The 71,918-nt window shown below is 39.7% G+C and overlaps 1 protein-coding gene across 2 annotated transcripts; it reads left to right on the top strand.

Annotated features, from left to right (window-relative positions):
* Positions 1-8,885: 8,885 nt before the first annotated feature.
* Positions 8,886-40,445, top strand: KIF18A (kinesin family member 18A). Of its 2 annotated transcripts, XM_041484963.1 has the most exons (17): positions 8,886-9,043; positions 9,759-10,144; positions 11,101-11,258; positions 12,560-12,664; positions 13,619-13,729; positions 16,644-16,841; positions 18,097-18,270; positions 19,136-19,210; positions 19,460-19,569; positions 22,809-22,971; positions 23,497-23,661; positions 24,089-24,210; positions 24,394-24,632; positions 34,027-34,510; positions 35,034-35,138; positions 37,727-37,836; positions 40,011-40,445. In XM_041484963.1, exons 2-17 carry the CDS (start codon positions 9,817-9,819, stop codon positions 40,157-40,159), a joined length of 2,796 nt encoding a protein of 931 aa, XP_041340897.1. In that variant the 5' UTR covers positions 8,886-9,043; positions 9,759-9,816; the 3' UTR covers positions 40,160-40,445. The 2 variants fall into 2 exon arrangements, with proteins under 2 accessions (XP_041340897.1, XP_041340905.1); XM_041484971.1 differs by lacking the exon at positions 8,886-9,043 and having other exon boundaries at positions 9,507-10,144.
* The last annotated feature ends 31,473 nt before the right edge of the window (positions 40,446-71,918 follow it).

Raw genomic sequence — 71,918 nt, forward strand, 5'->3', positions numbered from 1 at the left:
CTCTTCCAAGAAAACTAAATAAAATGGCTCTTTCTGTTTGCTTTGTGTAGAACCCGTTTGTTGAGAACTGAACCCTTGTAAAATCACCATCAACAATTATTTGCTCATTTATGACAACATTATTACATCTGTTCCTCTCAGCAGGAGTGTCAGGTCAGGCTGTTCTTGCCATGATGTCAGCAGTTCATTCCTGTCCTGTGGAGTTATTTTCCAAGGCTCGTTTTCAGGCCAAATTGATGGAGCTGACATGATTTCATAAGCAGCAGCTTGAGGGTAACGTGGTGGGTAACAAGTGGAGAGGAGAAAGTTGGAAAAGGTGGTGCTGAACTGGTAGGAGAGTCCGTGGAACCAAGATTCCAAAGCTGTCCTTGCTAGCATGGGCTTTCCTCTCCCCAGCCCAGGCTGAACGTGGCCAGTTCCAGAGCTTTGTCTGGGACTCCAGCCCAGGGACTCTGCCTCACACGGGCTCTGGGCTCTCTGTGTGACAGGCACTGCTCCCTTCTGGTTTCTCATCCCACCTGCTCTTCCAAGAGCTCCTAAGATTTCCTTCTCAGATTTAGGTAGTTGCACTGCTCTGTTTTGCTTTACATGAAACATTTTAGACTGTGCTTTAATCCATTTCTGTGTATTGGGGTTTTTTTTCTCTGATATTTCAGGCACACCAAGAAAGTTGTTTAAGTTTCCCAAAAAAGTTATTTTGGTTTCAAGAATACCTCTTAAATATTTTTCTTTTAATTTCAATACTACATTGTGACCAATTATGTATTTTTCCAGGCTTGAAATAGTAATGATATACTTTTATATATGGATACTGTGGTTGTTCAAAAAGAGTTTACCCTCCAAAATCAGATATGAACACATTTTATTCTTCTGTTTTACTTTGAAGGTTAAATTAAAATCATAGAGGCAAAGAACATCCTGAGTTGGAAGGGACCCCCAAGGATCATCGATGTCCAGCTCCTGGTTCTGCACAGGACTACTCCAAGAATCACACCAGGTACATGAAAGCAGTCTGCACAATTATTCCACTAACATTTGGGAATTATTTATGGGTAGCAGATTTACATATTTAATACTAAAAATTAAATTTTAAATGGGAATTATAAAATGAGGCTATGAATCTCTTTTTTCTATCGAGCAGGCAATATAGCAGAATTCTTAATGTGAGATATTTTCACAAGTGGCACTGTAGTAACTGAAGATGGAGTAGAAATTTGACTGATGTTGATGGACATCTCTGCATTGGTACTGAGCAGGAATGCACACCAGCTAATTATAGCATGGGATAAATCTCCCTCACTTCTCAGAGCAGTCAGTGGAGAGAGAGCAACTTTTGCAAGGGGCAGTTTAGAGCAGGAGCTTAGCACAGCTGCTCTTGTTTGTGCCCTGAAGGGTCAGGTGGTAGAGTCCTGTCAGCCTCTAATTATCTGTATAACCTAAGGTTTGTGTAAGAGTCCATGTTACAGCAGCTTACCCTGCCACATGTTAATTAGATAAGTATTATGATAGAAAATTACAATATTCATTTTAACTTTATATGGAGTAGAAAGCTGCAATGTTGGTAGGTTTTATAAAATGTCTGTTACAAAATTATACAGAAGCATGTTACCATTTTCAATAAACATACACAAAGACAAAAAGATGAGCAGCTGAACATTTAAACTTCCTTTTAGGTGGATTCCTTAAAGACAAATAAGGGGTCAGGGAAGGAAGAATGTGTCCCATTATTCAGTAGTTAATAGGTACCATGACTTGCTATCCCTGATTAGTAAAGCTGTGCATCTTGGTTCGGGCACGCACACCACACACACGTCTCATTTTTTTAGAATAGTCTGGAAGATTTATTGCATCTTGCCTTTGAGTTTTAAGGGAAAAGGTTAAAAAAATGTAGTAACTCTGAGTCAAGGTATTTCATGTTGTACAACACATGCAGTCTCATGAAAGTATTACAAGTCCCAGCACCATCCGGGAGAAGAGTTCTTACAGGTTTCTTCTTAAATCCCTGCAAATGTCAGTTTCCTTCGGTCAAATCATAGCACTGTATATTCTTGTTAGGACCTTTTTTTTTTCCCGAGGATTATTTATTTCACTTTCTTGGCTCATCTTACCGCATGCTGAGGCATTCCCAGCTTTGTTCTCGGCGCAGTTATCAGTTCCACATGTCATCAAAGGAATACCCAGGCTTCGGGTGCCTGTTTAAAATGCTCCTTTTAGTTTCGCTTTCTCAATTTACCCAACAGCTGCACAGAAAAAAAAACCTGAAAGCAACCCAGATGTGTTTTAAACATGCAGTCCTATGAATAATGTGCCTGTTAAAACATTCATATCTAAACTGTTAGTTTAAGTAAGGCAAGTATAATCCTATGGCACACACCTTAACATTGTAAAAATGACAAGGTTCATGGCTGTCCACAACCTAAAACTCGTGTCAAAAGATCTATACTGGAGTGAAGCTATCTGCTAAAAAATAAGCAAAGTAAGCTGCAGCACTGTGGTATTGTCTAACATTTAACCAACACTCAGGAGGCCTGAGGCAGCTCTGGGTTGTACATATGTTTCAGGAGCAGTGCTGGTGTAATTAGGCTGCATTAGGCTCCACCTCCAGCTGCTAATTCCTCTCATTCCCTTTCAGTGAGCTGGGGCAGCTAGCTGTGCAGCTGAGGAGTTCAGCCAGCTCAATCCTATTATTTTCTCTGCTGGACACGTGTCAGTGAGATCAGTTCCCCACTTTGGTTCACAGTGTGGATGAGTAAACACTTATGCCAGGTCAAGGTGCTTTAACTGGTCAAAGGCTGTTGGAAGTTTTACAGACAGTAGAGAAACCTTTTACACCTTCCTATGTCAGTGAGGTTCAAGTAATTCATACTTTTCCTTACATGTACATCAAGAACTCTTTAATATGTACGTATATATCAAAGATTGTGAAGGAGTGGACTAAAAAACCAGTCTGTCATGGTTTAGGAGTGGTATTCTCCCTGCCTCTATGGAACTGCCACAGCATTTTTTTTTCAAATACTCTGCCACTTTATCAGGGTCCTGTACTTGTTTAGGGCTGAACTTCCAAACCACTGGAGCACAACAATCCTTCAGAAGATGACCCATTTTCTCCCACATTCCATGCCACTCATGCCTACCCACTCTTGGGGCAGATCTCCCTAGAAATCTCTTTCATGACTCCAAAAGTGGTGTGGGCTCCACTGAGGAGACCTGGAAGACTTAGGAACAAGAATATGCTTTCCTTACCATCCAAAGGGAATTCAAGTCTCAAAAGCTGTTATAACAGGCCTGAAGGAGGAAAAGGAGGTAAAAGGTTGGGGAAATCACCCTCCCCTGGATCCACACGGTGGCTGTGATTGTTAATGGACTCCCAAAAGTAGTGCCCGAGGTAAGGGCAGGAGAGCAGCACTGCACCCACATCCCAAAACACCTTCATTGCCCCTGGTGTCACCATGCCATAAACTGACACTGCACAGCACAGCCATCCTGAGCCCTCTCCCTGCCTGGACAAGGAGCACTGAGGTGGGCACAGAGTGCAAGGAGGGAAAGGTGCACAGGGTCAGGGGCCACGGCCACACCAACAGACCAAGCAACACAGTGAGAGGGGCACCAGAGACAACACAGCAAATGCTGAGATCTAACTTGTTTCCAGCCTGCTCTGGGCAGGTCTGCTGGCATCTCCACCCTGTGTGACCCACACTGGGCACCAAACATGGCTGCTGGGTTTTGGAATGGCACTCCTGAATTTGGTGTTCCCACTGGAACCATCCCAAAACATGCACTGCTCGTTCCACTCCCTGCCTCACTCCTCTCCCTGCGGGGCACTGAGCGGAGAACTGGAAGCACAGAAGGCAAAGACCATGGGTTGAGGTAAGAACAATTTACAGGAAATGGCAATGGGATGGGAAAACAAAAAGTAACCAACTAATTAACAGCCAAAGTGCACAAGGGAGGCGAGGGATTCCCACCGGAATTCTCACCATGGTACCGCAGGATAACAGACAATACCTGAGTGCCCCCACACTGCCCTGCCCTGGAAAGGACCCTGTCCCCATGCCCAGAAAATGACATGAAGTGGTGTAAAATACCCTCTGGGTTCTGGCCATGACCCCTCTGCAAAGATTAACCCTCTCCTGGCCAGAACCAGGCACAGCAAACACAGGCATCGCAAACAGCAAATCATCCTTTCTGAAGAGCTGAGTTAACTTTGTCAGTGTAACTTCAGCCCACAAATTCTTTTACCTACCATGCACATACATCAAGAGGTTTTTTCATTACATAGTGCATCATTTTTTCCATAAATATGTTGCAGATGTCCTTTCTCACAAAAGAAGGGGACAAGGTGAAGAAGTCTATTATCTTTGTTCTCTGAGTGACGTTCAAGGCAAATAAAGGGTAAGGAACCAAGGCCATTCTTTATCTTGTTTATCCAGTTCTGTGCATAAGAATGGGATTTTAAAAGCCATACTAGATATTTACTGCTAACATTATAAAGAAAGATTTTTTTTTCTTTTATTCATGAGTATTTCTGTTACATGCCAGAGATTCTTTTTTTGTATCAGTTGAGTGAGCTATGCTGGCCCACTTACAGATTGTATTAGAGTGTGAGTATCATGGTGCTTTTTCAACATCTCTGTTTAATACAGCCTTCCTACCTGCAAACTCTGGTAGGATTCTTTCTTCTTTTAAACCAGAAAGCCAATTTTAGAGGCTTTTGTTTCTAGGCAGTTGTTCCTGACCCCATGCCACAGTTTTGGTTGTGCCAACACTTGTGCACATGAGTTGGGTTAGGAAAAAAGCTTTCAGGCTTTTTCAGTTTGTTATTTAACCTGAAAAGTTTAACTGAGTGCATCTACAGCATATTTCCATAAATGCTTTGAATTGCCACAACTCAGGTGACAATAAACTTTATCAAAAGGGCAGGAAAGTTGGTAGGAGGGAAGAGTGATGTATGAAAAGCAGGAGAGTATCTTGTGAGATAGTTTGTGGTTGAAGAGGATATTTTTAATAAAGTTAAAGCATTTTTGAAATTATTAAAATTTAAAACCATGTTACAAAAGTCAGGAAAAATTTTTTTAGTTATAGCTCCTCTTTTTCAGCACCAAACCTTTTGGGCATATTCTTAGTAATTTTATTCCTGCTATTTCTGTCATGTACAGAAGTGGAACACCTGTCCAGGTTCACTTCTTCCCTCTATCCATTTTTAAAAATCTTTTAATAGTGTTTGTTATCTGGGAAAGTTTGTTTTTCTGCTCTTTATGGCCTGGGTCATAATTTCTATTGCACTGTTTGACGTTTCTACAGAGTGTGAATTTGGCAGCAGTGATACTAGTAATAACAAACCCCCAGCAGATAAGAAATATAAAACAGAGGATTTAATAGTCCCATCACCAAAACACTTTTTTCATATGAATAACACGTGCCTGAAACAGCTCCCTTAAATGAAATGAAATTAACTAATATTCAAATCCTCCCACGTTTTCCGTACTTGTGGAATTTGGATTTGGTCCTTTGCTCTTGCTCAGTTTGGGGCTGGGCCATTATGAGACACCTTTTTTTTTTTCTTCTTGTGGATCTGCTGCTCATTGAATTGTCTGGGCAGTAGAGCTGCACAGCTTGGGCTGTCAGACAACTGCATTTTCCACTTCCCTCTCTGCTGCTCAGGGGAGGGAGGGGGATGGACCTTCTAGGAGCAGTCACTTTCTCTCCACCAATCCCTCCTCCTCTCCAGAAAAGCACTGAATTTTTTCTGATTCCTTGGGCTTTCTATGGGATTGCTACTTGTACAACTTTGAAGGCAACAGCTCTTTACACTTTGAAACCAGGACAAGCTGGTTTTAATCTTTATTGTTGAAGCCACAAAAGAGCTTGCTTTAATATTTCCAGTAGTGTTTTCCCAAAATTTATTTTCACGCCAGTACACTCTCTTCACACCCTCAATAATTCCACTGCCTATTCTCCAATACTTAAAATAAATAGTTATTTCTTTAGCTTCCAGCTCTACTTTTGAGAAAAGTAGCAGATTTTCCTCTCATTAATTTACCTTCCATTATTTAATCTCAGCCACTTTTATTTTCAGTTACATGTGTTATTAATATCCTCATGTGATAGCTTTCCTAGTCATCACTGACCATTTTTATTTCAGTGTTTGACATTTTCTCTTTAATGTCTCTTACTTTTAATTTAGCATAGACTAATTTAAAAAAAATAAATCAGTTTCCCAGTAACCTATTTTGCTATCTTTCAACTTTTCCTACATAATGAAATTCAACTAATTTTATGGTTTATCTGTTCATTCTTCAACTATGAACTGTAGAGACTATGGACAGGTTTTATGAGATATGTAATATAGAAGCAGGTCTTTGGTTGTGAAAATAAACAGGAATTTAAAACTTCATCAGAATTAAATGAAGTGGAAACCTAAATTCATATGCTGGGCAAAGACCCTAATTCGTTTTGCCACACACAACATAAGTTTTTCCTTAAACAGCCCTTCACCAAGAAAAACAGATATGCTGACCTCTTACCCTTAGTTCTATCAGAGAATGTGCAAAATGTCTCACACTCCATGGCATGTGACCATACATACTTAAAGCTAATATTATCTATAACTAGTATTACATCTATATTAGAATAGTTGTATATACATATACAGTGTAGTATATAGTATATAATACTATATTATTGTATATATACTAGTATTATATATATATATATATAATTGTTGTGTTTGGTGCCCCATGTGTGGAGACGTGAGCTCTGACTCCATGTTTCAGAAGGCTGGTTTATTATCTTATGATATATATATATTAAAATACTACATTAAACTATACTAAAAGAACAGAGAGAAAAGATTGATGAGAAGGCTTGAAAGAACAGGAATAGAATGAATAACAATCTTCTGACTGCTCACAGCCTCGACACAGGTGGCTGTGATTGGTCATCAAGTGAAAACAATCCACATGGACCAATGGAAGATGCACCTGTTGCATCCCACAGCAGCACACAGTTATTGTTTACATGACTCTCCTGAGGTTTTTTAGCTTCTCAGGAGGGAAAAATCCTAGCAAAGGATTTTTCATAAAATATCATAACTAGATATAATCTAATATTTGTAATTATATTATATATATATAATATTATATATAAAGCTATAATTATGTGTAACTGTTTCTTCCCTGCTTGGTTCTATGGCATGGGTTACTACCTTCTCTACCTTGTCTCTGTCTGCACAAATGAGCAGGAAAGATGTTTTGCTTCAGATATGAGAACATTTTTGAGAAACTGATCCTTTATTCCAACACTTATTAATTTAATATAAGGTTTTAATTCTGGTCTCATTTGTGGCAGTTGTATTATTGTAAAATGGACAAACCTCTTGGATATCATATATTTGTGGGAAGCATGACTTCACACATGTTAAGTACTACGCATTTAATTTTACTGATAAAGTCTGAAATTCATGTCATCTCACAACCTTTCATCTTCTTCCAATTAAAAAATATTCTCCTTCTATGTCTGCCCCTTTCCACACTGCTAGAAATGGCAAAATCAGGCTTCTGAGATTGGCTTTTTCTCTTCTTTTTCAAGTGAAATGCAAAGGTTTAAAACTCACTGGAGAAAACATGAAGGCCTGTATTATTTACATGAGTAAGAATTCTACAGATGGAGCCTGACATAAGGGTGATTCAGTGGTGTGGGTTAAGGAGAAATTTCTCCAAACCTTTTTACACAACTAGGAATATCTCATCTAGTGTTTTTCTGAAACTTAGAAAGAAAAATATCCCCTTTTTTCCTTCTACATTGTATTTTGAGTAATTATGCATTCCAGGTATTTTTTTTATGTGCGGACTCAGTGCAACAGACTTTTCATTGAGCAGTGAGGGAGATTGGTAAAATGTAATTTGTAGTCTTTGCTTCAAAGACAGGAGTACCACAGGGAGTTGGCAGTAATTCCCCCACATTAAATGTGAACGTGCCCATCCCTCTAACTCTGGGAGGTTGTTTTGCAGCACACCGCGGTGTGCCTGCAGAGAACGTGTGTATTACCGCGGTGTGCTCCGCACGTGGAGCTCATTTCCTTCCCAGGGCTGCTTTGGGGCTCCCTGGGCACAGCGGGGAGCACACACAGCTGGCCCAGGCGCCCCGAGGGACCCAAGGGAGCCCCAGCCCAGGGGACATCGCGCTCCAGACGGAAAGGGGGGAGAGCACGATTGGGGCACCGGTGTTCCCAGGGGACCATCGATTATCACCGGGGATGGCTCCTGCTCTCCCGGAGACGGCTGCTCCCACGGGAAGGCATTCCTCGTTTGCTCTGCTCGTGTGCACGGCTCCCCCTCACCTGCTGAACTCTCTCCATCCCCGCCGGGTTCGTGCCCGTTCTCCCGCGCCCTCCCGTCCCGTCCCGGCGAGCAGCGGCCGAGCCCGGCAGTGCCCCCATCCCTGCCCTGCCCCGGGCAGCGCGAGGGGCTCCGCTCCCGGCCACCTCCTCCCGCACGCCTGCACATCTCCTTCTTCCCAGGGAGCTTACTTGGTGGTTTATTTCATTTATACCGCGCTCGCCTGAAGGGGCAGCGGGCACCGCTGCAGAACCGAAGGCAGCGAGGACAGAAATCCGCCCCGAGGCGCCTTTGGCCAGAGGCGGCCGGAGCAGCGCCCGCGGCCCGCTCCGCGCCAGGCCAGCCCGGGCGGCTGGGGCCGGACACGCGGGGCCGGGGCCGCAGCCGCCCGCTCGCCCGTCCGCCCCCTCTTCCCTCCGTGCTCCCGGGAGTGCCCCCTGCCCTCCCGGCCTCCTTCCCTCCGTGCTCCACGGAGAGCTTCCTGCCCTCCCAGCTTCCCCGCGCACGGCGTTCAGGTGACGTCACGAGGCACAGCCAATGAGGAGGCGAGGAGCGCGGCCTGCCCGTGTTTGAATTCCGCGGCCGGTGGATGGCGGTTGGTGCGGGAGAGCGAGCGGGAACGGTGAGGGCACGGCCGGCGAGAGAGAGACAGCGGAACAGTGAGGGCACGGCCGGGGGTGACACGGGGAACGGGTCCGGCCCGCAGGGTGAGTGCCCGTGGTGAGCCCGGGCAGGCTGAGGCCCGGCCCGCAGGGTCAGCGAGAGTCGGGCAGGGAGGGATTCTCCGGCCGCAGGGCCAAGCCTGGCGGCGTGCCCCGAGGAAGAGCCGGCTGCGGTGAGTGAGGAGCGGCCGGCAGAGCCGGGCGGGTCAGGGGGAGGCTCGCTGGCCCTGGAGCGGCAGCGGCGGCGCTGCGAGCCTTTCCCGTGTCCGCTGCCGGGGCTGAGCCCACAGCCCGCTGCTCCCAGCGGGAATGGGCTGTTTAAAGGGAATTCCGCGTTGGTGCCGCTGACTGCATCCCCGGCCCGGCCCGTTAACGTAAATCCCGCTCTAACTCTCTCAGCAATCCGGGGAGGGCAACACGGGCAGCTCCTCTTTGTGCTGAAGAACAAAAACCTGCTCGCTCTAGTGCACAGAAACGTGGTGCATCGCCTGACAGCTTGGTCTGCCGTAGAGGAAAGGCTGTAGGCCATTTAGTGGTTTCAATTGCGGGATAAACGCGAGAATTCCCTGGGGCAGTGCTGGCTGGCTCTCTGGAAGCTGGGCTGAGTCACCTTTTGAGGCATCTCGGAGCGTCCCGAAGTCTCCTTGCGGCCCGCAGTCCGTGACACGGTGGCTGGCCCAGCACAGGGGCCTGAGCAAGCGTGCGGCTGCTTGGGAGAGCGAAAGGCTCACGGCAAATAAAACCTCTCTGTCAACTGCAGAAAGGATCCGGCCGCCGCATCTGAAAGAGCGCGGGGAGCGGAGCTGGGAGCAGGAGGGATGACTCCAGCCCAGGAAGAGGATGTCTGCAGCCATGTCAAAGTGGTGGTCCGAGTGCGCCCAGAGAGCCAGAAGGAAAAGCAGGGCAACTTCAGAAGAGTGGTTCGTGTCATCGACCAGCACGTGCTGGTCTTTGACCCAGAGGAGGAGGAAGTCAGCTTCTTCAACAGGAGGAGAGTGACCCACCGGGATATTAACAAAAGACAAAGGAAAGACCTGAAGTTCATGTTTGACACCATTTTTGATGACAGCTCATCCCAGCTGGAAGTTTTTGAGCACACTACTAAAAATGTCATTGAAGGCTTCTTAAATGGATATAACTGTACAGGTAACTTTGTTATTTATCTTCTTTGATTAAAAAAATCTTAAGGGAACTTCTCAAAGTTTCTCCTGTTCTGTCCAGTGGCCATAGAGGCATTAAAAAAGCCTGAGATAGAAATAAAACATTGTGGTTTAATTCATGGATATGAAAGGCTGACTTTTTATCATGTGTAAGTTAGGATAGCTGTACTCTATTTTAAAAATAAGTTTGTGTTAAGGTTATAATAGACTTGTGTTGCCATTTATTGCAGAGGTTTCATACCTTCTTAGTGATTTCTCATGGGCAGCTCCTCACAGCACTGACTCATTCTCAGCACAGCCAACAAACTCCATCTAACTTCTCAACCAGCCAACCTACTCCTTTACAGTACCCATCATAATTGGATCTAGCTGTGGCCTATTAAGGGCAGGCCTTGATAATTAGCACAGCTGTTACCCCTTAGGGGTGAGATTACCTTCATCCCTATCTCCATTTTCCTACATTCCACCCATCCACAGACTTGGGAATTTTATCTGGAATATATGTGCTAATGACAGTCCTCTAGAGTTATTCAAGCAGAAGCAGTTGTGTCACTGAGCATGTGACAGCTTTATGAACTGCATAACCTGCTTTATGAGCTCTTTAAGATCTTGAGGTTTTTTAATTGGCTGCTGGAATGTGGTGAGGAAATAAAATGCCTATCAGCAGTAAGCTGATGGCTTAGGCTTATGAGAGTAACTAAATAATATTTTCATGAGACATATCAGTGAACAAATTTTGAACTGAAAATTCAAAAATGTTATTTGGAAACATTTCTCTCTAATTATAGATCTGAAAGGTAAAGCCTAAGAAACTTTATCCATTTATGAAACAGTTGTGCAGCATGACAGAGGTCTGTGAATGTTCATTTGACTTTGGTGTTCCGGATTGGCTTACAAATGAATTACGTGTTTTTGCTTTGTTGTTTTTTGGGGAAAATTCAGTGCTTGCATATGGTGCAACAGGAGCTGGAAAGACTCATACAATGTTAGGTTCTCCTGAAGACCCTGGAGTCATGTATTTAACTATGGTGACACTGTATAAACGCATGGATCAAATCAAAGATGATAAAACGTGTGACGTTGCTGTCTCTTATTTAGAGGTGAGTTCCTGCAGTTGGTATGTTGCTTTTAATAAGTCATATTTTATAAATAGAGACAAGCTGGTTTTGCTTTCCTCTGGTCCCTTCTGGGGCTTGACAGAATGTGTCCTTACAGGAGTGGAACTGCGTTGTGCTCTGCAGACTTGGTGTTCCTGGGCACCTGTCACTGATTTACAGAAGGCTGCCCAAAATCAACCACCACTGTGGTTATAATATTTTATGGAAAATCCTTTGCTAGGATTTTTCCCTCCTGAGAAGCTAAAAAGCCTCAGGAGAGAAATGCAAACAATAACTCTCTGCTGCTGTGGGATGCACCAGGTGCATCTTCCACTGGTCCATGTGGATTGTTTTCACTTGATGACCAATCACAGCCACCTGTGTCGAGGCTGTGAGCAGTCAGAAGATTTTATTATTCATTCTATTCCTGTTCTTTCAAGTCTTCTCATCAATCTTTTTTCTCTATTCTTTTAGTATAGTTTTAATGCAGTATTTTAATATAATATCATAATAATATCATAAGATAATAAACCAGCCTTCTGAAAACACAGCGTTTAGGCTCACGTCTCCACACATGGGGCATCAATCACAACACACCAGTTCTAAAATAGTTACTGATTGTTCACGATTTGTGTCTTGCTGATTAATTACATGCCTCTGAGCACCTGTTGATGTGTACAAGAAAATGTCATTTCAGGGTAGTATTTTAGGACTTCACAGTAACATCCTGTAACACTGTGAAAAAGCACAACAAAAGGATGTTCTGTTTTTTACAAATGAATGTTTTGGCACCTCTGGTGAATGGTGCTAGTAAAATGGTTATCTTTTTAGCTCCCTCAAAGTCTTCATGGACTCTAGTTGGTATTTGGGAAGGGTAGAAGGAGATGGGGAAAATTTGCCTTGCCATATACTTTCACAGACTAAGAAATAAGAGATTTAAAACTTTTGACAGAAGTAGGTTTGAACTAAGAAGCGTTACTGAGGTATGGATTGTGATGTACAATGGAGAGAAATAAACACTTTGCATTCATGTTTGTTGCAAAACTGGTTGTTGTAAAAGAAATTTTTTTTTTCAGTAAAGAATGAAGATTGTTTACTAAAAAGAATTACTTTGAAAATCTAAAAAGAAATCATCTGAATTGAATATTTTAAGTTTGGTATAGTAAAAATGTTTAAAAAATTATAGCATGAATTTACTACTTTATCTTAAAGGAGTATGAAAAAAGACTGCTGATTTCTGCTTGTTTAATTCTGTCAGCTATGGGAGGATATTTTAACAAAATCTTGTCAATTCCCTTTCAAAGGTTTACAATGAACAGATTCGTGATCTGCTGGTCAACTCTGGACCTCTGGCTGTTCGTGAGGATGGCCAGCAAGGGGTGGTAGTTCAAGGTCTGACATTGCATCAGGTATGTAAATATCTCTAGAAACTTAAAACGAGCTTGAGGTATTTGAGAAACATTCCCATTGTTCTGTGGGAGAGTTGTATTGAATTTGGTCGTTTCCTAGTGGGTTTCTTCCTGGCCATAACCACAAGTAACTTGAAAATCTAATTAGTTAGTTAAAAGCACATTGTGGAAAAATGTGCTAGTCTCATTGAATGCAAATATAGAAGCATTCAGTCCTTGTTATGAAAAGGGTGCAGTTGGCTTGATGCTTATCCAGTAAATTTGGCAAGATTTCTTTTTGGGCTAAAATATCTTGGCATTGCCTTCATTACCACCTTGGAGTGCTCTACACAGCTGTGAAGTGTAAAGGTTGTTTTTGTTTGTCAATAACCATGTTTGAAGATTTCCATGGTAAATTTCTTTTCCAGCACAGCAATTCTTTGGTAAGGTCAGTGATAGAACTTAGTTTTCCAATGTGAATATCAATTCCTATGGGTCTATTTTCTTGCAGCTTTCTTGTATGTGTTACGGGCTGTGACAGGAAACAATATTCTGAGTTTGGCTAGCTCTGTGAACATCCTTCTTCCCCAACCTTGAGTCTTATGAGGAAAAAAATTTGTACATATGCATTGAATAGTGATATACTAATTTAAGTCCAGACGTTCTTAAAAGAGGCTGATTCTAACTATGGACAATCTTTCAGATTTGTTTGAATTTTAAACTAAAAATATTTTCTGATTTAAGATGCCGCACTTAAGTGCTTGCTCCGCATACCTTACTGCTTTTTAAGTGAGAATATTTGTTTGAAGTTCCAGTTCCAAAACAGGAAATTTCTCTTACTTCTAGGTAAAATTTTAAGCTTTTTTTTTTTTTTGAAGGTTAATGTTAAAGTAAATGTGTTTTAGAATCAGTGTATTCCTATAGTTGATGACAAAGAAAGGAAACCTGTATTTGTCATGTGCTCTACTCTTAAAGCCTAAATCAGCAGAGGAAATCCTTCAGATGTTGGATTATGGAAACAAAAATAGGACCCAGCATCCCACAGATATGAATGCCTCCTCTTCCCGGTCCCATGCTGTCTTTCAGGTAAGGTGACACAGCCCATAAACAGTGGTCATTACTGGCAGCTGCAGCTTTTTGGTCAAAGATGGATACAGGGAAGCTTTTACTTTTAAACTGTGTTGAACCTCAGTTTGGGGAAGAGGGGATTGAAGGTTTTCAGTTTACTATCCTTGTTACTCCTCATTCCTTGGAAGGATGTAATGGTTCTTAGTGTTGATGTTGGAAAAAAGGAATTCAGTGAAAATATCTCTAATTCCAATTGTTTGAACTTAAATACATGACATATGTGCTTATACCTTCTTAACTTCTATTTCTTTGAAGAAATAACTTATGTAAAATGGTAATTAAAGCTTTAATAGACTTCCATATTGTAATCTTATAAGCTGAAAGTTACTGGTGGTTGTTTTTTAATGCTTTCTGGTATCATGATGTTGTTTAGCATTTATTTGGGAAAAATCATTTACAGAATGGGGTTATGTCTGACTATAAACTTAAGAATCTCAAGTAGTACTTTCTTGTTTTACTTTCTTGGTTAATGTTAATTTTTACAATGAAGTGATTTCCTAATATCCTTGATCAAGTTTTAGAAAACTGAAATGATGATTCTTAGTTTTCAGAAATCAGTTTTGAATGAGTTGTACAAATATGCTAAAACTTAAGACTTCTCCAAAGTTTTTTGGGGTTGGCTACACTGCCTTATTCTTCTGACTTCTCTTTTTAAATACAACCTGTGATATTTAAAAAGTAGTCCTGTTATCAACAATATTTTGGGGGTTTTTTTCCTGTCTGTTGTTACATACTGCAAAGCAGTATCTTGAATGATTTATTTGTTCCACACTCCAAAATACTGAAATGGATTTGATACTGGTCCTTGCATGAGAGCCCTAAACTGTTGGGAAGTTTTTAACGGTATCTACAGACTTAGACAATGCTAAAAAACTATAACAAAGTTTAAAAAACAGCTTCTAAGTATGGAACAGAGCAAAAGCCATTGCCATTCTAAAAGCTTCTGTTTTCCTATATACCTTAAACTTATGTTTGCAATTGCCGTTCCTGTTTTGAATTCCCCTGAGGCCTGCCCTTGTTGTGCATTGTACAGGGTTGCACAAAGAGTTCTTTTGAAGTGGTTTGGGTTGAGAGCTGCATTGTCGTGGATGTGTGCTGCCTTCAGAAAGGCTCCAGGTACAGCGCTGCAGACAGAGCAGAGGGAACTGCTGCTTTCTGTTTGTTTACTTGCTGCTGGCATCTCTTCTCTCCCTCACCTGCTCTTAGGACAAACCTCTGCATTTTATTATCTGGCAGGTTTTTTCTCAGTACTTTTCTTCAAGTGGCAGGCAATTAAATAAAACACTTCAGTTTCTCAAGTATTTTCACAAATCTGTGACGTTCTGCATAACGGAATTGTCTTTGTTTCCAGAGATGTAAGCGATGAGAAATCCCCAGTGCTGTTGTGATTGCTCTTTATTTTTAATGTTTCTATTATTTTAAGTGCTGCCTTTTTGTAGAGAGGTTATTTTTTGGCTTTTCTTGTTAACTTTATGGGATCAGGATATTCTGTGAAACTGACTCAGAAATTGGCAAGTCTTGGCCCAGGACATTCTGAGCTGATTTTAGAGATGCAAGTTTTGCTTTACTGTACCACATGTCTTAGGTTTGAAATATCTATCTGGGTCAGGCAATTACTGCATCTGAGAGGAAAATCTGAATTGCTGCACTGTTCTATTGAGAGTGTTCTGCTTTGGGGCATTTCCTGTATATTTTGAATTTTTACAAAAGCTTGAGTCATACAACACAGTTTGGCTGTCACTCCACCTTTCCCTCCTTCATTAATGATAGCTGCTGTGTTGTTCTGGTAACATGTTCCCAGCCTGAAGTTCTTTTTTTTTTTATCTATTATACTGGAAACAGTACAACTGAACTTACTTGTACTGTTTGATAGAAACATATCTGTTTGAAATAGATTTACATTTCGTGGCAAGTCATAGGAGTTTTATTTTATTCCTTCACAATACTTGTCAATCTGTTTTCTGTTACAAGGTACTGTGAAGACTTCATTTCTCATGCACAAAGCTTAAAGCTACAGAAGTAGTGAGATACTGTCTTTGCTAGTCAGTTGCCTTGTGTTCATGGCAGCCCTTTGCTAATTCACTATCCAGAAGGGCGTTTAGGAATATGTCACTAACCATTAGCCATGTTAACAAATGGCAGGGCTCTCAACACAAAATAAGTATAAAGCCATCGAAGGATAACTTTGCTTCTTCTTTCTGACTGTATGTTCATGCTTTGCCTGCTTCCTTATAAACCTGAAAAAAGAATCCTTTCACCAGCAGAAGGAAGCAGAAGCGTTTAGTTCTTTGTACATCTTTGTATTGTGAAAATTTCAGGAAAGATGGGATGAATTGGAACAAGTGGCTTCAGGAGGCATCACATTTGAAGTTATCCTGGAGTGTATTTTCACAGCAGTAAATGAGTATTGTTTCCAATTAATGGAAGATACAATTAAATCTAAATCACTGAAAGGTCAGCCTTTTCCTGGTTTATCCCTATAGGTCTCTTTATGGTGTACTCCTAAACGTGTATTTGAAAAAGGAACACCTCTTTCAATTTTAAGTTCAGGAGTGTGATGTGCATTTTTGGTGCAGAAGAATCAAGAGCTATGAAATTCATTTCTCCTGTAAAAAAACTCACTTCTCTTTGCTGCTTTGTGAGCCTGGGCCAGTTGGTTGCTTAATCCTCTGCAGCAGGACAGGAGAGAGAATCAGAAGCAAGAGAAGGAGGTACCTTGTGGTTCACTTAAGTGAAGGCCAAGTGGCAGGACCAATACAAATGTCTTAAAACAGTTGTTACGCTATGAAATTAATTTACTGCTTAGATTGATTAGTGGTTACTTTTTCATTGTTTTCTTTTTTTGTTGTTGTTTTCTGTTTTTTAATTGTAGATTTACCTACGGCAGCAAGATAAAACAGCTAGTATTAATCAAAATGTTCGTATTGCCAAAATGTCTCTGATTGACCTGGCAGGGTCTGAACGTGCCAAAGCAACCAGTGCCAAGGGGGCTCGCTTTGTGGAAGGAACAAATATTAACAGGTCCCTGCTTGCTCTTGGAAATGTCATTAATGCACTGGCAGATCCTAAGGTATGTGCTGCTTTGCCATGCAGTCTTTGCCTCCTGGTGTTCTGAAAACATTTTAAAAAGTGCTCAGCTGACTGAATAATGTGGTTTACATTGTTGATGCTACTCACATCATCATTCTCATATAAGATTGTCTTAAGGGTTTCCACCATCTTATCTGTGATAGCTGAAAGACAGTCCCAGTGAGAGAAAATGCTCTAAAATCTTGTGCAGCTGCCTAAGGATAGTGTCAAAAATGAATGGTGCCTGCTTTTCTTATCTAGCTTCTTCAAAATCAAGCATGTACAGAGAAGCTCGCATGAGTACATGAATAACCTTACAATTAACCTTTAATCTCAGAGGGGAGCAGCTTTTATAGGATAAAGCAGAATCTCTTCCAAGTTGTTCTTTTGGGATCTCACATACATCCATACACACACACATCCCTGCTCAAAGCAGTGAGCCAGTCTCCTGACCTGGCTCACCAGCTCAAGGCAAGGAATAGGTACAATCGTGTAGGAGAATGATAAAACCACCTGAACCTTTGCCTAAGTGAAGTCCATTGTCTGCCATAACACTCTTTTTGTCCTTCTGCTCAACTAGCAAATTCCTCCTTCAGATATGCCAGGAGAAAATCAGATTTAATTTCCTTTTCTGATGCTGTATGTCCCCATCACCATCTTGTTGGAGGGGAAGGTGGAGTTTAACATCTGTGCCGCAGACATACGGAGGAATCACATTGATTTACTTGATATGGGATTGGGTTCCTAGTGACCAAACTTGGTATAATGAGACGAAAATTCTGTAGCTTCACAAAGCAGAGTATGTGTTGCCTGGAAAGGTGTGAAATCTCCATCCTTGGAGGTAATCAAAACCCTGCTGGGTGTAGTCCTCACCCTCTTACTCTAGCTGACCCTGCTTTGAGCAGAGGGATTGAACTAGAGGGATTTTAGAGGTCCTTCCCAATCTGGATGATTTTGTAAACTGAATGTCATTTAATGTAGTTTACTTTTTCTGTTAGTTGCCCCATCACAGAAATAGGAGTTACATATCCAGAAAGTAACATACATCAGAAAGTAACTTAGTTAAAACATGTGTTGGACAGTTCCAAGAGACTTAAACTGTTTCAGGTGTACAGATACTTCAAAGAAAAATGACTTGTGTCAAAGAAAAGTTTCATGGCTGTTTGTCATGGTTGTTGTTACTGCTGAAATTCTAAGCAGACTTTTATTTGAAGTACAGTTACCTAAAGCATACAAATATCTATCACTCTTTTTAGAGCAAGAAGCACATTCCCTATCGAAACAGCAAGCTTACTCGTTTATTGAAGGATTCTCTTGGAGGAAATTGCAGAACAATAATGATAGCTGCAATTAGCCCATCTTCTTTGTTCTATGATGATACCTATAACACTCTGAAGTATGCAAACCGAGCAAAGGATATCAAGTCTTCTGTGAGTATATTGCTCTTACTGATCTCCTGTCCAAGTACAATAATCCAGTATTAAAAGAATTTTTTTTATTTTGGAATATTATATTTTGCTTCACTTCTGACTCAAAAATTTGTTCCGTCTTCTTTCTTTATTGTAAACTCTTCCTTATATGACTGATAGGTGTAGTAGATACAAAGTAGATCCCAGAGCTGGCCTAAAAGCAGCATAGCTTTGTTAATGAGATGATGCTGCCGGTTTGAAACAGTTTGCTTTGTGGGCATGAGATTTAGAAATAATCCTCAGCTGACAGAATTCACATCCTTTTTTACTATTTTGCTATTGCTCTCTCAGAGAACTGTAAACAGTTGTACAAGAGTCAGTCCAGATGCGTGCAGGTAGAATTCAGCTGGAGTCAAGAATCTCAGCGAGATTGTCCTGATAAATGAAAAGTTGGAATGTTGTTTTCTGCTCTCTGTTGTTTAATTTTAATTTTTCATTATTGTTTTTATTGCAGCTCCTAATTCTGTTCATGTAATACAGGGTTCACTGTAGTTTCCATTTGTTGTATACTTAAAGGTAGCTTTTATAATAAAATGCACAAGACAGACATTTAAATACTAAAACTAATCTGAATAAATGCAAAATGTGCTTGCATATGTAAATGTAATTATTCTTGGTTTGTTGAGGGAAATGTTCTGGCCACGGGTGTGCAACAGATGCCAGCAAAAGCTGACAGTCATATTCTCATTGTGCAAGTCAGAATTTTATTAATCTCTTTCCTCACAGTATAGTGTATGTGTAACTGTGTAGTACATACACACAGTGTGCTGATTGTGCATGAAAACATGAAGGAGCTGCCTTTAAATTCTAACTTGTTTCTTTACAGTTGAAGAGCAACGTTGTCAGTTTGAACAGTCACATAAGCCACTATGCTAAAATTTGCAGTGAACAGCAGAAAGAGGTATGTAAAAAATCTGTTGTTAAGAGGTTGAAAGGTTAACTGTTGACTTTGAATATAAAAAAATAGTTAATGGGATTAAATCTGTAAGGTAATATGGGTCTAATGTATTTTGAAGTAAGAAAATTTTGTCTTCTGAGAGGAATATCGCCTGCTGCCATTTGTAAAGCTGTTCAATATCAGCACAGAATGATAATTTCGGGAAATAAATAAAAAACGTATTTCAATTAAAGGGTGCTTCTTTTGGTTTAGATCCTAATGTTGAAGGAGAAACTGAGAAAATATGAAGAAAAGCAAGCAAGCATTCCTCAAAATCATAATACAGCAGAACTTTCAAACAACCAGCGAGTGGAAATAGAAAGGTAAATGAATCACATTTGCTTCCAAGCTGGAGTTTGTCTAACTTGTAAAAGCATTTGTAAAACAAACCTACTCTTTCCAGTATTGGTTTTCTCATTTTAACATTGCTTTACTTAGATCTAGGTATGGCTTTGCCTAACATGTTGTTTCTTTTTAGAACAACTTGGTGGTGGTTTTAAAATGAAAGTGGAGGACGTAGGAAATGACATGTGACAGGAAGGAGCATCTGAGTGCTGGCTTCCAGCAAAGCTCCTGAACAGGTTGTGTTTGTGGGTAGGCAGAATGTCGTTTGCATAAATGACAGCAGCTCTGCCACTCTTGGCAGGCAGTAGCTGAAGTGGGATCTTTCCTGCAAGGTTTGAGAGAGGCAAAACCTGGAAGTTTTTCTACAAAGGGTTCATTTTATGTTTGTTGATTCCTTATTTTCTATTGCTTTAATACTTCTTGGCCTCTTTCTCTTCTTGGTAGTGTTCCTGTCTATCTTTTCTCATGTGACAGTCTCATGACAGAACACTCTAACAAACTAAAATGTGAAGTATCAATTTGTTGCAGAAGCCATTGTATTCCATGAAGAGGGTAGGTTTTGGAGAGAGGGACTTTCTGGATGTGTCTCTGCATATCTCATCTCATCTTTCTGACAATTACTCACCTAAGTTGATTCAGCTAACTTTTGTTGTTTTTTTTTTTGGCCCTTTGAATGTGCTGTTTTTAAACCTGGAAAACTTTCTGAGGTATAGTAAGAAACCATTCAAAGCAAGATATTCTCTAACTGCTTTATTTTAGTGGCATTCCAGACATTTCAATAAACCCTTTCATTCAGGTTATTTAAATTAAATTTTCAAAAGAAGTGTGGGCTTCTAAGTCATGTTGATAGTTCTGACAGTTTTCCTGCATATTTTTGCACTGTATGTCTTTAAGATTGATTTTATTTCCTGTGATTTGCCCTTTATTTCATTCTTTGTGTGTGGGAAGAGTCAGTCAAGGGCAAGGTCTCTAAAATATCTTTTCAAAAGGCTGGACATATTCTATGACAAGGTTTGCTTGGTCAGAGAATGTTTGTTATGGAAAATCCAAAGAACCACATGGAAACCTATCCCAGTCCCTCTGGATGTCAGAAATGATGTGCATGTCTCATTGTCTTCTTTGTCCTGAGTATCCTGCCAGGTTCATCCTACTGATGTGGTGTGGGTAATGAGTGGATTTCTCCCGTTCATTTACAGGTTTCGAGGATATTGTGCTGCTCCCTTTTAGTTGGGACAGGGAAGGGAGCCTTGTCCATGATCTTGTATTTCAGTCCAACCACCCATAGTTTTTGCATCACTGAAGAAGCATCACTTGCTTCTTCAAGCATTAAAATCATCCTCCTTCTGCTGAAACTTGGAGATGGGTTGTGTGCCACCCCTTCAAGTCTTGAGCCTGTTAGGGTAGACAGTGGGCACTGGCTCCAGAACTACATCCAGCAGGTCCTTGAGCTCTTGGACTCCAGGTGGTGTAGGGGGTTCATACCCTGGGTGTGCCTACAGGGTAACTTTGTAATTTTGACAGTGCAGACCAGAGGGTCAAGGTAACTCCATGAGAGCAGAAATGTCCTAATTGAAAGGCTGAATCCACAAAGGCTTCTGTAGCTGATGCTGTATTTGGAGCACTGGTGAATGTAAAAGGTTGCTTTACCAGCAATGGCTCCTCATAAGGAGGGTACAAAGAATCAGAATCTCCACCTTCACCTGAATTATGCCCAGCTTTTTACTGTGATAGAAACTGGGAGGATTTGCTTTGATTCCTTATTGCTGTTTCCCAGGCAGCTGGGAGGAACCATGTTTCTGTGGATGCTAAGGAGGACACAAATTTTCCAAGCAGTGCAATCAGTAGTATAGTTGTATGGATAGAAAACAGTGTGGGGTAAGAGCTCTGTTACTCTGCAGCTGACTGTTGCATTATTATAGAACCTTTTAGGTTGGACAAGACCTCAAAGATCATAGACTCCAACCATTAACCTATAAGTGTTCCTTAAAAAAATAACGCTTATAAATTCTGTGAGTGTTTTAGTACACTTTTTTTTTACCTAGATACAACAGCATCCTCTAGACAGTGAAAAGCTCTTGTATTGCTAAATCTGCGGAGAAGAATTATTTTCTTAATTCTGTTTCTTTTTAAAAGGCGAGTGATAAAACACTCAGAATAGAATAAAAGACTCAGTTATTCAAACTTTAGGTTGTGAAATAGAATTTCTACTTCTGAAACACTGCCAAGAAGTCAATTACATGATAAGAATGTCTCTTCAACTTGTTCTGGAGTTGAACCTGGGGTATTTTAGCATTTTTACAGTTTTTAATTGTATGGGGTTTTTTGATGGTAAAAACTGTATAACCTCAAATGTTGCATGTCTTTAGAACACTTGCATGTTCAACTTTTATTTTTATGTCAAGTTCTAACAAGGTAGGATGTAATGTAATACTTTGTATATGAGGTTGGTTTTTATTGAGATATACAGTATCTTTTTGGCCATTCTGTACTGTACATTTTCAGTATTCAGGAGTGGAGTGAAGAATTACCAACAGTGAAAGTTATATTGCAGTATGGCAATGCTTCCAGGTCTTGTTCTTGTTAATTCTGACTTGTGTTGGAGACTAGGGGTACCCAGCTAACTGGTTACTCAATAACTCCTTGATTACCATCTACCACAGTTTGGTTTTTCTCCCATTAGCCTAGTATGTGTTAAAACGTGGTGAATGTTCTGATTTTCGTCCTCCATGAGTGATGGAAATTGTACAGCTCCTTCAGGGAAAGTGAGCATCCAAAGACCTTTGTGGCTATCTCCTTTTTTTTTGAGGATAGCTAGCAGGGTTTTGAGCACCTTGTGTGTCTATGGCAACAGTAGTCTGATGTGCTTAATAGATATAAGAAGTAGAGAATGTAGGTATTTAGTATCTTCTGGAATTAGAGAAAGTCATCTGAAGCTTCTGCACATAAACCTTTTAAATCCCAGTGTTGTCTTCATAATTATGACAAGGTTTATTTTTAGTGACTCCTTCAAAATTTCCATCCCCCTTTCAGTTCAAATACATAAAATTCTTACTGATGTACTGACATTTTATTTCATGCCTACGTATATTAGGCTTTACTCATTTCCTTTTCATTTCTTTATATTTATTTTATTAATTTGGATTTGAAAATTCCCCTACCAAAGAGATGGTCATAAAAAGTCTTCAGTAAATAATTAATTATTATCCTTTGGTTTTAGGTACAAGGAAGTACTTAAAAATGTTTTTGCAAAACGTGAGGAAATCAGAAAAGAGTACCTCAAAGTGGAAAAGAAACTGAAAGAAAATACACTAAAGAAATATTATCAGAATCAATGTCATGAACAAATTCAACTGATATGCTCTGAAGAAAGAGTAGAAAAGGTGAGTTTTCTGTAATGTAGTGCAGGGTATCGTCTCTTGATTTTGGTATAATTGTGTTAATTTTCCTTAAGTAATTGCGTAATGAATTAATGCATAAATATTTCATGAAAATGGGACACATAGATTATCACTCCTCTGTGACTATTGATGTAGTGATCAAATTTTTGAGGTCAAGGGCAGAGTATGGTTGTCCTCTAAATAGAAAAGGGTACCCTCTGCCTTGTTAGGACACTACCTTGCTTATATCCAACTTGCTGTTGCTGGGTTTGTGCCTTCTGCTTGTCATATTTCAGAAACAGTACAAACATCAGAAGAGTTTGATGTTTGAAGACAGAGGATTTTCATTTTTACTCAATGCTTTATCCTTTAGCAGGCTTTTTGTAGGACATACTCAAGTTACTAGGAATTATTTGGTAATGTTATAGAAAAGTAAGGAAAAAATCTTAATATATCAAGAGAATTTGGTGAACATAATTTGAAAGTTTTCACCTCAAATGCTGATTATTGGGGGATTTTTTTTTTCAGGCCACTTGCAAGCGGGATCTGAGGCTGTCAGCACTTAACTGCCACTATGTACGCATGCAGAAGAAAAGAGAAGAGCAGAGCAATCTCTTTGAGGAAAACACCAAGTGGCTGCACCGTGTTGAAAATGAAATGCGCCTCCTGGGTCCAGATGGGTGCATCCCAAAAGTAAAACACCTTTCACTTTGTCACGGCTGGGGATGGGGGAGAAGTGGAAAAAGGGGAAAAGCTCTGAGTTAGGAACAGCTTAATAATTGAAATAAAGTAAAATATATGGAGGGAGTATACAGAAAGAGGCAAAGATGTTTGGACATGTGGAGATAAGCATCCATGTGTGCCTGTTGGACTCGTAATGCTGACTGCTGCACACATACTATTGGTCAAACGAATCTACAAAGTTATATTTATGCCTGTCAATAAAAATCAAATAATTCTTACTTTTCTACTGTAAAAATTTATTATAATAATATAGCTCCACTCCATCTTTACTTTTCAATATAGGCTGATCTAATATTTTTAGTTGAAGTTTTAGTTTCTTCCTACTGGTTTGATGTACAGCTGTTTGATTTTCATTTTTATTCCTAATTTCCTAAAGGAGCTTTGTCAAGATCTGCAGTATTGCCATTTAAACCTGGAAGTTCAGGCACTTAAAGCCCAGATTGAACACATGTTGACCCTGGTGTCCCTTCAAGATCAGTATAATAAGCAAACAGAAAAGTAAGTATGGTTTCATGAGAGGTGGGGTAAGACTTACATTCTGACACTTGTAACTTGAGAAGACCTATTTAGAGAATTTATTTTTAATTGAAACAGAAGCAAGGTTCTTCTCAAACTTCTTGTTTTCTGGGTTAAGATTGTGTTTTCTTAAGGGAACTTGTCTTGCCCCTTGCTGTTTTACAGAGTACTAACTACTGCACTTCCAGTGCTTCGCAAGCAACACCTGATGTTGAGAGAAGCTGGGTTGACAAATGACTTAAGTGAGACTGAATATGCAGAGGTTGAGCAGCTGATTCAAAGACAAAAATCAGTAGCTTGGGCTGACCAGACTGAAGAAAAGAATCAAAATCAAAACGATGAAGTAGAAATGTCAGCTATCTTTTCATTCCCACAGCTTGTGAGCAGACCGAACACCCCATGCAGTAAGTATATCATTAATTTTTTTCTCTGTTGGAAATAGTTTTACATATCTCCTGCAACAGTCAGATATCATCCATAAACACAGATGTGCACTTCTGCAGACACTGAAGCCGAATGTAAACTTGATTCTCAGACCCACTTTCTATGAAGTTCCATTCCTAATTGGGTATGGGAAAGAAATTTACTTTTGCAATGGCTAGACACACGCTGCAACAGATTAATTCATCCTCTTCTTGTTATAATGTAACCCATGTATCAATGTTCATAGATCCTGAGTGCTATTAAAAATTGCATTTGAATCTTTCATGTGACATTCATGGGAAGGGAATCATAGTGGTTGGTTATAATTCTGTTAAAGTGACTTGAAACATTAAGCAGGTATAGTTTTGTGTAGTTTCTAATAGCCTTGAGGGAGATGAGATTTACTATGAATTACAGGTTCAATTGGAATCAATTTACTACAATATTTTAGGGGTTTATATTTCCAAGAATCAAAGGATTTGCCGTATCTACCATGGAACTGACTTTTGCTATATCCTGATGGTTCAATTTTTTCCCCATAATTCTATATAGCTGGCTTTTCTTCTTTAGCTGTGAAGGGAGTTGCCCTGGAGCATAGTCTGGGTAAAAAGGGATCGAGGAATCCTCATAGGCAGTTCTGATGGATTACATGCCATATTTCACCCTGATAGTGCAACTGCTGTGGGGCTCTGCCTGTGTTTTGTGCTGTGGACAGGGAGCACTCAACGCCCTGAGGCTTTCTCATTACTGCCAATGATCCATAACTGACAGACATCCGTAGGTAACAAGGGAAAAAGAGATAAATACTGCTTCAAAAATACTTCAGCTTCTCCAAAGCTGGTAGTTCCAAAAAGACCATTGACCCCTGCTGAAGGGTGAAATGAGTTCCCTCCTTTTGATAGCTTTCTTCTTCTCTACATCTTGAGAATTATTGTATCAAAACCACGTACTGCCCCTCTTCTCATAAGGAGTGCCTGTGATTTTTGGCATGTGTTTGTGTTGCTGTTGATGGTACCAAATAGTTGATACACAGTGTTTCACTCACTGTCTGCAGCGTGAAGTTCAGACTGTGCTGGCAGTGGGCTGGAGTTGTTTGGCTTGGTTTGTGTGTTTTGGTTAGTTTGAGGGTTTTTTTCATGAGTGGCATTGGTTTGATTTTAGTTTGGGATTATTTTTTTTTTTTTTTAATGTGTGTTTGCTTTTGTTTCTACAGAGAGGAGGAAAAGAAAGTTAGCAGATTTGCATGCTTACACTACTTAATCTGCCCATGTCAGTCAGGGATTCATTCAGCAAGGTTGAAAGCTGGTATTTGTTTTAAGTCATAGGCATATGGTTTTAGATACTGGGGTTTTTGGGTAGAGGTACTCTTTTTTCTGACAGAATAGATAGGGACACTAATCCAGAAGCTCTGTAATATCCTTTGTAACAAAATATTGGTTGTAATGATTTTGTCTTGTCATATGTAGGTTATTGTTGTTGTGAAATTTAGTTTCTGATGCTAGTAAGCTTTGTTTGAGTTCTTGGTTAATCTACTTCTTTTCTACCTTTCTTCAAGTGTTGTGTTGGAAGAGGCCTCATTTGTTCTTAGTGAAAGTAATTCTGAAACAACTATTACTTAAATTGCACATTAACTATTAAAACATAAGCACTTCATTTTATTAAAATCATTAGACATTATTTAGGGGGTTTTCTTGAAAACCTTATGTGTAGGATTTCCAATTATTCTATTATCCTAAAGTTCTTGAACTTTAAGTTCAAGTAGGTAAATGATTTTCAGTTTTCAGCTAAGACTTTTTTCACTTGTAAATGGTGGCTTTGGATGAAGATTATCATAAAAATCTTTTGTATTTTTATGATTTTTATTTGCTTTGTGGTCTTTGGAAGAGGAAATAGGAGGCGTTACTGTCACTCCTCTCCTCCTCCCATTAGATGCAGGATACAACATGACAGGAACAACTGTTCTCCAAATTTTGCAACCTTTATATCAGAAACCTGGACATCCCTCTGGATGCCCTGGATGGCTCAAGATCCTGGCAGGGGCTCGGAGACCCTGCCAGGAAGCAAAAGACACCTGGGAATTCCATCCTAACCTATGGAGCAAATTACCAACCTTGTATGAAGAATTACAAGTCACAAAAGTTTAAGTAGCATAACAGTAGTTGTCACAGGGTGAAAGGTGAAATTTTGAAGAATTTTACTATGGGGGTCTAGGGGGACAAGATGGAGGGATTTGGGCGTTGTCCTGTCCTTCTTCCTTCTAGCTTCCATCTTCTTTGTGATGGTGGCATTTTGGGATTGGTTTAGAGTAGAAATTCATTGCCTAACATAGGTGATAGGTATTGGAACATAACTGTAAATATACGTAGTTTGTAGTATAAAAGACAACACCAGCCCCGTGGGCGGGCAGTGTGCCTCAGACTGACCTGCAGAACAGACCTTGGCAGGCCAGACAGAAAATGTTTTTGATAAGAAATAATAACCTTGAGAATGACAGCTGAAGACATCTGATTTCTTCTCAGCTGGGTTGGGGAAAAGAGATTTTTTAACACAGCTCGGGATCATCTCAGCCAGAGGGAACCCGAGACCTTTAGGGAAAGGTTACCTTAAATAATAATGGTGTTGATACAATCACTTCAATACAAGTGGGGAGGAAAAAAGTAACCCACTTACTAGTGCTTGAATTCTTTTTTTCTGTTCAGCACAAACACAACTAAATAGCTCCTCTTCAATTGTTTGTTTGTTTGATGGCAATGGAATGATTCCTTTCTGTGCAATAGAAGTCTGGAGCATTTAGATTGAGGAAGAGAGTGTACTAGGTCTGCTAGTAACAAATCTCAGGTGTTGCTTTGAACCTATGTTAGCACTTTTGAAAGACAATTTTTGAGGTAATATCCCTCTGCAAAGGTGAGATAGCACTCATGTATAAAACACAAAGCATTATGAGAAAAATGTTCATTTCTCTTCAGTGTAGGCTTACAGAATAAATAATTGCATGTCTTTTGTTGAACTCAGAACTATCTAGGGATGTGTGCAGTATGCATTCCTTATCCAATTTGGAAGTTTCAATCATGAACAAACTACAGGTCCCTCTTTAGTTACTGTGTGTTGAAACTGGGAGGGATGCAGGAAACCATCTGTATTTAAAGACACTGCTGAATTCTGTGTGTTGCAGAACATGAGGCAGTAATCATTGCAGAAACTTTTTTTAATGCCACAAACTTTTGCCTGCAGTTCTTTGAGAGAACCGTGACAATGTTCAAATGCAAATTAATTGTTATTGGGTGTTTTCACATAAAAAATAAGGTCTTTAAGTTAAATAAAATGGTTGTAATCAGAAAAGTTGACTCTCCAAAGGGTCAAAGCAGCTACGTAATTTCTGCAGAATAGGTAAAATTATGAAAGCAGGACCTTAAGGTCATGTGTGTTTCTTTGGAATTGACTACATTTGTTTAACTGGTCCTGAAGAACAAAGTGAAACTGGTAATTGATGTGGGAAAAGAATCTGAAAATGGCAAAGAGAGGGATGGCAAAGGTGAAACGGTAGGGGGATTTATTCTGATTTTGTTGAAAGTCTTCTACAGAAAGAAGTTCTTGGGATATAATTCTAAATACTTTATTATATTAATTGATTTTGATATGGTCTTGTTGTAAGGTCCTTCTTCCAATCAGGAGTTTCAAAATAGCAAAGAATTTCAGCTGATTTGCAGTGATGCCCAAGTCTTTGTTTGTAATGAAGATGACTTCCTTGGAAAGGGTCTCTGACATATTAAATAGTATTAAAGTCATAGTATGGGAGGAAAACATAAAGAAGTTTTCTGGCCATTCATTCAATGGTCAAATTATCAAGGTGATCAATTCTTGTGTATCAGCTCTTGATTTCTAGTGAAAGCTAATTAAAGTTCATGTGCTTTGCCAGAGCACATGGAGGGCTTCACTACAGGAGTTGGCCTCCTTCTATCTTCTTTTTCCTTTAGCCTTTGAAATCTTTAAACACCTTTTGTAAAATTCTGACCTTAATTAGAAGTTAAATTTGTTGCTTTTTACAAAAAATGCTGGCTTTCCAATATCTTCTCTTTTTTTCGACACATACATTAAAAATTTAGAGGAAGCTTGTGTATGCTTAATGTAACCATAAATGTGCAATGTCATGAACAATTTAACTGCTTGTCTCAGAGAAAGCACAAGCTGTGGAAGCAAGTTCATTTAAGAATGTATTTGGGCACCCATTCTTAAGTGTTCATTAATGGGGAGCCATAGAGTATTCAGAGTTCAGACTGATGGGTGGAGAGCTCTGACTGGTACTTGCAAGTATTTCTTTGAATGGGGAAGTTCTTGGCATTGTTTCAAGCATCCCATTTCCAGAAGCCTTACTGTACATTACTACTGAGAGGATGGAATTGATTTATAAGGAAGAAAAAAAAAAAAAGGAATCCATTGCCTTGTCACAAACATTCTGAATCTGAAAAGTCAATTTTTTATTCTGTATGGCAGGAAATATTGAGCTACAGCTACACATAGTAAAAGATTTGATTAAAAGTAGAAAAAGCATGTGCCTTGAATAGGAAAGATTTGTCTTATTGAGCAACTCTTCCATACTGTCTTAGGTGACTTCTAAGTGTTTTTTCTCATGCTGTGTAAAGCAGTACACCTGATCACTGGGACTTGCAAGAATGCAGCCTGCATTTGAGCCTTTTTCAGTTCACAGCTGTTGTTTGTGAACCTGTTGTGAAACTTGCCATCACATTGATGATGCCTTTGGGTCACAGGAATATTAAATCATTGAAATGCATTGACTAGACCTCATTTGCAGTTTGGAATTCCATGAGTCAGTTGTTAAAGGAATGAAAACGTATGATTAGAATTGTAATTTGATCAATCAGTGGTAGCCCAGAAATGTTTATTGAAATGAATATATTAATATTTAATTTCACTTTAGCAGAGCAACCTGCTAGACTTAATTTAGCACAGTTTCCAGAAATAATCCCCTTATGCATGTATTAGCATGAGTTCCAGAAGAAGACAAGTCTTGGGTATTATTTTGTCCCTAATGTCAATTAGAACTAACTCAATTCATCAGAGTTGTTTTGCTGTGAGCTCTGCTCACTTTTCCTGTGACTCATGTTTCACACATAGTGCATTCTGCTTCAGGTATTAGTGCACAGGGCTGTAAATATCTGCTATTGCTCTGTTTCTTGTCAGATAAATCAGTACTTCTGAGTAGTCTTTTGGGACAAATGATACGGCAGACTTAGGACCAAAACCACCTCATGTCACTGGATGGGGGTGGTTGATCAGGGGGTGATGGCTTGATGTTTAATTTCCAAGTGAATCTCTTAAATAGTATCTTAAAGAATTTTGACAATTGTCTTTTATAAACATCAGCTTGAAAAATCAGGTGATCTCTTCTCTAAAATATATTTGGAATAATGTTTATTTTTAAAGAGATTCATTTTAGCTGTGAAAGTACTAGTTAAGGAAATGAAACTTCCAATTTTTTCTTTTAAGCTACTTCATCAAGTTAACTGTGGCTGTTCTGTAAAGCATATAAGTGATTCATTGTTGTACATTTAATAAAAAATATTACTGAATTATGATGATGACAATGCAAAAGATTGAAGTAGCTGTAAAACATTAAGCAAATACAGACTATAAACATAATATCCCTGCCTTATTATGGAGCACATTTGAATTTGTATTTTTTTTTATAGTCGGAGCATGTTGTTTATCTTTCAGTAGGAAAATAATGACAGTACTTAATGATTACCATTAGCCATCCATTCAGGAACTAGCTGGATTTGTCCTTTAAGGAAATTACATGGTTCTCCACTGTACCATCTTCAGTACCATGTATTTAGAAATGTGTGGAAGTAGTCGAGTTTCTGTAGCAGCTTCTGTTGTCTGAGTCCCTTTTACATAAACTTCTCAATAGTAGCTATTAAAAGCACTTGTAGGAAAGTTAGCAATTAGCTTCAGTATCTTGCTTCCTTAGTGAGGTGAAAATAGCAACACTGGCAATTCTTTATTTTGTGGGTCCTAACGTTTTTTCTTGCTGCATGTTTACTTACCTGAGGTCATAACTGTTTGGAGCTATATACAGTAGAACAGGAAGCTGAAGTGGAATTAGGATTTTGGGGTTGTTTTTGTCACATCATGTTTGGTTTGTTATTTAGAAGCCAAGTATTGCTGGTTTGTTTACCTGTTTACTGTGTTAGGAGCAACCTAATATTCTCACAAAAAGCTATGGGAAGAGCACTTCTTAAGTATCTTGTATTATTTCCAACACTTTAATGACAAGAAAAGCTTGCTGTGTTTTAACTTAGTTTTACAATGAGTTTTATTCCAGAAATAAATGGATTTTAAAAATAGATCTTTGTTTTTACTAACAGCTTATATTTGCCTTATATAGAATTCCTGCAACTATCGTTATTAGTTTACTTGTATTACCGTACAAAATGCTCTCCAGTATGATGGAATTCATCAAATTATTTATGTTGGCAGTACTTTTGTGTTCTTTACGTATTTAGTTAATGATTTAAATGCTGGTATTTACAGTTAATTTTAAAATGCTTCCAAAATTGAGGCCTGTAGAAGCTTCTAAAACTTGGCACTCACACCAAAATGTTTCTCCATCAGACTTCCTTCTAGTAACTTTAGGACATTAGCAAAACCTCAGTGTCTTACAGTAAGCAAACTTTGTGAAACTGAAACCTCCCTGTCCTAATGTAACAATGGACTAATAGAATTGTAACCATTATTTTTCCAGAAACAGACATTCAGATGCGTATAAATAGGAGTAAAAACTAATAAATGAATTTTTTAAATGTGCCCTGAGTCATTTAATGGACAGTTATTTCAAACACTAGATTATATAAACCTTATTCTTGTATTTAAGAATATAAGATATCAAAAGTTTTTTGAAAAAAGGTTTGCATTCAATTTTTGGTTGTGATGACTAGAATTTTTTTTAAAGATTTAAAAATTACACTGAGGTATATATTGTACTTACTAAAAATTAAAGAGCAAGTACATAATGAAGCATAGCATTGTTGATAGTGACAGAGAATAGATGTTTTAAATTGTTCATAAATAAGTTTCTTGTTGATTACTAAATCCAACCAAGTCTTGGAGTAATATGTCTTTATCACAGTAGGCCTTTTTTATTTTGGGTGAAGGTAAAGATTATTTGGGGAGCACTCATGCCCTGTTTTACTGTTGTTTCTGTTCCACTGCTCATGGGGAATATCCTGAATGAGTTTAATGTTTAGATTACAATCAGCATCTTGGCAACCTGCTGCATCTCACCCGGTGAAGGCTGGCTGTGGATTAGATGTGGTACAAGATAACAATATATTTTGTATTTTAACAAAGGAAAGGTCCTTTACATACATCAAGTGAGCTGTGCACACATAGATTAATTCACAATTCAGTTATTTCATGCCAGGCAGTCCTCTCAGGCCCAAGTTTTCCATGTACGTGTTTCTTCAAAGCTCCAAGCAATGGAATGGAATTGGAATTGTCCGCACTGCTTTTCCCATGAACAGTTTAAACATTGTTCCTTCTGCCACTGAGCCCCTGAGTGAGGAATTAATGTTTGCTTTGTTTTTTCAATGGTTTCATTATTGAATTAAGTTGTGGCAACACAGAATAGACTTGTGGCCTGTATCTCATTTCCTTGGTAGTTGTACACACTTTGCTACTACCTCTTGTATCCTCCTGGAACAGGTCTAGGTCTCGCTGTGGTCGTTAAATCCTTGGCTGTCCTTTGCAGCTCTGTTTTCTATCTCCTAATGGGCGTCATCCCATCTAGCTGGGTATCCCATCAGGTGGCATGTCTAGTACCAAAAACAGTGCTGGGATTGACCCTCCTTGGCTTTCCTTCATGAGGACTTCACTTGGGCCTTTTTCCAAGATACCTGAATTCTGAGGGTGCTTGGGGAATCGGCTTTTTTAAAGCCTCTTGGCAAATTTGGATGCAACTGGGCAATGAGGTCAACATTAAATGGGACCTGGAAATGGTAAGCAGAGAAAAAGCTACAGCTATTTAAGCCTTGCTTTCTGTAACAAATCAAGATTGTGGAGGTGAAATAATACAATGCATACATGTTCTTAATCAATCTTTGTCGTGTTCAAAGAATGTTTTTGGAGCAGTTAAAATGCCCTAAGTGTTAACACATGAGAGAGAACTATAGGAGCATTCAAGCTGAGGAGTTCAAACTAGCTTTCTTAGTCTGAGGCAAAAATAGAATGAAATTTAGAAGAAATAAATATTTATCAACACTGTTCTAGGAATACCGTAGCTAATTCCCGAGTAACTTGCATCAGTTTAAAAAGCAGGAGTTGTTTTTGCAGTTGAGTTGCTCATAGGCATGAAGTGGGCAATGCAGAAAGAAGTATGAATCTGTGGCTGCCAACTGAAGGGGATCCAATCCATAGGCATTTTAAGGATACTAGGCTTCATTTCTTATATTTGCACTGGAAGTTAAATATAGAAGCACTTGGGGTTTTGACAGCCCTCTCCTGCTCTTGATTTGTTTAAAAAAGATTCTGTAGCTTTTTGGTATTATAACTGTGTAAGTCACCATTTGAACAGTGAGCTGTGTCTTAAAATGATCCTCCTTCACTCAGAGCTTGAGAAAGGCCTCTTCTGTCTTACTTTGGACATTGCCTTTATTACCATTTGCTTGAAAATAAAAACATTATGACACTTCAAGGAAAATAGTTTAAATCAGGATGAATGAGAATGGCCAATTGCACTGTATTGCTTCCTTTATTTTTGAGGGTGGGGGAAGTTGTTAGTCAAGAGCTTTGCTCCCCACAGTTGATATAGTAGGGTGACAGAATCCTAGTAACTTTAACTTCTTTGTTTGCCCCTTTGCAAAACACTGCTTTCTCATTTGCAGTGTCAGAAAATGTTCTCCTTCTAGATGGTTCTGAGTCATTCCTTTTTCAACAGTCTCTCATTATTCTGCGTGGTACTTGCTGGGGAAAAAACTGCTGTGATCAGGAGTCAGCTCTAGGTTCCTGTGATTGTACCACCTTAAAGTATGAGCTTTGTCATGGTGGTGCAATAGTCTTTTCTCTTACTCTTCCATTCCCTCTTGTCAGATCTTAGTTGTGATTATTTCTGTAACCTCTGGGGTTAACTATGCCAACCTATGCACATTTATAATACCTTGAGTGTCACAGCAAATGCCATCTTAGACAATGCTGCTATAGAAATCATTTCACTTACATGATCAAGTTGATATGCATATGAAATAAGGAGTATTTTAATAATTTCTGCTCATGTCTCACTAGGGGAAGAGGAGGGAAAAAGCCAGATGTGAGCGGTATGTGCAGTTAGATGTGCTAACCATCATTACTTATGTTTGCCAGGCACCTCTTCTGGTACACCATCACAAGAAAGGAATAACAATACCCGGCAGGTGTTAGAATACACAGAACCGCCGCAGAAGAGAATGAGGAGGAAGCTGATGGACTCTCCCGTGGTAGCCCCAAGTCCACCTGCCTCCAGCCACTGCAGCCTGCAGCACCTGGAGGATTCTCTGGCCAAGGAGGTGTACCCTCTAGTCAATACTCCAGACTCCTGCAGAAAGCCAGTGCACAGCTTGTGTGCTCAGCCTGTGGCGAAGGAGGCTTTGCACCTGGCAGGCCTGGGGGCAGTCAGTGCCTGCAGGGCAGATGTGCCAGGCAGGAAGGGCAGCATCATGGACACCACGTGTGACGTGATCCCAGAGAGCCACGAAGCTCTCATGAACTCCACGATCGTTCTCTATGAAGGTACAGAGGAAACAGCTGAAATGTCTGCTTACTCATCCGTGAAGGAGTCACAGCCGTGCGCCAGTAGCATTGTACAAAGGTATTTTCCTTTCATGTGGGTGAGAAACATTACCAAGTCATTTAATCCTGCCTGTCTGTACAGCTAGGTTTTTCCATTTCTATCCATTTTATAAATAAACCCAACATTTTGAAAATCAAACCCTCAATTTTGATCAACATCAAATTCAATTCTGCATTATTTGAAAACCAGGAGTATGATAGTGACAACAAATGAAGTTGAAAGCTTATCCTGTTTTAGAAGATATGTACCAAAAAGAAAATACAGCATTTTTTAAATTGATTGTGATGCCTCAGGCAAGTTACTTTGTCTAAGCCTTATGTTCTCTGTCTTTAAAATGAGTACTGTACTTCTCCACATTGTGAAATGCCATGCTTAAAGCTGCCATGCATGTCAGAACTCTGCAAAGCTTTCTCAAATAACATTAATGAAATTAATTTCCAGTTTTGGTTTTCAACTTAACATATATTTGTTTACAGTTAAGAACAAATTTACTTGACTTCTTCCAATAATGTTTTACACAAATACAATTCTTTTATTTCAGACTTGATTTTTCTTCCTTAAGAAACAAAAATTCTGCTCCAGTATTTCAGAAGCCCTCATATATGGCAATGACTTCAGCTGCTCAGAGAAAAAGAAAGATACTAAGGTTAGATTAAACTAACCCTTCTATACAAAATGAATTTTCATTTCTTATGTTCTTACTTCAGTTTTGTTCTAATATTTCAAATCTGAAAACGTCTTATAGAAGTCGTTTGGACCTGCATATGACATGTTCTGATTCAAATATGCTTGAATTCAATTGAATTTTTTGTTTTTCTGGGTAACTTCAGTAGATTTTTTTTCTTTAGTCTTGGTTTAAGAACTTCTGTTTTAATAATTACAAACTAATATAATGTCTTGTGTAGCTGCTGTCTACTCAAAATGGAAAGATGGCACATAATTCTGAAAAGAGAAATTTTGTCATCGGTTAAAAAAAATCTAAGTTTTTTGAGAACGTTCTGCCTTTGCTGGAGCGCATTAGAAACTACCAAAATAGAAAGCAAGGAAAAAAATGTACAGGACAATAGTTAGGTGATCAACTTTGATTTTCTGATAATTCATTTTCAGTCTCATATATTGTGACTTGCTTTTTGCAGTCTGCTTTAGGAAGAACTTTTGTATCATCACTTCTGGTTTATGATCCTAAAAGAGCAGCAGAAAAGTTGAAATTGAATAGACATTAAGTTGAATTATAATTTTTTTGTGTATGTATTTCTTTGGTTGGTTGGTTGGTTGGGGATTTTTTTTTTTCGTTATTTAAACCTGATTAGCTATGAAACAGCTGGTCTTTCTTTTATTTTTTCCTATTTCCAAAAGCAGAAATTGATACAACCATTTTAAAAATCATGTTACAAATGACCCGTTGCTAGACATGAGTGGAGCTGCCACCACACAGGTCTTATGCAGAATATCTCAAGACTGTTGGGACAAGGCTATAGACAGATCACAGGACATGGAAGAAACTTAAGTGCCTTTTTGTTTATTAGCATCTTTAAAAGAGAGAATTCTCCTCGAAGATCAGAGTCATCTGGTCTAGTTTCATGTTACTATTCTGATTGTTATCAGTTACTGTTCTAAACTGTCTTGCTAGGAGGAGGAATAAACTCTTTTGCTCTAGCATGAGAAAAGAGGCACTGCTCACATTTTCAAATAGCTGATTATGAATTTAGCAAAATAAATCAGCTGTTCTCTGAAACCAAGCTAGTTTTTTCTACATTCTCTCTAAGGAGAGGCATGGGAACTTTTGAAACCTGCTTTGTCTAGTCTTAAGGTGAAAGTTCTCAGACAGGCTTGTGAAGTACTTTTTTTTTTTTTTTTGTAATAACTGTGTAATAATTTTAAAGCATGTATATATGCTTATTTCTTCCCAAAAGACTAGATGTTTCTGTTCACCTTGTTTCTTTTGTGTCTCAACCATATTTCCCAGTATACTACAGAAAAATCTCACAACTTCTGTTCCTTTTATAGAGATCATTGTGCTTCTGTAACTTGTCTGTAGACTGAAATTCTTTATGGTTTTGTCTAGCAGTTGGTTATGAAGAGAAGGAATGAAAACACATTTCTGAAGGAGAAAAGCAATGTGCTCTTACTTTTCAGAGTGCCTTCATTCCATTCTCTTCTTTACTTTTTCCCTCTTTTCTCTCCCATGCTTTCCCTGATTCAAGTGGCTCACTCCAGTCATTCATCCTCCTAATGCTAGAATAAAAATGTAAATTTCAGTCATATGGTCCACATTAGAAGTATAATTTGAAACAGCTGTATTTTCAGGATAAGGGATTAGAAGCAAGTCAGTCATAAGAGACTATTTTACCAAATAATGGTATATTCTTATTGGCATAAGCTCTCTTGCAAGAGGCATGCATGAGTAGATTTTTAGGAATGGCACAAGGAAAGTCTTAGTCTTTGCTGCTTGCTATGTATTTCCATTTAGGCAGAAAATTATTATTAAGAAAGTGTGAGTTAGGGAACTATAAAGTGGAAATAATACAATATTTATTACAGGAATAGGAAAAGCCTAGGAACTTGGGACATAAATACAATTAGCTTGTTTATGAGGCTGTCTTGCAGAGTGGAACCGAGGAAGTTTGTGAGGCAATTGCAGAAGGGTGAGATCAGATAGGTTCATAATTTTCACTGTAGACCTTAAGTCCATCACATAAAGTGCTGTGGATAAAATATAGAGGTTTTGGTTTAATGAATTTGAAGCTGTAACAGTTTTCTTGCAGCTTAGTTAAAAAGTATTGTCTGCTAGGAAGCCACCCCCTCCAACTGTGTTGGAGGCTGTAGAAAAGTTATTACAGCAATAAAAAAATGTGATTTCTTCAATAAACACAGCTTGGTCATTTCAGGGATTTTGTAACATGCCTTAAGATTATTTCTTAGTATAATTTGTATGTGATGGCCATCAAACTGGCTTCTATAGTTTCAAACAAAACTGTGACATATTGTCCTGCCTTTGAATACAAGTGCCAACATTAGTTCTTATTTTCACAGTTGAAGCATTCTTGTAAAATTTTTAAAAGGAGAAAGGGGAATAGTATCCATAGATATACATAATAAATTAGTTTATTCCTTGCATTCTGTTAGGACTCTATGAACACTGGATAATATTTGAAGTATCTCTGCATTGCAAGGCCAGAGCCACTGTTAGTAGTGACTGTACTGAAAGCAAACTCCTTTGTGGCCCTTTTGCAGCTCCACCTCGAACACGGTGCTGGGCAGCCTGCAGGCCCCGGACGCTGCCAAGCGCTCCCGGCAGGACGTGCTGCTGAGCCACGCAGCCCTGCGAGTGCCCCAGGGGGCTGGTGAGTGCCAGGGCTTGGGTGGGGGACACTGCCTTTGCTGCCTCAGCTTTAGCTTTGCTATTCTTCTGTTCTGTGCTGCTTCAGTGTGCACTTCTGAGCTCCGTGTTAGGGCATGGTGAGCTCTGTGCACAGAGCAGGGACACAAAACAATTCCTGCTCCAGCTGGGCACCAAGGACAAATGATCCCAATCTCAGCCCCAAGAGCACAAACCCCGTGGGCTGGAGAGAGAAAAACAAGCAGGATGGGAGTGCAGGGGCTGAGCTGGAATTGGACACTGAACTGCAATGTGCACATGGAGCAGAGCTGATCCCAGGGAGAGACCCCGTGAGATATCGTGCATTTTGGGACCATTTGGGTTCATCTTGGGTGCAGCCCTGGCTGGGCTCTTGTGCTGCCCAAGGTGGATCCATGGAGGAGATCCTTGGAATGAATCCCTGCTTTATTCTGTAGCTCTACCCAGCCTCTGCTCTGGGGCAGCCTTCACATGTCAGTTTTTGGTGACCACAAAGGGACAGAAGGCATCACCTTGGTCACAGCAAGTGCAAAATTAAGATTGCCTCTCAATTCATTTTGTCCCTTTAATAGCACGTGTTGCTGTGACAGTGTACTAAGCCATTGGTTTGAATAGTATATCCCTTTTTAAGAAAAATACTCAATGTCAGTTACACAGATAGTATCTAATCAAAATTCCATCTAATATTATTACAATGTTGTTGGGAAACACTTTTTCCCCAGAGCCAAGGTCTTCCACCTAAAATAGTTTATGTACTTGTTGTGAAATTTGAACTTTTTACCAATTTTGTTTTTGCCCAAGTGTGGCTTATCAAGAAATAAAATTCTCTAATTTCCATACCATTTTTTGATTCTTTGCCTTATTTTGCAACACTAAACTGGTTTCCTTTAACAGATAAAAGGTATTTTCAGATATTTATTGGTCTTAAATTTGGCGCTATTTTGGGCAAAAACAGTAACTGAGGCAAAATTATTTTAACATAATGCTGATAATAATATTAACAAATTCTACTGTGTGAAAGTTTGCCTCAATTATATGGCTTCTCTCTGAGGTGCATACATCTTTTCTGATAAAATCAGTTACAAATAATTTTTTCAGCCAATGTTCACAAATGTCTTCGCAATTTTATAGAAACCTCTGCCTTTTCTAGTGCATGGCACTAAGTTGCTTGGCACCTGAAGCAGATTTTAATTTGCTGAATCTGTACAATTTTCCTTCATCTCTGCCTCCTTTTCCTCACTCTCTTCGAAGATATACTTAACGAACTTCTTGGGCTGTCTAGAGGAGATCCAATATTAGTTTTAAAATTTTAGTCTGCTTTTCTTATGAAATAGAAAAGCTATGTGAAAAAACATTTCCATTGTGTGGCTTTTTCCAGTGGGATGGGCAATACACTGGTTTTACAGCACATACATGTTTTGAAGAAAAAATTGCTGTGAGGGAAAGGCTCTTATTCTATATTCATTGGAAATGTTGACGTTGTGTTACAAGAAGCTTTCTGGAAACTGAATATCTGAGTCTAAGCTCTGTCTAACCAGGTCATTTATTAGGCAGATTGCATACAGGGTTATATCAGTATCAATGCCTGCTCCAACAGGCCAGGTTAGGAAGGTACCACTCTTCAATCCTAACTCTGGAATTAAGGAACTGTGTCATGCAGAAGCACGTTTTGAAATGAAAATAAAATTTTGATTATTCAGTGTTGAACTGAATATGAAATAGACTTTATTTTCAAGAGCATGCGTTCAAGAGCAGAATAAACCTTAACCAAATAACTAAGAGAAGGAGTTGTTTTCAGATTAAAAAGACAAAACTTTCTATAATGACATAGTGTTCATTTTTCAATGCTATTCTATAATAAGAAGGATTAATAACATTTTTCATATTTCTACATCTTTTTGTAGACCACTGTGCTTTTTTAATAGCATCTTCTGTCAGTTGAGGGTCTAATCATGGGACTTTGTAGACAATTAAAACACTGGATTTACTGAGCTAAGAGTGATTACATTTTTGCATAATAAAATGAGGTTTTCAGTAAAGGAAAGAAATGTGTAAAAATTCTTAGACATATTCTGAAAAGAGGTCCATGTCAGCTACAGTCTACTTATGTTTATTGAATGTGTGTCTCTCTGTTTCTAATAGCATTTCTTTCTTCACTAGGAATCAGAATGAAGACCAAGAAGCAAGAACAGAATATGCCAAGGAACTTCATTAGAAGCCTTTCTCAAGGAAATGTCCCACTGGATGTTAAAGCAAGGACATCAAAACATCTTTTACTTCGTGTTTCCAAGAAAAAAAATAGGATTTAGCTCTGAGTTCATGCCTATTTCAAGCAGGATTGACAGATAGCAAATGTGAATAGGGTGAATTGTGATTTCCTCTTGTAAATAGTTTTGAGAGTTTCGGGACGGAAATTTTACAAAAGTTCTTTTGACCCCCTAAATTATTTTCATTGGAGTAGCTTCCTTGTGTTAAAGTAGATTTTCATTCGGAAGCAAGTTAGGCAGATGCTAATATTAGAACATGTTCATGCTTAGCATTACAATGCCTTAGATGTTCTTAGATTGTTAGCATCTATGGATGACATATGGAGTTCCAAGAGACAGAAAAATATTTCCAAAAGTTTCCAAATATTTCCTTTTTTTTTTTTTTTTTAATGTCTCAGAGACAAAAATATTTCCAAAAGTTTCCGAATATTTCCTTTTTTTTTTTTTTTTTTAATGTCTTTCTGGTTTTTAGTCTGTTACTTGGTTGTAAATGTTCCTGTTCTGTTTTTTTCAATTTAATTCAGCTGTAAATACATTTTTTATTAATTACTTCCAATAAAAATTAATATTATTAACAGCAATATCATGTGAAACGTATTCCTAGCAAAAAATGTTCCTTCTCTTAGGAAAAATTGATTTTGACAAATATTGTTATAAGTACATGCTGTTTATAATGACTTCTAGCAAATTATTAATGTTCAGAGACAGAGGAGTTTATGTATAGCTGTACTGTAACCCTGACAGCCTGCCCAGCCTCTGGAATGCCATTCTGCTCTGTTTGGCCTGTGCAAATGAAGTGACTTTCTCCAGTCTGGTGAGAGCCAGAGGAAGAAATGCTGTAAGTAGTTTGTGGTGTCAGAACTGTCTGAAGCAAGGAGCTTCCCACCTGATCAGTTCAGTAATATGCTGCAGAATTCCTGCTTGACACATTGGAGGAGCATTTTTCACAAGCCTCTGAAGAAGGAAATGGGAGCTGCCTGCAGAAGCTTTCAAGGGCACTTGTGGGAGGAGCAGACCATGATGCAGAACCAATCTTCATTGGGAGAGTTCAAAGAGGAAGAAATCATTTCTTAAGAAATAGCCAATGCTAGTTAAAAAATACTAGGCGAGAGAAATTGAATCCTCCTAGTTGCTTTCTAAAAGGATTATAGATGATATAGTTGTGGTGAGCCTGGAATCTTGTAGTGTAATGAGAACTGGGAAAAGGCTTGTGTGAAGCCTAAAAACTGGGATTTGGGATATGTCCACATAGCAAGGTGATGTAATTTCAGTAGAATGAAGAGGGAGGGTCACTTTAATATTTCCCTGTCATGATGAAAAGCAAGATTTTGGAATTAATTTTAATTTATGATTTTGATACAGCTGAAGCTGTAAAGACTATTTTTGACTTAGGGGATTTTTTTCATATTCTCAGTGTTTAATGTAAAATGTACACAGGGAGTTTGTTTTGTTGATATCATGTGTACAAGAGGCATGTTGGCTTTTGCTAAATGTACTTGTTACTTTCACTGCTCTCATGACATGTAAGACTTACACATAGATGTCCATAGCAATCTTGAAAAGCTCTTAGACAAGCTTGTGCATGCACCATTTTGATAGTCAAAACATAAAACTGATGAGTCTCATGTTTTCTTAATGTCTTTGGTGTGCACTTGAGTGGCATCACTTGGTCTAATTGCAACACTTGCAGGGACAAAAAAAAAATTATTGAGAAAATTAAAACCTGACATGAGAAGTGATTCTATCAGAAGCTGATCATAGATTTGTTAGCTAGGTACCTGTTTACCATTTATAAGTAGCATAAATTGTTTCCAGAGATACAGCAGACTGAAGTGAGATTTTTGTATTTCATATTGCTGTTGAGTAATGTTCTGCACTATTAATTGTACATGCACTTGTTTTATTAGGTACTGCGAACATATCTAGACTTCATAAGCAGAAAGTGCTTCCCAGCACATTCCACACACATTACTGGCACAAAACTTGTCATAACTCTTCATTGCCTAACAAGTTTTTGTCAGATTGCCAGTTAGGTAGAAAGCAAAGTGTATTTGGGAAGCAGTGGAGGTATGTTCTAGCCCCTTTCATTTCCTTGCCCATCTACTTTGCTACCTGCTGGCTTGTCTTTACAAACTAATTAAGGAATAGTATTTATCTGAAGTGCACATGTTGCTGATTTCACTGTTGTACCACGCACGGTTAAATTGAGATCAGTGTTGCAAGTGTGAAAAGGATGTTAAGGATCTGGTCCCACTGGGAAATTCTTGCAAAAAACATTCCAAGGCTGCAGGGTATGGTTTCTATTATTATTAATTTACTTGCTTGAATTTACATTCAATCAACATAAAATGCTTCTCAGACCATTAATTTGGCCCACTCAACTTAGCAAACTTTAAGCCTATTTGGTTTTTAGTTACTCAAGAAATTCCAAAAAGAGGGAATTAGAAGCAGTAGACTGAAAGGCTGTCACTACCCCCTTCTGGGTTCCAGCAGTGTTCTGATAGAAGCTCCAAGACGAAGGCAGGGTCAAGATGAAAGCTTCACCTCATGTTTGGCCTTAGGTAGCCCTGTGCCTTTCCCCCAGCGTGGGTTGTGGTCCTTTGGTCACTCAGGAGCTGGGTTAGGGCAGAGTGGAGCCTTGTGCCTGTGTTTGGCACCCCTGCCATGCTGGGACAGGGGCTCCAGGGGCAGTTCAGAGGCTTTAATATAGCCACAAATTATTTCAAAAAGTAGTTCCAAGGTAAACTGACAGAAATTATTGAAATTTAATTATTCAGTTAGCTGAAACCAAAGCTAACTGTGAAGGGAGACTGACCAAAATTATTGGAATTGAATTATTCAGTTACCTGAGACAAAAGCTAACTACGAAGAGGTGCAGAAGCATGTTAGTTACTGAAGGACTGGGTGATAAAATAAATGAAACTCAGTGTCAATGAATGCATAATGATGCACAAGAAGGAAAACAGCCCAAACTTGTACCTACGTGGCAATGGGTTCTCAAATAGATGCTATTACTCAGGAAAGAGACCTTGGAGTTATTGTAAAAATGCCATGAAAACATCCTTCTCTGTGGTCCAAATAGCACAAAAACGGATGGGGAACAAACCGTTGTGCAAATTGCTTGCCTGAATCCTGGTGGTGTCCTATACATTTCAAATAAATGTGGTTGAATTACAAAGGGTACAAAAATGCGTGAGGAGCAATTAAAGCAGTGAACAGCGTGAATACAAATAATGTAGTGTAGGAGCACTTCACCCTGGAAGTGAGGAGTTCTGTTCAAAGTATATGAAATAACGAGTCATGGAAAAAGGGACTAGGCAACAATTATTCACTGCTTCTTACTGTATGAGACCTAAATGGCAAGTTCAAAATACATGGCATTTCTTCCCTGAATAGCATATGTGATGACGAAGTCTGGAGTTTAAAATGTGATGGATGTCAGAAGAGTTGAGTTCAAAACTGATTACTCAGATCTGTGGAATACTTTATTCTTTAACTCTGTCTAGCCTCTGTTCCAGGCCAGCCTTCACGAGGCATCAGCAGTGCCCAGCAGCAGCTGCTGATGGAAGCCTGAAGAAGGGGAAGGAGAGAACGATTATTTTCTACCTTGTGGTGACAACACTAATGGAAGGACTTCCTTGTAGGGGAAAGTTGGGGGTTGTGTTTGTATAATGTCATTTGTGGGCACTCAGTTGGTGGTGATTGGGAGTGGGGCTGATCCCTAATTGATCCCTAATTGGCTCCAGCTGTGCAGCACAGGTGAATGCTATTGAAGGTGAGGAGCCATGGAGTGCCCAGGGGTGCTGCCCAATCCCACAGGGAGCAGAGGGCACACAGCTGCACTGCATCAACAGCAGGGCACAAAAGGGGCTGAAGGACAAAAAAGCAGACACTTGTGCCCTCCTGAAGAGGTGTGGTGTTATTTTTATGGGTTGAAGCTTTCTGAAATTGTGTGGTGACACTCTGGGGATTGGGACTGACACACTGTGTGCTGTGACACAAGAGGGTCCTCCTGGCAGCCCGTGCAGGCAACAGAGCGCACAAGGGTGGGAGAGACTCTTCCAGAAGGCAGCCCAGAAGGAGAAGCTGGCTTGGGTTCTTTTGGCAATGCACTCACCAAGCAGGTAAGTCTTGTTCCTAGAGGACCTTAAAGTCTGGTGTTTGGATATCTCTTCCCAAATGAGTATTATGTTTGCTCTCCATATTCTGTGTCAATTATTAGTGTATATGTATGAGCTTATAATAATTCTGTATGTATGAGTTATAATAATTCCATATGTGTGGATTTATAATAATTCTGTAAGTTGAATTGATAATCATGCACCCTGATGAGGAACAGATCGAAGTTTCTGACCTTTTGGGGCATCTTTCTGAGATTGGGAGCTGTAGATGAGAGTCCACCCTCGTGGAGATGAAGAGGTCCAGGAACCATAATGGGCACCAAGTGCTGTTTCTGATCTCAGCAGGGCAATGGTTTTGTGGAAATGAGGAATTCCCGTTTTGGAGAGTGTAGTGGTTTTGGTGTGTTAATTGGAGAATTTTTAAATTTTGAGATTGACAGACTGTTAGTTATGTAGAAGTTTTTTTATTACATCTGTAGATGCCTCCCTTGTAAAACTACCACAGAGAGTGACAGAAAAAAGCTGCAACAACCTAAAACAAACCACAAACAAAAAAAACCCTGAATCCACATATATTCCAATATAGCTCTAAAACTTGGAAATAGTGATTTTCATCTTTTCCTCTTGAATCATGATCTTATTGCATAGTCTGGCTTTGCTTTTTCATCTGGCTCCCAGTCTGACTTCCCTCCAGCTGACCTTTAAATCATGCATTTCCCAGCCTGCCTATTCTGTGACCCTTTTCTGTTCTCCTTCACCCAGAAGAGAAAATATACCTTGGACATTGATACGGGGGGGTAATTTTGTGATTGCTTTAGGATATTTCATTTCAGACTCATTGACACGTTCAAAGATAAAGACATTTTTAAGCACTGAAGAAATTGTAAAGCACTGGAAAGCTCTGAAAGCTGGATTGCCTTCATACAATTCATGCATCAGGAGTTTAAAGGTGCTTTGAAGCTCACAGGAACATATACTGAATATGATAAAATATATTGAAATTATAGAATATTTTCCTACTGAATCAATTCCCATTCCTCAGTCTCTGGTCTGAGACTTTTCAGAGATGCTCACAAATGATAATTTGTGTCTCTCTAAGTCTTCCCCTTTGCACACAGCCATATGTTTTGGTTCCAGGTGATTCTGGGAGAAATACTTTTAAAGGGGTTTTCTTCAGAAACTAAATTTAAGCACCATTTTTCTAATTGGTTTTGGAAAATAAAATTTTTTTTTGAGAAAATTGTTTATTTAATAGGTACATTTACTAGCACAAGAAATGAACAATATTGAGCAATGAAACTTGTTAAACTTGATAAACTCAGAGATTGTTTCGTGGGCTGTAGTTTGGTTTGCTCAGTTTGTTTTTAATTTTTTTGGCATTGAAAATGTTGTGGTTTTGGTTTGATGGGTTATAGATGTGAGATTTTGGTGGGGTTTTTGTGTGTTTTAGTTTAGAGTAGGTTTGAATAGGTTTAAAGACAAGGGGGAAAACTACAGTTTAGGGAACTTTTCTGCTTTAGTTAGCTAAAATTAACTAAAATAGAGGAGAGCTCTGATTGTTTGTGTTGCATTGTTACAGACAGCATTATTCTGCAGTAGGAACAAGATAAAACTTGAAATCAAGCTCTAGGAATTTGTTTTGGTTTTTCTTTTGTTTTTAGAACTAATCTTAAAGGTGTAAAACTTTTTTTTTGAGTTACACAGATGAATGGGGGTACAAGTATTACAAAGTTACTTTAGGATATTTTTCTTTCTATTTTTTACTTTGTTAGCTTATTACAAAAACTATATTTCTAACTTTATAAACACATATATTGTACATGGATAAATACAGTATACAGTTATATATAGACAATGGCAGTAACATTTAACAAGCATTGATATTTACCCATAGTTCTTACTTAATAATTAGGGGTTTTTTTGAGGTATACATTGTGTAATATTTTTTTTGTGTTGTTTACTATGTGTAACTTGGTAAAAACAACTTTATGAATGGGTTTGTTTGTGTTTGAGGTAGAATTAATTTCAATTGTCATTTTTAATGGACTTTTGACATACATTTTTGGGACTTTGTTTTTGCTTGTTATATGTAGGGGTTTAGGTTGGGTAGGGTTTGTTTGCTTAGTGGAACTTTGGGTGTTAATTAATTAGGTGGCTTTTGGTAAATATTGCTCTTACTCTTTGAAAGGTCCCCCAGCCCATGTTTTAAGGTGGTTTTTAACAGTCTATTGTACCTTTTTTGTTTGTAGTTGGTGTATGGTATATACTTATTTACATACTTATTTAATGTTAGGAGTTTTAGTTTAGATGTTGATAAGGTTGGTTTTGAAATTAGTTCTGTTGCTTGGTTTAATTTTTTTGAGGGTGCTATTCTTTTAAAGGATGTGTTTTTTAAGGTTTAGAATGGTGTTATGGGCTGTAGTGTGAGGTGTGAGGGAGGTTTTTAGTTACTTTGTGGTGGTTTTTACTGTTGTGAGCACACAGTGTGTGTTTGGGGTAGTGCAGTGTCATTAATTTACTGAGGGTTTTTATATTTCTATTTGGATTATTGCTTATTATGTTATAGGGGTTGTGGTTGTTTGGTTTGTTTGATGGTTGTATGTGTTTTACAGTTATGTACAACCTGAGAAATACTGTTTATAGTTAGCTTTACTCTTTGGTTTTGTGTTTACTTATAGGTGGTATTTTTGTTTTGATGACTGGAGGCACGATGAGTTTATTTAGTTAGGAATAACTTTTTGTGCTGCTAATTTAAATTTGCTTTTGGTACTTTTATTTTTGTAGCTTGATTTACTTGTTTGTTGTTTTGGTGGTTTTTGTTAGCTTTATTTTTGGGAATATGGATGTTTATGCAATGGACTTTTATATAGGAAGGGTTTCTTTTTTACTTTGGTAGTGATATTTTTTACTTATTAGTAGCTTAAATTGGTTTTTTTATGCTGTTAAATAGGTTTTTTTTAGTTACTTTTATAGAGTATTGGTTACTATTTAAGAATTAGTGTACAGGTAGAGTTTTGGGGTTTTTTTAGCAATGTTTAGGGCAGTTGAATAGCTTTGAGTTTAATAAGTTGGTTTTATTTATTGTTTTTTAGTAGTTTTGTGATTTGTTGTGTGGGGTTTTTTTGGTTGATTTCCACAATGGGATAGAAATTATTAGTGAAAAGTGTAACGTGGTTTTTTTGTTGGTAGTTGGTTACATGGCGCAGGTTTTTTAGTATGTGTTACTTTTGGGGGTTCTTGTAAGTGAGTAAAGTTTTTACTTTTAGGTTAATTTGTAATTATTTTTAAAATCTTAGGGTGATTTAATATGGGTGATCTGCTTGATGTGGAGGTGCTGCTATGGTGGGTAGAGGGAATTTTTGCTTTGAATATTTAGTTTTGGTAGTTGGGGAGTCAGGAGGAGTTGTGGTTTAGTGTTGATTATTTCTGAAGTAGTTTGGATTTTTTTATAAGCTGCTTTGGGTTTTTTGTTGAAGTGCACTTGGTTTTTAGTAGTTTAGTTTTAACTTTAAAATCTTCATGGTTGGCTTTGAGTTTTATTAGGTATTTTTGTTAAAGGTTTTAGGACAGATTATGGTTCTCGCTTGTAGAGTACATTTTTTATATTTGGTTTTGTTGGGACTCTGTTAAGGGTTATTGTAGGAGTGATTTTTTGTTTAATTGGGATTAAGGTTTCTTTTCTTTAGGGTTTTACTGGAAAGTGCTCTTTTTGTGGATGATTAGGTAAAGAGGGTTTCTGATTTCGTTGTATTTAGGAATGTGCATTTTTTAAAAGCTTATAGTGCTTAGGAAGGTTTGTGGGGTTTTTTGTTGGTTGGTGGAGATACTGTTGTGATTTTGTTGATGACATTGGTGGGACTTTGATGCCGTTTATTTTGTTATTTTATTTTTAGGAACTGAATTTTTTTGAGCAGGCTTTTTAATTTTGTTTTTTCTGATGGTGAAATTGGTTATAGGAGAATTTGGATGATTTGTTTTTTAAACATTTTTGTTGCTGTGATTTTTAACTCAGTGATGTAATTCATGTATTGTAGATGTTTTGGAGCTTTACTCTTTTTCAGTGCAGTTTGGAAGAATTTATGGTAGATTGCGGGGTTGTGTTTCTATTTTTGGGGTAGTTGGTTTTAGGTGTATTGTATGTTTTTCAGGTGAAAGTAAACTGAGGTTTGTATTTGGTTGTCAGAGGAAAGGAGAAAAATGTGTTGGTCATGTTAATAGTGATGTGTTATTTTTTTGGTTTGGATTGTAGTTTGTATTGCAGTTTTAATAAGTTTGGTACCACTGTCTTCAGTGGTGGAGTTATTTAGGGTATGGTAGTTTGTAGTTAATTTTTATTTGGTTTAGATTTGTGTGTAGGCGAAATGGGCTTGTTGAAGGGTGAGTGGGTTTTGTTGGTTACTTTTTGGTGTTTTAGTTTTTGGAATATTTTTTGGATGGGGGTTAGAGTATCTTGAGCTGTTTGGTGTTGCTGGTGGTGTATTGTTGAGGTGGTAATGGGCATTTGTTGGGGGTTTTTAAAGAAGTTTTATTGCAGATGGGTTTTTTGATAGCTCAGGTAAGGTGTTTAATTGTTTGATGCTTTTTGTTTTCACAGTTGTTATTTTAAATGTTTACCTGAGTTTCTTTGGGTTTTTGAAAAGCTGACTTTGGAGGAAGTCTATGCATAAAATGGATGGGGTTTTGGGGCTAGTTACAATAGAGTGGCTTTTTTCACTTCCTTTTAGTTAGGTTTACTTTAGTTTTGACTAAAGTAAAATCCTGTCATCTTTTTGTTATGCTGGTAATAGAACCAGATTTTGTCTTTATATGTTTTGGTGGGGTCAGTGTGTATTGTGTGCTAGTGTTGACTAAGGTTTTCTATTTTTGTAGTTTTGATGTGCTAGGTTAATGAATTTATACAGTTTTAAAAACAGTGTTTTCTAGCCTTTCCTTGGTGAGAGGCAGAGCCCCTCTAAGCTTGTTTTATTTTTTTTTCTTTGGGTATACTTTTTGGAGGTTTTTTTAAGGGGATGGGATATACTGTTATTATTGTTGTATTTGGACTTTGGTTATGGGTTGCTGGAGCTGGTTTTTTTGGTGGAACTTTTTCTTTGAGTCTTGTTGTTTTTCAATTTAAGCACTTGTGTTAGAGTAGCAGTAGATTTTTTTATCTTATTTCTTTGTGGTTTTTTTACCGTCACATAATGGGGGTACCTTCTCTCCCTGTTTGGGGGACATTCACATTTGGTATTAGAACTTTTGATTGGTATTGCTGAGATTTGGAGAAGGTATTTTTTAAATTTTTTCTTTGAGCTTTTTGTGATTTTTTTTTTTCCTTTGGTAGATGTGTTTTTACAGTCGTGATTTTTATATGTTGGATTATGTACAGCATCTGTGTATGTTTGGAGCATTTTTGGTATATTAAGTACAGTTTGTTCTTTATAATTTTTTTTAATTATTGTTAAAGTGCGAGTGTATTTTTGTGGTCGAAGCTGTACAAGTTTTCGCTGTATTATGGATGTACATGGTACTGAATCTGGATTTATAGTCTTTAGGCTATTTGAGAATACAATTTCTGTTATTGCTATTTTTAAGCATTGATTTTTTTATTGGGTTTGTTGTATATAGAGATGGTTTGTATATAGATATTTTTGTGCTACACCTCTTAGGACCCGTGCCCAGAGATTGTGAGAGTTAGCCCCCCTTATTATTCTTTGGTTGATAATTGGGTTATGTGATAGGGATTTTAAATGCTCTGCTTTAGTATTATTTGGAATTGTAGTTTTAAAGAGGGATTAACTAACTATAGATTCATTAGCTCTTTGAGTGTAATTTCTTTTTAGGCTACAAAGGTTTTTTAGGGAATGGGTCTTTAATAGTGGTTTTTGATTTTGTCTTAGTTGCTTTAACTGTGACTTTGGTGTTGGGGCTGGGTTTGGGGGGTCTTTGCCCTGGTTTATTATTGTTGGGCCCTGGTTTTTTGTGTGGTTTGTTTGCAGTGGCTGCCAGTTGAGGTTTGTTGTTGGGTTTAGCTACAGGCTCAGGCTTATTGTTTCTTTAGTTATAACTTGAGAAGCTGATTTATTGTTTTGTCTTTTTGCTTTTATTTTTTGTTTTACAGTGTTTAGGAGTGTGTGACAAGCATAGGTTAGGGCTTAGCTTATTGTAATGATTTTTTTTTTCTCTTTAGAGTCATTATGGTACCTTTTTTTAGGTATTTCTCTACTTCAGTTGGGTTTTGAGTTTGTTGAAGTGGAAAGTTTTAGGTTAGAAAAATGTTTTGGGCTTTGGCTTATATCTTTTTATTTTTTGTGCTATTCAGGATCTTTTACTCTTGGGTTTACATTGGGTTAGGGGTTTTATTAGTTCTTCTGGATATTTTAGGTTTTATTTTAGAGAGGTTGTGGGCTGTATAGAGAAGGCTTACTAGATTAAATACTAAGAAAGTGGTGTCTCTAACATTTAGGGGAAACTGAACATTTTTAAAAAGTGACATAATAGATTTAAAGGAGAAGAAGGAAAGGCTGAAAAGCTTCATTTTTTGCTTTTCTTTCAAGAAACTGGGTGCAGTTATTAAAAAACCCTTAAGACATGCTATTGGAATTGGGAGGCAGGGTAGGACAGGCAATGAGCAGACTGGTACTTCTGTAAACTATAAATTATTATCACTGAGCTTAGTACAATGGCTATTTTAATCTGTGCTTTTCTACTGTAAAAACTACATGTTAGGGATAATACTGGAGTTATTTTTGGATAAGAAAATAATTTTAGTGACTGAAAAGGTATTAAAACTTGAAAAAAACTTAGGGGCTAGAAACACATGAAGGTTTTTACTCTGAGAGACATAACGAATGTGGTTACTGATGGCTTTATCTCATTATGGAATAAACAAAACTAAAATGCAATCAGTACAGGTTTTTGCTGCTTTCTCGAGCTGTGCATTGGGTGCCAAAAATTATATTTGTTCTGGTTTAGGGTAATTTTGGGAGAAAAACTTTTAGAGGGATTTCTTTTAGGAAGCAAATTTAAGCAGCTCTTCCCTTAACTGCTTCAGAAAAAAAAATTTCTTTGGAGAAAAGTGGAAAAAATTGTTTATTTACCAGGCAAAGCATTCACTAGCACGAAAAATGAACAATATTAAACAATAGCACTTCTTGTTTCTCTCAAAGAGGTGACAAACTCAGGTTTTTTTGTGGGCTGTATCTTGGTTTGTTCAGTTTGTTATTAATTTCTTTTGTGCTGGAAATGTGGCTTAGGCTTGGCTTGGTGGGTTACAGGTTATAGGTGTTTTATATAGATTTAAATAGGTTTAAAGAAAAAAACCCTACAGTTTAGGGAACTTCTCTGCTTTACTTAGCTAGAACTAACTAAAATAAAGGAGAGCTCTGGTTCGCTCTTTGTGTTGTGGGCTACGTTGTTTTGCAGCAGGAATGTGTAGGAATGACAGAGCACAGTTTTTTCTGAAAACCAACTCTTCTTCCCCCTCTTTGCTCTCAGAACCAATCTTAAAGGTGCAAAACTTATTTCTGAGCCACACAGAGGAATAGTGCTCAAGTCACTCCAGCACAGCGTCTTACCCAGTCTCCAGTTTAAACAGATGAGATGGATTTTTATTTTTTTTTCTTCAATATCTAGCCCTTTTGGTGGAATCAGAGTTCTATCCAAAATCCCATTTATTGCTTAAGATGGAAGAAATCTTGGGAAATACTCAAAGGAAGGGAAAAAAGAAATGCTGTTTTGGTTTTTGGCCAGAGTGATGGTTCCTTTTATGAGATGGGCTCACCATCCACAGCAAACTCTGTCAAGCTCCCCTCTTTGAGTGCTTGTTTTGAGACAGCTGAAGCTTGGCATCAAATAATGTTGAACATGTGGAATATTTTGTGTTCCCAGCAGCAACTGGTGGGATCAGGCTCTTTCCTCTGAGCACATAAAGAGCCTTTAAAAAAAACTCCTTAGCTCTTGGAAAACTCAGAGCCTCAGACTTCCAAAATTGGCAAACAAAATTAGCTGACACTCTGAACATTTTGGCTTTTATCTTAAATATTCCATTCCCCTTGCGTAAAATAGTGATAAAAATATCCTCTCACTTCAAAAGGATGTTGAGAGGATCTGTTCATTAATGTTTTCAAAGAATTCAGACGCTGTAGTGAAATCACCATACAAAATCCCATAAGGAAATTAATAATTCTGTATTCATTGTAGGCTTTGGGTTATGGTAAGTCAATAACACGCAGGATTAGATACTGCATGAGAGGGGTATCAATAGAATCCTTTTTTTGGGAAGTGCTCTTCCCTTCTCTAAGTGCTGCCCACTCAAGGCACTCTGTATGCCAGGAGCAGCAGAGGAAGAAATGTTGAGGCTGTGGGAAAAGGCATCTGTGCTGCAGGGATGGACACCCAGACACGTTCATATTGCACCCTTAAAAATGTGATTTTGATTGGACAGCCAAACGTTCTTTTAGTATAAAATTTAGAAATTTAGCTAGTGCTGTTAATATGTGTTCAAGTAAATGAGATGTATTTGTTTAATCATCCACTGAGAGAATCCTGCTAATGTGGTTTAAAAGCAGCCCTACACCTTGTGAAGCTCGCACCTCGTATTTCAGGCACCTGCCAGAGGGCTTTACACAGCACACAGAGACTGCAGGCAATGAGGATTTCTAGAAACAGCTCTGGAAGTGCATTATGATTGCTGTCATGAGCCTGAGAATCCCATTTTGTCAGATAATCTGGGCATTTACAGACTGGCCAGCACCAAACTTCTTTGTTTCATGGAGTAAAAATAAGCAAGCCGCTCAGAATTGTTCAGATTATTCAGAGCTGCAAACATTTCAGCAGAAACTGCAGTTAACAGCTGTGCAGGGCCCAGTCCAGCTGCTCTAAGAGAAGATGCAATCAGAAGGGGCCGATGGAAATCCAGAAGCGGATGGAACATGACTTTACTGAGCATCTCCTTTAAATGTGTACGTTTGAAGAGTGGCAGAAAACATTAAAATCAGTGGGAATTGGTGGGTGTTGTTAACCCATGTGGTCGGCACGTGGAGAGCTGTTAAGAAAGCGTGTTTACCAGTGGAAATCAGGTGATTAAATACTGCAATCACTGGCCCATATGGGGACATCCTGGGCTATGCAAAGGTAAAGGCAACACAGTAACTGAAAATCAATCTGAGAAAAACCAGCCAAGCAAATGAAATCAACAAATAAGAAAAAAAAAATGAAAAAACCAAACGACCACAAAACACAGAATCATTTGGCAATTATATAAAGATGTCAAACCAGCCATTGATATAGAAATTTAGGTTAATTTCCTGAACTCTTTCACTAGGCAATTTAGCCAATTAGGTGCTCAAAAGTGACTTGAGAATTCAAGGAATAGATATTTACTGGGCAAACAGTGGGAGGTTGAGGCTCTGCTGCGTGGTGGGCACTGTCAGCTGTCAGGAGGAGGACGAGGCTGCTTTGTGGCATGACAAGTGCATTTTTCATCTGTAAGGCAGGCACTAAGGATTGTGACGAATCCTGTTTGCCCCTGCCAACTTTCAGTAATAGAGATGTCAAAAATATGAGGGGGGAGGGAAAAGGACAAATCTGAAACCAAGGGGTTTTTTGCAAAATTTATTTCTCCATGATTCCAGTTTTTTTTTTTTTCTCTTGAAGACAAAATATTTGTTCCTTTAAACTTTACACTCAATAAGAATAATAGCTGTATAATGCATCTGAATCCAGGACTGAAAGAGTAAAATTGGGAGTCCAAATGTCCTAATTTAATTTTCTCTTTGGGGACTTCAATTTTTATTTAAGTTTTACTAAATTATGTTATAAAAAGATTAGCCCAGAAAAGCTCAATTCTTTCAGCTCCCGAGGGGAACTGAGAAGAAAAGGGAACATGCTTTCTAGACCCTGTTCACTTTTAGGAAGAGAATTAGATCATGTAAGACACTGCCCCTACAGATTCATGCACAATTAGTCTTTTTGCTCTCAGCATCGTCATTGTTATTTTCTAAAAGTGTTTTAGTGTTTGTTTTTGCACACCAGGCCACCTCAGTTACCCAGAAAATATTTTTAGATGGCCTTTCCTTGGCTTATGTAAAGTGTCTTACTCATTAACTAATAAGCACCAAAATACATCACCTAGTAAATTAAGTTTTAAAAGTTAATTAAATTGGAAGTACAAGTTAACAAAGGGAGAATTAATTTGTGTTCTTTAATATGTGCAATAAATTGGTGGCTATCCACAGCCAGGCATTTCTGGAAGTGTTTAAGTATGACTTTAAGAGTAGACTTGGAACAATGACAGTTTGCTTCTAAAATTGGTAGGTGAAAAAAGTAAATTTGTCATTACTCGATTCAATTATGTCCACAAGGTAATGAAGCAAAAGATTAAAAAAAGGCTGCCAGACTGTCCAGGATTTTTTTCTTGAACACACAGCTTGGAAGAAGCCTGTGTGGTAAAACAAGGAACTAACACAAAGTGTTGGGCTGGCTGCTGGGGGCAATGAAGGTGACAAAATGCACACACTGCCACTGTCACACACACACTGTGCACATTGTCACACTGTCATTGTCACTGTGCACATTGCCACTGTCACACACACACTGTGCACACTGTCATTGTCACTGTGCACACTGCCACTGTCACACACACACTGTGCACACTGCCACTGTCAGTGTCACTGCTGCTGGTAGATATTGCTCTGAGGAGCTGCTAATCCTCTCAGATGCTGAGCTATGAACCCATACTTCTCCTTCTTGATCCTTCAGAAATCCACAGGAAACTGCAGTGTTATGGCAGTGAAATCTTCTTTCTTCTGTAATTGAGTTTAATTTTTTCTCCTTTGAAAGCAAATCATTTATTACTGGGAGAAAACCCCTTAAATCCCTGCTCTGGCTGAGTGCAAGGGCATGCAGAGACAGACTGTCAGGCCTTCCCTTGGCTTTTGGGGGGAGTGGGGAGTCCTGCCTTGGCTTTTGGGAGGAGTGGGGAGTCCTGCCTTGGTTTTTGGGAGGAGTGGGGAGTCCTGCCTTGGCTTTTGGGAGGAGTGGGGAGTCCTGCCTTGGTTTTTGGGAGGAGTGGGGAGTCCTGCCTTGGTTTTTGGGAGGAGTGGGGAGTCCCCAGCTGCTCTGCTGCCGCTGTTTCTGTGCAGGAGCAGCTGCCAGGGTGAGCTCAGGGCACTGCTCAGCTCTGCCCGTGGCCCTGGCTGCGTGCTGCACCAGGAGCACTCTGTACTCTGATCTCTGCCACGTCTAGACAGATATTCATAATGAAATAGATGTCTGGAGAGTGAAGCAGGCTTCCACAGCCCTAATGGGATTGATGCCCACAGAGGCTGGAAAAAGAGCAACTTGCCTTGCACCCTCCCGGGCTGGGGTGTCACAGGTAAGATGAGCACGGGTGCCTTGGCTTTGCCCTCACCTGGGCTCTGGGGAGGGCTGCACATGTTCACTGAAACGATCAGGAGAGATTTATGCAGCGCCTAATCTCATCCAACCTTCTCCAGAATACTCCAGGGGTCTTTTCCAGAATCAAATTCCAGTTTTTAAATACCGTGTGCAAACATGATCTTCTAATGAATGATGGAGCATATGTTTACTTGCATATTTTTATGCTTCTTGGCATGTGGAAGTCCTTCCCAACTAAAGCAAGAGTGACTGCAGCTCCCTAAGGCTGCCCTTTTATGCTCCAAGAGCTCCTTGAAGCAGTAGGTCAGGCTGGAAGATGTTTGTAGGAGTGCTAGCAGTGGCAAGAGGCAGGGGAGAGTGTGCAGGCAATGGCTTTTTGTTCCTAACAGGACTGGACAGCAAAAGAGAGCTCATCCCTGATGTCAGGAGCAAGCTACGAGCTCTTCTCATCAGCAGGGCACAAAAGAATTGCTGTGGAACAGAATTACAGCACAAGTCGTGGGCTTTTCATCCTCCTTCCATTCTCATCCCTGTGCAGAATGGCTCCTTGGCTCTTTCTATATTAGGAAAACAGGAAAAATTTAGGAGCTGGGAAATTTTTGGAGCAGTTATGGAAATCTTTGGGTGTTTCTCTAGTGGTCCTTTTGGGATGTAGCATTAGAGCACTTTGGGGTCATTTCCTTTGGCTCCTGTTGAGGGGAACCCAGATGCCCAGTGGAGACCTCACGCTGCCTGTGCTGGAGGAGAGCTGCCAGTAACTCCCCAAAATTAAACAAGTTCAGCTGGTGTTCCCAGCTCCCTGCTTGCTCTGCCAGAGCAGACCCAGAGCCAGGGCAGAGAACTGGCAGCTGTGTTCAGCAGGCATACATTATGCAGCTTCACCTGTAGCTGATGACCTTTCATAACATACCTGTGTGCTGGGCATTCATCAGCTGAAATGTGATCCAGAACTCATGTAAGTATATCTCTGCAGAAGCCCTTAAATAATACATGGACCTATTGAGAAAAGAATAACAAAAGGAGGGGGTATAGATTAATAGCCTCCATTTCCATTTTTTTTCTGTGAAGGTAAAATTGTAATTTGTCCATATTTCAAATTTAAAATTTCTGAAATTATTTTTAATTAAAATAATTTTAAAATTAATTTGCCAAAAGCATACATTTTCAATTTGCCAAAGTCTATACACATATTTTGTAATATTCATAAACACGTGTGTAGATTTAAAAGCTGTAAAACTAAGGCAACAACAGAAGAGAATGTGAAATTTTCAGATCCTTTGTATTGAAGTAGTTTTTCAGAAATTAATTTTTGAGGGTTTTTTGGTCAGCCCTTAGTGTACATGTGTGAAAGAAAATGCACTGTGCATTTCTCACAGCATTTCCCATAATCATGTGCTTCCAGGCAGGAATCTTTTCAAAGCTGCAATACTGACAGCATCCCAGTCAATAGAACTGGAATGAAATGTTCCCCGTGATTAATAGGGCATCCATTGACATGAATTTGCTGATAAGATACATCACTAAAAAAATGTGTGAAACAATATTTACATTTTTGGAGTACTTTTAGAAGCAGGACAATGTTTCATCTTGGGCGGGAAGGCATGAATAAAATGCATTCAGCTTTAGGAAAGAATGCTGCAGTAAAACTAGGGTGTTAATACTAACAGTCTTTTAATCCTTTACTGTGAGTTTTGTTGCTCTTTGGTGTACCAAATTCCATATATAGAGGAGTTATTATGGATGGACCTTTATGGTCCGATTTTTTTCTGAAATCTACATACATTATCATGGCATCCTTGTATAATGAACTGAATTCTATGGTTTTGTGCTTTAGCAGTGTGTAAATCATTTGAAGATGCCACACTCTTGAAAAGTTAAATACTGACATCAGTGGCAGAATTCTAATCCATTAACACTTATTAAAAGGACTACACTCAGTTCATTTTGTGGGGCATAGAACCTTGAGGGAAATCTGTCAGTTAAAACTTGTAATTCTTTAAACTTCTCTGGCTTTTTTGTCTCATTGTTTTAACTGGGGAAAATAGTATCCAGTCTGAGCTGGGGCAGTGATCTTGATTGTGTGGAATAACTCAGTGAGCAGAATTAAAGCAGACACAGAAAAAGTTTCAGAAGTGCAACAAGTGTATGGTCCCCTCTTGGGTTTGTTCACCTGGTTTTCTCATAAAGAAAATATTTTTCATTGCCATTAACAAAGCCATCATAAAACAGGTCTCTTATGCCTGTCATCATAAAAATAAACGTTTCTTTCAAAATCTTCTTAAATGTCAAAATTAATTTTTGTTAGTACTGCAATCCCTTTATTTGGCCATAATGAAAAAATACTTTAAAAACAGCTAAATTGTTACTAAGTTTTGATGTAGTTAAATCTTTTTAATGAGGACTGCTTAACTTCTGTCTTGTCTTCCTATCTCATACTGGGAGGTATTTCACAGGATACTCCAATTTTCTAATCTGATTTCCCTCTACAAACACAGTTTGTCTGGAATTTTACTATCTTATGATGCTGTATTTTTGGTTGCCTCTTAGAAGAGGAAAAGAAGGCTGATTTCTTGTCTTGGCTGCTGATCTGGGACTTTGGTATGCTTTTAAGTGGCCAATGCTGTTAAAGAATGATGTTTCTGTGTGATCTAATAGCATTCTTTGTCTTCTTTAATCAGGATTATCATCAATAAGTTCTTGTGAATGTGTCAATAAGACTGACACTCCCTTTTATCAGTAGTGTAATAAATATTCTTATCGATAATATTTATATATTTTCTATATATAAATAGATAAATTTTATTAATAATATCTATTATTTATATGTCATTAATATTTCTATATTTAAGATAGAGTATTTATATTTAATAATATTTAATATGTGAATATATTCAATAATATTTAAAGAACATGTATCTGTTTAATTTTATCTATTAAGAGGAGGAGATCATGGGCTGCCTGTTTCTGAGGCTGATGTATTCCTCACCCCAAAGGATGTTCTGTTCCACAAACTTCTTACTAAAATGAAATAAGCTTTTGCTTCTCATTTTGATGGAGCCCTTATTGATGGCAGTGAAGTTGGATACGTGTGTGTGGTTTCTGGAGGTGGAACTTGCTTGGCCAAGCCAGCGAAGGCCACAGAAGAGCAGACCTTTAGTGCATCCATTTGGGGGATATGGAATCCATCCAGGGAGTCCAGAGAGGTGCAGGATCCATTTGAAGAGTCTGGGATCCATCCAGAGAGGTCCAGGGGGGTCCAGGATCCATCCTGGAGTCCAAAGGGGTCCAGGATCCATCTGGGGAGCTGGGATCCATCCAGAGAGGCCCAGAATCCATTTGGGGGGGTCCAGAGGGATCTGGGACCCATCCAGGGAGTCCAGAATCTATTTGAAGAGTCCCGGATCCATGCTGGGATCTGGGATCTGCCCAGGGGACTTCAGAAATGGGCCAGGATCCATTTGGGGGGTCTGGGATCCATCCAGGAGGGGCTCACAGCCTGGGATCCATGTGAGGATCTGGGATCCATCCGGGAGTGTCCAGGGGGATCCGATCATGTCCTTGGGGGTCCCAGAGCAGTCAGGAGGGAGCCAAGCCCGGGATCCACAGCCGGGATCCGGCCGTGTCCAGCGTCCAGTGCTGTCCTGGGAGTGTCCCTATGCACTTCCCTCATCCGTTGTGAGTACCAGGCCTTGTCTCCCAGGAGCAGGAAAAGCTCTGGGAGAGGGAGATCTTCACCCCTGTAGGGTTTTGTACTCCTTTTTATAAGGCCAGGGCAGGAATATGGGATGCATGAAGGGAAAACAGATACCTGGTGGACAGCAAGTGAAGCACATCAAGAATTCCTGTGTTTCAAAAGATGGGATGAAGTGCTAGTAGGAGGATTTGGCTTTCTGGGAAATGCTTTTATTGTGTCTTTTGCCACAGTAGTCGCCTTACACATTAAATTTGACTATGAGTATTCCAGAATACCAAATGTATAAATTTGGTATTTATAAATATTTAAATATGAATATAGAAATAAATATATAAATCTCATAAATAATTTATAAAATTATATATATATACTCTCATATTTATATGTTTAAGTATATACACTTTATATATATGTACTATATGTTTATATATTTTTATAAATATAAATTTGGTATTTATAAATTATATCTGTTACCTGTAAATAGTGGCAACTCTAGTGGACAGATACCTGAACAACTCTACTGGCCATCTCTGCAGTTTGGTTTTCATCAGACCTCAACTCACTCTGCCTAGCTGTTGTATGCCTTTTTTGCTTTTTCCCCCCTTTTATTTAGGCAAATGTATTAACTACATGTGTATTAACTGCCTGTAGTTCTTTTCAGAATAAAGGTAAAAATTACTGCACCTTTAAGTTGACAATTAAGAGGCAAGGATGGGAAACAGCTGAGCTGAGGGAAATCGGCTCTGTTCTTTTCAGGATGCCTTTTGCATGCTGGGAAAGGAATGCTCAGCTTTGAGTTTGGCCGTGAGGTATAAACTGAGTCTTTGTAAGCTGTGTAAGACAGCTAAAGCAAGCCTGCTTACCCCCAAATTTATCCTGCAGCACAGGGATGTGTAAAACCCAAGGCTTTTTCTCGAGGAACGCGTGTGGGAGCATAATACAGATGACCCTTAATTTCCAGTGTCCCAATTAACAATTGAGTCATCTGCTGAAGTGCTAATCCACTATATTACATGTTTACTGTGAACTTGGATTCAACAGCCAAATAAAGAGTGGTGAAGGTGTCCTGGCTCCCTCATTTGCAATGCTAGGACATGGATTTTATCTGCTGTCACTAAATGGCAAAAGGAGGGACAAGTGCAGCATTTGAAGGTCTTTGCTTGCCAGCAGAATGACCAAAATGCAAAATACTGACTGGTATGTGCCCACTGACACCGTGCACAAGTAACTAACCGTCTGCAAAACCGAGAACAGCAAGCACACAACAATTAGTGAAATGAGTCTTTTGTGGCTTTCAATTGCTGAACACATTTCTGCTGAAGTTTAACCAATGCAAACTGTCCTGTTTAACATCCCTAGCCTGAGTGACATCCTTGGTTAAGCCATTTGCTCACTTGGGTTCTTTGTCTAAGATGATGTTATTCTGTAATGAACAGGCATAACTAGAGATCATTTTTTCTTGTTGTTATTTTGCATTTCTAATGCTTGGACTGGCCGCGAGCTATTGCAGAAATAACTGGTATTTTCAGGAGCTGACTTTTCCTAAGGCCTGAGGACAGGTCCTGCTCATTGCTTCAGGGGGAGTGCAGCGATCATCACTTCTCTGGGTGATGTCTAACATTTTTTGGTACTTAAACGTAGTCCCAAGTTCAGGTTTCTCATGTTACAGGAGAGGTGTGTCAGGTCACTACAGACGCCTGAATATCTGGCCATGATTGTAGGTGTAGCCTTTAATCATTTCAGTGGCTTTTCAGTACAACTGAGTCTAAGGGCAGAAGTCTGATCCCTCCACAGGTTACAGCTTGATATTGTCAGAGGACATAAAATCATGAGATATGGCAGATGGGACAAGAGTTTCTGGTCTTCCCCTGACACCTTTCAGTGAGGCCAGCAGAGCTGTCCCCTCCTCCCTAGCCAGGACAGCTGCCTGATTCTGCTGCCAGCCAGAGAAGGGAGAGGCAAAAGGAAACCTTGGGATTGCTGAGTGGGCAGAGAGCTGCACGGCTCTGGTGGGAGCTAAACCTGAATTAACCCCACCTGCTTCCTGCTGGCTCACCTGAATGAACTCACGCCTCAGCTGTGAGCAGAACTCCAGATTGCAAGGCCATTTTTTCAGCAAGCCATCAAGGTGCAAGAGAAGCAAAAGATTCCCACCAAGGACCCAATAACCAGACCTCTGAGGGCAGCTTCAGGACATCCAAGAGAGTAAGATTTAGTGGGTTTTATTCTGCACAGGAAACTTCCCCCTCACTTTGTTTTTGATTTTTGTAATTTTTTTTTTTTTTAAGGGGAAAAAGTGTCTTTGTAGACTTTGATGGTTTTTATTTCATTGACAATATTTTTCTGTCTTCAGTTTGAATTTACTCTGGACCTCAAAGCTTTCCCCAATGGAATGAGAAAGAAGCACCTCATAAGGAAGGGAAGTATTATTTCTCTTTTGAAGATGGGAAAACTCATGCACAGTGACAAGCTGGAGTATCAAATGCCTTGGCTAAAGCCTCAGAGTAGATCTGGCAACACCCAAAATACAAGTTCAAGGATGTTGTGTTGAAAACACAAGACCCTGTTTCTAAAGCCATGTCACCCTTCTCGTTCTTTTCTGGTGCTGAGACATGGATAATGAAAATGTGATCCTTGAAGGTGGGGGTTGTTTCAACAGGCTTGCTAGAACTAGTGGATAGTGTGTGTATATATGTGTGTGTGTGTATATATATATGTGTATATATATATATATGTGTATGGGAGTTCATATCTCTCAAAAGTCACCCAACATCTTGCCTTACTTTGCAAGCATGCTTATTTTATAAAAACCACTATGATAAGAGCAAATGTTGATATCTAAATGCTGTTTAGAGTGTTCAGAATTTGCTTTTTGTTAATTTGTATTGAAAAATAATTGATCAGATTTAGGTCAGTGGATTTGGTTTCACTCTTATCAAATAACAGGTATTGCTGGTAAGTCAGAAGAGCTTAGCATCTGATATTCTTAACATGGCTGAAGAGGCATTATCTCCATTCTTTTAGAGTTAGTACTCAGCAGCAAATTGAATTCTAATTTAAATGCAGACAAGGTGTGCTAACCAGCAAGGCACTGAGAGCCAGAAAGGAATCTGTAGGATGTAATGGGCAAAATAACGCTGAAGTAGTGTTAGTGTGCAGGTTTTGTGCGTTTCCTCTGTCCCATGAGCACTGGGTGGCACTTTGCCCACCACAGGCACCCTTTCCTGTGTGGCCAGTTCCTCAGTGCCAGCAGCTGGGCTCTGCTGGTGCCAGGGCAGTGCTGCCTCCTGGGCTAGCCTCAGAAAAATATCTTCTTCCTGGCCTAAAGGAAGGTCTCTAGTCCTAATTCTCATCAAGTGCAAGGGTTTCTGCCCAAGTTATCCTCCTTGTCCTGAAGGAAAGCAATGGGAACAGCTCTGGGATAGGCTGGGTTTAGTGTGTGTGGGCAAGGGAGGAGCAGGAGCCTCTGTGCCTCTCAAAGCATGCACAGGGTCTGTGACAGCTCAGGGAGAAACACCAGGGAGCTTCAGCCCCTGGCACCAATAACTGCTCTGCAAGGATGCGCTTTAAAGTTGTGTTTGTTGTCCTGATGACAGATCTCACTCTGAGGCAAGGATTTTGCTTTCAGCACTGATCCATAACATCAGAGCATCACCACCTAGGGGTCTGATGGCAGGGCAAAGGCACGGGGCTGAAATATTCCTCAGCATTAGACACCAGTTTGTAGGAGGGATTCAGTTCAGGGAATACTTTCAGGTGACCTATAGCCTGTCCATCTGCTTCACACTTCCTCTCCTGAGCTGGGATGGGTCTGCAGCGGGAGCTGGAGTCACAAGGACATGAGTGTTCCCGGGCTGTGCTGGCCCTGGCACTCCCTGTGTGGCTGTGCAAGAGCTCTGCTCCCTGATTTCAGATGTCAGCCTTGCCCAGGATGAGCAAAGGGAGCCCAGCTGCCCTGGCTGGGAGGGGTCTGGCTGTCCCTGGCTGTCCCTGCAATGGCAGGCACGCCTGCTCCTGGGTGTCCTGTTCCACAGCAGCAAAGGCTCTCTGTGCTCTCAGACACAGCACAGCCTGGGGACAGGAGTGCTCCAAATGCTCCTGTGATCCTTTCCCTTTGAGCACACCATGAGACAAGAAATCCAGGGGACAGGAGGGATGTGATTGCACTGCACCTGCTGCTCCCCTTGCTGGGCTGATCCTGGGCCAGCATTCCACTGCATGGTCCTGCTGAGTGTGGCATTCCCCGTGCTGGTAAGCAAAGTGTGTCCTGGGCTGCAGTCCTGCTGCCTCTGGACCATTTGCCATGGTTTACTGAAATGTGGAACATCAAATGAGCGGTGAAATGTTATCTGCCAGCATCTCTGTCTGCCCGCTGGAGATCTCTGTGGGTCAGTCTGAAGGACACTGAGGCAGCCTCAGATGAGGTGCTGCTTCATACTCTTTCAGGTTCAGGCCTCGAATTCCTCAAATTTTATGTTGGGGTTGTTTTCCCTTGTAGGTTGAGCCTTTGTAAATAATGAAAGTGAGAGAAACCTGATCTGGTATGGTAATAATTGAACACTTTAGGTAATATAACATGAAAGCAGCAGTACAATACAAGATTCCTTGCACAGCTCAATCATTAGGTGATTGTCTAGGGCAAATTGTGCAGATACAAATGTGTTTTAAATTTGGGGTTTGCTGTCAAAAGTGTCATAGCAGACTATTTCACTGGCCTGGGCCATGATTTGACATGTGCTCAGTGGCACGGACTAAATTGTTTGCAAAATACTTTATCCTCTGACAAGTCCTTAAACCCATCACATGGGCAATGAGGGAATGTGACTTGACTAACATTTAGGGGAGTGAAGGGAAGACTAAGGAAGGGAGTGTAAGGAAGTGGAGTGTCTCCAAGTCTCTCCTGTGTGTGGAAGAAAAGGTCTCTGCACCATTGGAAGGAAAGAGAATGTGACAGGAGAAACAGCTGTGGTCAAACACCTCCAGCAGTGCCAACACAACACAAGCTCTCTGGGAAGGGACATGAGGGATGTGGTTTGGTTGAAATGGCTTGCTCTTACTCCCACCATGTAGAGGTGCAGTGCTGTGGACTGGATGGGAGTGGGAACATAATTCCATATTAATGTAGGGCTTGAGTACCTGCCTGTGTGCACTTGCACCTGCACACAGGGAAAGAGAGGAATGTCAGTAAAAGGCATGAGGAACTGAAATGACTGCTAGCCTTTATTTCTATTTCTGATCAGTTACTGAAGGCTGTGTTACACAGAGGATTCATTTCAAGAAATGCTTGTGGTTCATGGCAGTTGTAGACACAAGAGTTGTAGATATGCAATGCTTTGTCTGTTACTCTATGGTTTATGAGTTTGATAAAATAGATTACAATATTTTATTTGGAAAAGACCAAAAATGCTCCTCTAGTGCAACTAGATGTTCCCAAGAACATCTAGAGCCCTCTGAAAGGGGTCTATGTGATATCCCTTCATGAGAAATGTCTCTCTTCTTTCCTAGCAAGGGATTCATTTTCTTCCTCAGTTATAGGGTAGTGCAGCTACATCTTGTCTGCCTTTGTGGAAATATGAATGACTCCTGTTTGTCAGGAGCTGCAGTCTTCCTCTGGCTTTCTGCCTAAGGTGCCTGGTGGAGCCTGAAGCCACCCAGGGCAGAATTGTGTTTTTTTCTGCTGGATGGCAGGCAGGCCCTGGCACACTCTGTGGCTTGTTTGCAGGGATCTTCTCTCTGCACACCTGAGGTGTCAGCATCCTCTCCAGCTCAGGAACTCAGCATTGCCACAAGCTCACACACTTCATTCTTCTGTCACCTTGCCTGCAAGTCCAGGCTCCAGCACTTCAATCTTAGAGCCAAAGACTTCCCAAAACACTCTGTGACACAGGCACTAATGAGTAGGAGAAGTGACTTAGTGCAGGCAGGTGTGAGCAGTGACAATTCCATTCATGCAGAGAGCAGGGGCTGTGGTTCCCTCACCTCAGCCCTAGCACAGCATGCTCAGTGTCCTGGTTTCCACCAAGGACAGTGCTCATTTCTGGCAGTGGCCAAGGGGTGTGTCCAGAGCCTGATGTGGTTTGATAACACCCCACACCCTTCCTTGCTGGGGACAAGGGACTCTCTTGCTACTGATAAGAAAGGCAGGGCTTCCAGGGGACAAAGAGTGGCAGGGGAAGCCATCTGCCATTTGCTCACTGTGTTCTCAGTGAGCAGTTTTTCATGTGAATCACCCTCTCTTCTGCATACTTTTGTTATCAATATTGTTGCTGTTCTTTTTCTTATCTCATTGCTGTTTCCAGTAAATTGTTCTCATCTCAGCCCATGATCCCTGCTTTCTGTGCCTCCCACTGGAGAGTGCTGGGGAGGAGAGACTGACTGATCTTTTTGCTAGGAGCACTAAATTGGGGAATGCCATTCCTAAAGCATGACTCTGCCTTACCTGAGCCTGGGGAGGATGCAATAACATCTCTATGAACACTCTGCACGTCCATTCAAAGATTACACCACACATTTTTAACAGGTGCATCATTTTTCTGCTCAGTAACTTGAGCAAATTACTTGGCACAGCATCCTACACCTCTCTCCTTTCAAATTTAATTTGCCCTAACTAGATTAAGTAAAGCTTCATCACAATATCATCATCACAGCATTGCTCAAGTTCCAATTTGGCAGCAGAAGAGAGAAGCTCAACAAGAAGTTCCATCCTTGGAGAAATTACACTCTGAGGTAAATGTGCTTCCAGGGGAAATGATTTTCAGCCTTAGACCCTGAATCTTAACTAACTCTGTAATCCCAAAGTTCAAACATCTCAGAAATAAGAATGTTTAAAACCTAAACATGAGTTAAGAAATTAAAGATGAACGTGAGTGCTCATCTTAAGAACTTTGGAACTTCAGCTTCTGCTCTTTGTAGCTTTGTTGTATGGTTTGATTTGTTTTTTGTTTTTGTTAGTGGACACTCAAAGCAGTGGAGTTGATTTTATAGGCTTCAGAGTGTCAAAAAGAGCTAAGGTGTAAAAGCAATATGAGGTGATTTTCATCTCCAGGAAAGAGAAGTAAATTTAAGAACAAAGGAGTTTGCTGCAATTAAAACTTTCAGTGTTTTGGTACCCACTAGCTTTGGTCTCATCACAAAAACATGTGTGTGTTTATCACTGTAGAAGATTTTTTTTTTTGTGTGTGTGTTTTCTTTTTGTATTAATGATTATGAAAAATTCCCTGAGGAAAAAGAATCAGATGCAGACTTCAAGCTTTAGAGGATAAGCACTAACTATGCATTTAGATAATAATTTAACATCAAAAATCTCATCATGGATTTGTACCCACTATTATGATTTTTCAAGTCCTGTATTTATGCATTTTGGAAAACCAGGATTTGCTCAACAGGAACAGCAGCTGTGCAGAGTTTGGCTCTGTTTCAGGTGCACGCCTTTCTCAGGGAGACCCAGCACATCCTGCCTGGCCATGCACTCTGAATGGATGGGTGTTCCTAGACAGAAAACAGAAGGCATAAAACTAATAACTTCTGCTGCTACCTGTTCTTAATAAGCACCATGAACTTTGTGCTCTTACAGCCTGCAAGGATTTGAAAAGTTTTGCAAGCATTTCTGCAGACAGTTTCTCATGCTCACTCTGGGTTGGGGTGGAGGCAGAGGTTTAGTGCATTGTGCACAGGTCTCCAGGAAAGGACAGAACACTGCCCATTATCACATTTCTGCATCCCTTTGTGTTCTGAAATTCCTCGCTTACCTCATGAGTAACTGTTGTTATTACCTGTGTTTTTCTGTGGTGGGAGTGCTTGGGAGTGTAAACATGGAGCAAGACCCAAAACCAGTGTAAGACACAGCAGAGAGCAAGCCCTGCCTGGAAATGGCTGAGAGGCGAGGTGGCAGAGGACAGGAAAGCCCTGGAGGTCTCCTCCAGCCTCAGGAGGTCTGTGGTTTGCACCCCAGGAAAGCAGGCAGTGCAGGCACACAGCACAGCCCACACCCTGGTTGTGTAGGCACCAGGACCAGGAGGCTCCCTGCTGCTGAGAGGCAGCAGATGCTCTCCAGAGGATGGGGAGTTTGAGGCTAACCAGGTGTCCCTGGCAGCTGGACACTTGGGTGTGATGCCCTGGAGGGAAGAGCAGTGCCCAGCAGGAGCACAGCAGCAGCAGCATGGCCAGATGAGTCAGAAAAACTCTTGTGGTGGAACATTCAGGGTGGGCTCAGTGGGGCAAGGCTGAATTTGTCAAGGTGGGAGGTTGCAATATTTGAGATAAAGAAAAGAGTTTGGATAAAAACTCAGTCTGTTTGAATAAACTCTAGTTTCAGGGGCCTTGTGCAGGAAAAAAAAAAGAGAGGTATCATTACATTAACTGAACATCAAAGTTAGAATGAGTCTGCCTTTCCTTTGTCAGGAGAGCCCACTAACCTCTATTTTTAAATTTAAAAAAATATTTATGAGTTAGTTTATTTTGTTCTCTAGCCTCAGGCAGAAAAAAGCACAATTCTACTGTATTATCATATTGGTTTGGGTTAAACAAGAGTCAGTTGGTTTGACAAGAGTCAGTTTTATGGCAAAACTCAGAATACTGCTGTCTAAACTTCCAAATGAGGTGCCAGAAACATGAAACTTCACATGAATATCAGTAATATTTTTTTAGAAGTTCTGGCACTGGGGATTTCACTAAAAGCTGAAAAACACTGCTAAATTGTGCAGCAAATTAGAAATTAATTAGAAGTGGGCACTTATTCCTTGATGAAACTCTTGCATTTTTAAATGACTTGTGTGACTTCTTTTGTCATCTGTGTAGAGGTTACTGGGTACTTGAGGCTAGCATTGTTTCTCGTTGTACATTTGTCTATATAACCCTGTTATTTGCCTTGTTGCAATGCCAGTTTTATTTTTGCACAGGTGCAGTGGTTTTGGTTTGATAATATGAAATTTTATTCATTTTGAGATTTTTTGGTTAGTGTATTAGAGCGTGGTGAGTTTAGTGTTGGTTAATTATTAGTGTATTTATTTTTTTATTGTGAGATAGGATTAGGAGGATAGGTCAGGGTATAAATATCAGTGCTTTCCAGTCAATCATGCCAGTATTACTTTATACTGGTTTTTTTGGAGATACAAACTCCTAAAAGAATGTTTGGCAGCTTCATACTGTGCTATACAGCTACAGATGGTATCACAGAGTCTCAGAATATGCCGAGTTGGAAGGGACCCATCAGGATCATTGAGTCCAGCTCCTGGCCCGGTTCAGGACACCCCAAAGATGCCATCATGTGCCAGAGAGCATTTTCCAAGCACTTGTTGAGCGCAGGTGGTGCAGTGAGCACTGTGCTGGGGAGCTGTTCAGTGCCCAGCCCCCTCGGGGTGAGGAGCTTTTCCTGACACCCACCCTTCTGTCTCTGCACTTGGCAAGTGTAGGCTGCTTCCCCAGATATTTCTGCTGCTTTACCCCTGAAGAAATGGCTCTACTAGCATTTAGTAGATGGGGGCGCCTTAATCTCTAATGAACCATTAAGCTGTGAATTACTTGATGATCTCATTCATCTGCTTATTAATTCTACTCTGAACTGGCAGCTAAACTGAAAGGCAAGCCCAGGTTTTTCCAAAGCTAGGCTTACACAAAACTTAGATATTTGTGTGGGTGCCCACATCTGGTTAAGAATTTATGGTTTAATCTCCAGATTTTAGAAATGAGACCGATTAATACTTATCTAGAACCCTGCAAAAGCCACCTCCTCATCTTCCACAGCGAGCTCTAGCTTCACTTTGTGAGAAGTTATGGGTTTAAACATCAGGTAGGCAAGGTATGGACAATGAAGCATGGTGTAATTTTTGTGTGATTTACCAGGTTGAGTCAAAAGCTCACATCATAAGAAACTTGGCTTCTGCTCAGTGATTCACAGGGAAATTTTAGACCGCCTTGCCTTTGCCAGGATATTTACTCAACTGACTCCAGTTAGGAGTTCACCTTTGCTGGGCAGTGCAGACATGGCTTGGGTTATGTAAACTCACTTCTTGACCTCTGGAAGCTGCTTGTGATTGCATGCCACTGAAGGTTATGGTTTTACTTTATTAAACACCAGTTTTTTATGTACTTCACACCTCTTGCTCTAGCCTCCTTCAAAAAAATTCAATATCATCTTAATCCAGTACCATTTCCATCTGGCACTGGATTCAGAGTGCTCCCTAACCTCTCATGGCAGGGGCTGAAATTGCAGTCCATCGGTAAATCCTCTGAGCTGCACTGTTGACCAAAATCACTGCGCTTGTGGTGTTTGACCCTGCTCTGCAGAGTGCCAGGAGCTGCAGGGGCTGTCCTGCCGCTCTCTTTAACTCTGCTGTCTGCCACAAGGCTTGTGAACGCAGCCTTCTGCTCTCCAGCAAAGCAGTGCCTTGAGAAAGACCCTTCAGGAACTGTTTCACTTGGGTCATTTAGCACAGGAAGTGGCAGCAGTGGTGCAGAGATTTTGTCACTTTCCAAGGGACTGGATAGGAACAATGCAGGTTTCCTCTCTTTCACCTTGGACTTGCTTCGGTTTTCATCAGTCACACTCATATTTAATTATTTGTGCTCCTGTGATTCAAAATAAAGTAAGAACTGTAGAATCATTGAAAGGACTGGGTTGAAAGAGACCTTAAAGATCATCCAGTTCCAGCCTCCTGCCTTGGGCAGGGATACCTGTCATGGACCAGTTTGACACAAAATGACTAAAGTGAAGCCTGTGGAGGAGAGCTGGATTTAGCTGTTCAGATGGTTCCCACATGTAAACAATGGTGATTGATGTCTTGAAGTAATGGAAACTAATTTAGCATTTCAACCTGACATCAGCAGAGGCTACCTGTGAGCTGAGCCTCATCTGGTAGGTCAGAAATAAAGCTGTTGCTCTTGACCAGCACTGCTTGGCAGTAGAGATGCCAACTTTTACAATCACTAAAATGAGAGGTTAATCAGTTTCTAATTGATGAAGCAGAAATTAACTTGATTCTCTCACCCTAGTAGCAAGCTACTATTACAGTGGGAGGGGAAAAAAGGCAATGTAGAAAGGACAAAAGGATCTGAAAGGCAGAGGAAAACAGTCATTTAATATTTCATCTTTATGTTTTGAATTGTTGCCTTTGAATTTCCTGAATCTTAATTTCAGAAATCTCTTCAGCATTATTTTGGCTGTAAATTATTTATATGTTTCCCCATATCTTATGGTACTCTGTTTCTGGGCTTCCTGCAAGATCTCATCACCTTCTAGCAACATGCTGAGGCACTGCTGTCAGAAAGGAAGGGAGAGAGGGCTAACAGAGTGATGCTCTGGGAGTTGTATTAGAATGAATAGTCAAAGATGATTAACTAACGATGTGTTTTCTCACTTCTGAAAAGCTGCAGAAAATCCCTAAATTTTGTTAGAATAATTCATTAACAATCATTTTTGCCCTTTGTTTTTAAATCTTGTGAAACTCTCTTATTTTTTTTTCATCAAACTTAATGAAGAATTCTTACATTTGTACATCTTCCTGCTTGAAGAAATCTATTTCCCAGAGCATGTTTGTTGGTATTTTGTTCCATTCCATTTAAAGTATCTCAATGAAGAGAGATCCTGTGTCTTTCAGAGCTGGTGATATAGAACATCTCATTGTTAGGTATATTTTCCTGTGTTAGGTATATTCACTGTTAGGTCTATTTTCCCTGTGAAATTAGGGAAAATAGTGCTCTCTTCTTTGCATCCCATTCCAGACAGGGCTGTATACACCTTAATTCTTCTCCCCTGTTGTATTTCTCCTTTCAGAAGGACACTCAGACAAGAGAGGCTGTTATTTGGCACCTGTGATTTTGCCAAACGTAGCCAAGATTAGTTGGGGCAGCATCCCCCTCAGCAAGCACAGGCTGAGCAGACCTCCATGGGAGCTGCAGCACTCCCAAAAGCTGTGTGGAGCCCCTGTCCTGCAAGTGTGCCTTGGCAGAGGCGAGTGCACACAGGCTTTCTCCATTTCCCTGGCCACATTTCATTGGGAGCTCCCCTTCCATCAGCCCTCCAAACTTCTCTTAGGTCTGGTTCAGGACTACTGCTTTCAAATCTCCCCTCAACCTTCTGAGAAAAATGTCAGTACTTTGCTGTTTTGGACTCATCCACAGTAATGAAATCTGTTCAGGCTCTGCTTCAGTCTCTGGACATCTTCATTTTTGAATTAAGAGAACTGAGGCAGAAGAGCTCTTTGTGTTTTATGACCAAGAGAATATAAAATGTCACCGATGGAGCTGGAAAGCCTTCTGCAGCTCACAGGACAGCTGGGATTTAGTTCCTCCAGTGCAAGGTATCTATATCCAGGCTGTGAGTAACCCTGTGGAAGAGCTCAGGAGTGTCTGTAGCTGTTGAATGTAAGCTGTTCTTCTCAAGGACTTCTCTAGTGCCACAGCTGTGTTCTTCATTGCTGCGGGAGATCCCAGCCCGAGCAGAAAATTTTCTGTGGCTGCTTTTTAATCAGATTTATCAGCTGTGGTAGGCTGACTTTAAGAAAGTGCAATAGAAAAACCAGTAACTGTGGGAAGAAAAGGAATATTTTTTCATTACTGGCAGCTTCCTTGCTTTGACCCTTTGACCTCTTCCCAAGGTCAAATAAATGCC

The sequence above is a fragment of the Pyrgilauda ruficollis genome, unplaced genomic scaffold (genome assembly GCF_017590135.1).
Source record: "Pyrgilauda ruficollis isolate IOZ18807 unplaced genomic scaffold, ASM1759013v1 scaffold118, whole genome shotgun sequence".
In the NCBI taxonomy this organism is placed as follows: Eukaryota; Metazoa; Chordata; class Aves; order Passeriformes; family Passeridae; genus Pyrgilauda; species Pyrgilauda ruficollis.

Bases quoted from the DNA above. Each gene is read 5' to 3' on its own strand.
- KIF18A (XM_041484963.1), top strand. From the start codon at position 9,817: ATGACTCCAGCCCAGGAAGAGGATGTCTGCAGCCATGTCAAAGTGGTG. The intron at 11,259-12,559 runs GTGAGTTCCTGC...TCCCTTTCAAAG, and splicing joins TTGCTGTCTCTTATTTAGAG to GTTTACAATGAACAGATTCG. The intron at 19,211-19,459 runs GTATGTAAAAAA...CTTTTGGTTTAG, and splicing joins GCAGTGAACAGCAGAAAGAG to ATCCTAATGTTGAAGGAGAA.